At 45.3% G+C, this 72089-nt stretch overlaps 2 protein-coding genes and 1 long non-coding RNA gene across 4 annotated transcripts; all 3 read left to right on the forward strand.

Annotated features, from left to right (window-relative positions):
• The first annotated feature begins 5136 nt into the window (after window positions 1-5136).
• Window positions 5137-24953, forward strand: LOC135829796 (uncharacterized). Of its 2 annotated transcripts, none has more exons than XM_065342182.1 (3): window positions 5137-5288; window positions 17822-18513; window positions 23543-24953. In XM_065342182.1, the coding sequence occupies exons 2-3, from the start codon at window positions 18072-18074 to the stop codon at window positions 24307-24309; spliced, it is 1209 nt and encodes a 402-aa protein (XP_065198254.1). In that variant the 5' UTR covers window positions 5137-5288; window positions 17822-18071; the 3' UTR covers window positions 24310-24953. The 2 variants fall into 2 exon arrangements, with proteins under 2 accessions (XP_065198254.1, XP_065198253.1); XM_065342181.1 differs by lacking the exon at window positions 5137-5288 and adding an exon at window positions 16952-17154.
• An 8522-nt stretch (window positions 24954-33475) lies between these two features.
• On the forward strand, window positions 33476-37052 carry LOC135829518 (uncharacterized). The gene is made up of 3 exons (XR_010555847.1): window positions 33476-33789; window positions 35107-35368; window positions 36406-37052. It is a non-coding gene; the product is annotated as an uncharacterized LOC135829518 (long non-coding RNA).
• Window positions 37053-68895: 31843 nt separating this feature from the next.
• LOC135829843 (uncharacterized) lies at window positions 68896-71043 on the forward strand. Its single transcript, XM_065342227.1, has one exon. The coding sequence runs from the start codon at window positions 69063-69065 to the stop codon at window positions 70272-70274; it is 1212 nt and encodes a 403-aa protein (XP_065198299.1). The 5' UTR covers window positions 68896-69062; the 3' UTR covers window positions 70275-71043.
• The last annotated feature ends 1046 nt before the right edge of the window (window positions 71044-72089 follow it).

Consider the following 72089-nt stretch of genomic DNA (forward strand, 5'->3'; position numbering starts at 1 on the left):
TTAGACTTTCCGGTTTTACAGTAGCTCCCTAAAATTCCAGTTTATAGTAGTTGCTAACCCAAGACCGGTCGACCTGAGCTCATCGCGGTATGTTTGGTCAATCGGCATAATATCAGGGGGTGCAAAAATCCCACGGCTCTTCCCAGGGGGGAAGTCAACATTTGACCGTGATTGTACATAATGCTGCGTACCGACTTTATCCACTCAGGAACCACACATGCAAACATTACTTTATAATAATACACGCGCACACGCGTGCACAAATACACAGACACACACACACGCAAGCACGGATGCTTGGCACGCGCACACACAACCCACAAGTGAAAACAGCAACAACAAAAAACGAAAAGGTGCTGCTCGAGCAGAATTGCACAAGAAGACACTCGTGATCACGCACCACTTCTAGGTAATGATCCTAATAATAATGTTCTCAACACACCCTTGTAGATTTCTAGACTATGCAAGTCACATGTTTGGTGCTGCACGATCGACTAGCCTACAGGTAGAAAAGTGTACCGGCAACGTATCTTAAAAATAAGAATACAGTGCCCGATACTGTACTATGCGTCTCGACTCCATTTCGACAACTTTGTTATTTGGAACCATGGTGTACCGTGCGTTGTATCATGTTACCTGTGTTTTTACCAACCTCACTAAGATACCCCTGTGACCTGTTTGTTAGCCAACATCGCTAAGTCACTGTACCCCGGAGGCATCCTGGGCTCCTCATCTACCCGGGTAGAAGACGCAGCGGAACGCTTGGGTCGGCAACAGGAACACAACGCCCTTGCCTGTGATGAAAACTGAGTTTGTCGGTCGCATCGGCCGATTCAACGCCATTCTGCTTGTTAGGTGGCGGAAGTCACGACACTGACACAATCGGTATCTGATGGGAAATCGTGCGAAGCGTTGTGTTCCTCGCGTGTTGGTGAGCTCATTTCAGTGAGTGTGGCTGCGGTTCAGCAACCAATACTTTAATGTTGCCTGCTGCTGGTATGTACATACATGACTGTAGCCTTGCCTCGGGTGCAACGATGTAGCCATGATGGGTCTAACAGTATTATCCGTGACATGTTCACTTAGTGTATGGCGCTCACACTTAGTTGCATTACCCTCCGTACTGTTCCCATGTGAAGAAGAGGTGCGTGCGACTTCGGCGATAATCCCCATGTCGGCGTTATCAACAACAAGCTTAATTAAGGAAAAAAAGGTGTGAGCTGCTCTGGCGAACGATCCCCAAAATTGGGCTTGCGAATGTCAAAAATGCGACAAGAGTAAACATAGGTAGGTGGACCTGTCCCGGTTACAGCATGACGTTTTCGTCCATTGGTTGCTGGAACTTGACGTTGCTGCAGTAAATCTAAAATGTAAAGTGTTCGTATCCCATTAAAATATCTTGACACCTATCAAAGGCTGCCAGTTCTCTTTGGGACGGCACTGTGTCACCGACATACCGACCAACCGACAAAGCAATGGCACCCGTCTAACTGAAGCATCGAAAATTCATTTTCCACGGAAACAGAAGAAAACAGGATTAGTAGTAGTAGTACATGATTGGAATGGGTTTTAGGCATTGGCGGATAGTGCTCGAAAAGCAGTGAAATTGGCAGAACCATACAAACCTTATGGCGGGCAATTCCTCGAATTCTGCTCCACATCTTTATCCACTTACCAAACATGCATGAAACGTATCAGAAAAAAAAGTATCGAATTCTGGCCAATTTTTCTGCCGGCAGTATCCGCATAATTATGCCTAATGGGTTTTCTCCCCACACTATTTAGTGCTTTATTGTAGTATTTATTGTCGTTTAAAAAGTCCCCTCAGACTTTATATCTTGTTACGGGGTACCGTAGGTGATCACGTACGAAGCTAATAAATGTTTGAAAGGAAGCGTGACATTCATGATTATCAGTCCACACTGTGTCTGAGTCGCTGGGTCGCAACGTAGACAGTACAGCCGGTCAGGGCGCAAACAGTTGCACCTATCAGCTTCCAGCTCACCAGGTTTCCTGACTCAGTGCATCACGACCAAGTTTTCCCTTCTCCTTGCACCATGTTCTCACCCACTGGCTAATGGACAGTGCCGCGGAAGGAAGGGTGGCAGGCTGGCAGCGATCGTGTGGTTGTCGCATTTCCTTACACTGAGCTCGCTATATCGCTGTTGCACACACAGGATTGGAGATTCCTGAGGAGAAATGAGCTATGAAGTTTCCACTCTCCAGCACGCGGTGATGGAACAGTTTGAAGTGTATGCTTGCACGCGGTGATGGAACAGTTTGAAGTGTTTGCCTGCACTTTAAACTTCTACAGTGCTGCTCAATAAAATCCGACCCCTGAGTCCACTATGACCCTGCACCAGTTCACAGCCCAGGGTTTACAGGTATGGGGTTGCACAGCGCCCGGCGTGGCAATGGTTCTTAGAATCGGATTTCATTGAGCAACAACACCAGTACATGGGCGCTGTACTAAGGTCAGTATGGGAATGAAGATTGAATCGTGTACACTGGATTTGTTCGGTTATCTTTTTTTCAATCATGACCGAGCGAGTTAGTTTTCTCGCCAATAGACTATTTTCTACCGCAGAAGAAGCACAAGGAAAGAAATACACAAGCCTGGAAAAGGAGTATTAGGAACATTTCTTTGTACAGTGGTATCATATCTTTGTCATGTGACTAAAATTAATTTGCGTAGAAAGTGTTCATGGCATGTGGAAAGCAGAACCAATATTTGCGCTGTCATGTGACCTATACATGCAGCGGTTAGTGCAGTTAGAACCATTATGGCCTCCCCATGTTGTAATGGTGGCATAGTGGTGGCCTGCGGAAGCGAAGGCTATAGCTTGTGTGTTTCTGAACATTCAAGTGATGCTAACGCGGATCCCGCGAATATTATGGTGTATGCAATCATGTATACCGGGTATGTATGTGTATTGAGCACTGTTTGCAGCAATGACGTCAGACAGATAGTCTACATGTATGTGAGATACTTCCTATTCTAGATACATGTACATGTATTGTAGAATAAACAGTGGATTGTGTAATTTGTTGATGCCATCTTCCGTAAAAAAAAAAGAGTAAATTATCGCGTCCGCCCCCGAAGGGAACTCACGACGGCCGCTAACACCCGGTAAACCCCAGCGCCATCTTCAGTAGGTCCGTCAAATAGTAGTGGTAGATTTTCCTTGTGACCAGGCGAGACCAGACGACGCGTGCAGACACAGGCACGAACACGGCACCAGTCACACCCCACAAAAAGCTAGAAGTTGCTCCTGACAAGCCTTGTTTCGTTCAATTATGATGTTGGGAACTCAGCGGAGGAGAGGTAGATGTTGAATGAAATGGATAGTTGGTTGAGGCGATATCGCTTACAAAGCGGGGAGCAACGTTCATCAAGCAGATTTCCCCTCCTGTATGCTTCACAGAAGCCATCTTCATGGCAACAGTACCATGCTGATTAATGATGTAATCCAGCACCACCAATGATGCCACCAAGCGTAAGCATTACAAGCTGCATGGTACATGGTAGGAGGGAATGCAGAGTCTGACATGATGCACGTACATCATGTTTTCCCCACTGCATTGGAGTTCAATCCTTAGAGGATAGGTGATACCATGCAGGCGCCATTGCTTATGGTTATCGGAAGCAGAATAGCTGCTCTCCTGCGATGCAAACTCCTTCTAACAATGGCTGCCACTTCTCTCGTTCCCCAGCAATACTCTTTTACTCTACAACAAGACCGCCTCAGGAAGCCTATGCCAAGGATCTCTGTCGTACTGTCGATATGCACTGCACTGCATTCCAGTTTCCTTTCCCTGGCCTCGTCAGAGTATTCCTGGACAAATATGGCCAGGCCCGCAACATCCTGTGTAGCACGTGCGATTAGAATATTGCCGCTGCGGAAACACATCAAATTAAGGACAATGATGCATCGCAGGCTTCAGAGTGCCAGGAGTATTCCATATCATGGCAATACGACAGATGCGCAAGATGGCACGGAAGAACGCAGAAGAGAAGAAGGAACCTTCTTCATCAAATTAGCCAGCACAGTCATGACCTCGAGCGTCAGCTAACAATAGAAGGGCAGTGGTCTGCTGATTGGGGACCCGAGCAGGAAAGTCAGGGAGTTAGTGAAGAACAGCGACCATTCACGCGTGTGTTTTTTTGCGCAGGGCGCGTTCTAGGCCACTCCCGGGGTCACTCTGGATTGCCTTGTGGGCACACGTTGGGGCGAGGAACTCAAACCGCGTGTACGTTCCTATCACTGGCAGCTTGCGTGTTTGACTGAAAGTTGGTCGTGTAGACAAGCTACTCATGCACACATGTGCATCTAAACAAGAGTCTGTGGAAGCGACCATGGAACTGCTACACGAAAACCCTCGGTACTACCCTCGAGAAAGAAGAGGTGCCTGGAGTTGTAGTGGATTTGTTCGCAAGCGAAGGTGCCATTCATGACCACAAGTAGACACCATAGCGGAAGATCTTGTTCTTGTCTGATCGAGCTTGTTCTGCTGGCGACGCGTTCACTGAAAAATTGGCAGCCACTTGTTCAATTCGTCTCGACACCTCTGTGGCACCAGGGCAGTCCCATTTTGAATCGCTGGATAAGATTGTGAGAGATTTTCCACTGGCCATAACACCTTAGCCTTGGTCGTTGCGCAACACTTCCACGTGGTTTTCAAGCAGCACTTTGCAGCATGTCATGTAGCTCTATTCGCCAAAATGGCGGTTTAGATCCGCTACACGTGTCGACGTGTGACTGTTAGCCTTCAGAACACACAGAACCGGGGTACCCTACACGATATGCGTGTGTGAGTAGATGAACGTACTGGTCTCATCACTGTCATCTCACTCATCTCGACCATTGGCATTGGCAGAGTGTGGCGGTCGCCGGCGCGAAGGGAAGTGCAAGTAGTTAGGAGAGCGATGCCGTACCCGCCAAAACCAGCGCTTGCACGGCACACCAATGTACGCTATACTGCCTAGGTGCACAGCGAACCCAAGATAGCTGCATGTCCCTCGTACGTTTACCGCTTTGGCGTGCATTCCTTTCACCGCCTTGCGTGCACGGCAAATCGCCGAGATGTGGCAGTCGCGACGGTCGTATAAAGACTCATAACATAGCGTGGTAGGCGGTATATGAGAACACTTTGTGGCAAGTGCAAACGGTAGGGTGATTGTACCCAGAAGGACTTTGAGTGCAGAAATCAGAGGAAGGTTGAACAGGACAGGAGTTAATACATCTCAAGGGATACAGGATCAAGTTTCACCAGCACCTGAAGCAAAGGTACATATTACTCTTTGTGTGTTTCTGTCCACTAAATGCTTTGGAAAGTCATGTTTGTGAGACTGAACGTGGTAAGAAAGGGGCTATACAGCACGTGTGTCGTTAAAACATGTTTAAAATCGGTTAGCATTCCGTATACTGGTAAGCACTGATTCTTCTTCACACAAGGACAGAACTGTTAGCGGCGTGGGCGACGGATACATGAGCAGACTTATGGTATTAGATCAACATTACAACATGTATGAGCAGACTTGAAGTGACTCCAATCTCGATAGGTATATGCTATGCCCTTCTGAGTTCTAGGCTTCTGTAGATATTACCAGGACCTCTACGGCTAGTAAATTCTGTCACTAAAGGACGGGCGTATCAGGGAACTAAATGACTTTTGAATTGGGTTACTCCTACATGTGATACCGCCGTAGTCGCTACTTCTAAGGTCGTAAATCACATTGATGTTTGAAATAGGATGGAAAGGATTCGTCTTTACCATCATTCCTTTCGAAATATGCACTATGACGTTTGAAAAACAACGTGCGCATACGGTAATATTATTATGAAAGTGCCAAATTTCCCAAGTCCGTGGAACTGATGGATGTTCATGATTCGTATGCGATGGCAATGGTCTCCAGTTATCACTACAAAGGACAAAATAATTATAGTCATCCACTGTACTTAGTCCACTATAGCTCTTTAGTGCTTCGCACGAACGTACCGCTTCAAAAAATTATATCAATACATGATCTTCCAAAATTCCTCTTGTATGAGCAGGTTGATTGTCTTGTTACCCCGACGTTTTGCAATTAGTATTTCGTTTGAATCATTGCTGAACCGAATTGGGCTCTGCATATAAAGGGATGGAGATCATAATGCGGATATGGGCTACAGATTCGCCGAGTAACTCTGCGCTAGTGGTGCCGCTCAAGTACAGTGCTGGCAACTGAAATCCGACCCCTGAGCGGTGCGCTCACATCGCAAAGACCCAATACGGCATGGTCAAACTACGAAACAGAGACTGCTAGAATGTGAACGCACCGCTCAGGGGGTCGGATTTCAGTTTCCAGCACTATATGTCCAGGGATGCGATGTCTTCCCCTGAACAAGGGGCAACATAATACCAAGCGGGTATGGCTGCTGAGTATAATGGTGGTGTCCAGCGAGATCGTGTACAGTCATGTCGATCCACTGTTAGCAAAGCTGTCATCATGTATGCTTGATGAGCCGTACTGCACTACATACCCAGGAAGCAGCGAGGAGAAGGGCGTCGTGCCTGCGACCGGCAAATGGGGAGATTTGGTCCCAACTGCAGAGCGCCTCACTATATCGCATGCCTCAATACTTGCGTGTTGTGCCATGCTGAGGCGGCATACATTCTGTAGTATCCAGGGAATCACGGGCTAACTAAGGTTTTGCGAGAGTTAACGTTTCCGTGTCGTAACATGGACAGTCGGCATGTCACTGAAGACCCTGTCTTCATCAGGACTCCATAATGGTGTGGAACTTGCTCCGACCACCCTCGTTGCAAAGCCAGGAAAGGTGTCCTGTTTTACAAGCACGAGTCGCGAAGTTGCCAGGATCTCCGCCGTAGTAAGCCGCCAGGAAAACGCACGAGTTGGTCTGTGTGACAAGAGCTGACCACACGAGATGCTATGAACAGCCTATCAGGAGATGAAGATGTGTTCACTTCAAAGCACCTTGCTTCAGAATACTTCACTCTGCCCGATTGTAAACTTCAACATGGTATCATGTGCATGCAGGTGTCCCCAGGTAACCGCGCCTCATTGCTGTAAGCAACATCAGATAGCGTTGGCCTTTATGTCCCGATGATATCTCGCTAGAATTACTACTTTAGAGATCACATTTGTAGGGCATCAGGGGGCACGACACGGGTGCATTAATCACAATAATAGAGCACCGACAAACAATTTGGCTGTCATTGTTCGATCGAGCCTAGGGGATTAGCGCTCCACTCTCCGTCACACACCTCTGCAATATTAGTTTGACACTCGATCCACCTAGGCAGGGCCATTGGGCCTAAAGGTTCCTTTTCGGCTCGTCAAACCCTTGCAGGATCGGCGATACGTGACACGATTACAAGGTGGACACCGTAGAGACAAACGAAGTTGAGCTGTCAAGGAGTAGGAAGTTGAAACGCATCTTACACAATGCTAACTGTGCAATGCAGGGCTCAAACCCACTAGAGATTGGGTTACCGTGAAAGTAGAGAAGAAGGGTTCAAGAAGCAGCGATTGATGTTTTGAACGGTGGAAACTTCTGTTTAGACAAATACCCATGTAATCAGACCATCCCGCGCTATATGCTTATGAGTATTGGTCTTCTCAGTTCCGTATCTCGCCTAAAACAAACACGAGCAATTCCATTTCCTCAACACGATTCACACCTTCATACCGCTCAAGGAGATCGCTGCGCTAAGCATGACAGTACCAACCCGATATCCCCGTGCCCCTCTTACCCGGGAAATCGTGCTTTTTAATCGTTGGATCTCAAATCTAAGGTTGTTTACTATCATGCCTAACACAAGTAGCGCTAAATATAGGTCAAACTTGCCTACCCCGTTATTTGGCCAGAACTTAGTAAGGGCAGAGAGAGGTAGATTGCCCGATAGGCAGAGTGTGTGGCATTCGCTGACGTTTGCTGTATCGTCGGAAGTAGCGAAAGGGAAAGTATTGGTGGAGGTATCAATGAGCCGACACTGGCTCGGTCCCAGGTTCCATGGAAACCCGTCGTGTTATTATTTTACTGGAACATTCCCGGCACTCTACAAGTCTTTTGACAGGGTACACACTCCCCAGGGAGAGGCCGACGCATGCGCCTTGAGGGCAGGGAGGGAAAGTGAGACAGAGGATGCCTGAAGACTCATTTTGCTCCCCGTTGTTCATTTAGTGGGCCGCCATTGTGCCATTAGGAGGATGAAAATGAAGTACTAGTTCGTATGCTGAGTGTTATTGACCGAGCACAACCCAGACCGACCTACGCTTTCTCTAGTGCTTGGAGTGAAGCAGTTAACCCTACAGTAAACGCCGTCCTATCTTTCCAAAGTTGTTCCTAGTGCCAGACACTAAGATCCTGTGGAGTGGAAGAATCGGAGAATTGAACTTGCCAGTACTTAGACGTCCAACAATCCTATCTATGTTTTGCGCAGTCGTTTTCTTCGTTACGTTGCTGACCACGGAACAACATCGGTGTGTGATGCCTAACTTTTACCTCTGAAGGGTATCGTTCCGTAGATTTGTACAAGGTAAATGTCGTTTTTTCTATACTAGTTATCTATTATATTATACATTCTCACAGGGCATTTATTGAAGTTAGATCCGGTGAGATCATCAGTGCTAGGTGCTTGGTGTGATCGTGGAGGACTACTTTGGTTTACACGCGGGCATGGCTGTTTGTTTTGCATGGATAAAGAGCCACTCACCTCGAACCATTGTCCGTCATGAAAGGATTTATTTGAGTTTCTTTTTGTGCATTAAAATCCCGCTCGAGACAAAGAGCAAGGAAGAGACGTAAATTGCATGCAGAACGAAAATAACGTTAGGACAACAACACAGGCGTTGATGGTTGGGGACAACACACGTATTAAGTGGGGCCTGATTATCCACTGGCGCAGCTATGTACTAGTAGGTGGGGCCTTGTGAACTTCACCCACTGTTGTGCAATGTGAGTTAGCCTGGAATCCTATCTCAGCATTGATACAATGGTTTTCTAATCAGAACTTTTAATGCTCCGACGAAAACCTCCCTTGAAAATATTATATTGAGGTGCTTCCTGATGATTGCTATCAAATGCAGTTGTCCTGATTACAATTCAAAGTCGTAGCGTTTCCCTAAGGGTTTAGATGGTGTCCACGACGCGCCCAGTCAGTCGCCTAGTTAATGGTCGTGCGATTGCAGGCTTACAGGACTAACCTTCTTTTTATGACGGTCGTCAAAGGCATAGTGTAGTAATGTCGGTAGATATGGAGCACTGTGTGTGCCAAAGAATTCATCACTAGCTAGCTGTTACTCGATAGACGTCATTCGGGTTACAACAAGTGCACATGTGTGTCGTCAAGATGATACTGAGACCATTCAGTCTTTTGTTGGCATGGAAACATTCACTGATCCCTGGCCGTTTTCCAGTTTCCATGATCACGCCCCCGAACTGAAGTTATCAGTACGCAAATCAATGTGGTAGTGTTGTCCGTCGTCGGATAGTAGACGTGCGAGTAGTCCAAGTAAGGCAATGGCATTGATGATGTACAATATGGGCACTTTTCTTTTCAGTAGCCAGAGGGCAAACTCAGATGTACTAAAATAATATAATTGGTCTAGCATGGAATGTGGACACACGGACACGCGATTGTTGGCGACATTCTTGTCAGAGAGGGTACAACTAGGTGCACCGCTGACGTGTCTGGATGGTGATTATGCTCTCATTGTCTCGTCAGAGAATGAATTGTTTGGAGGTACTCTCAGTCTGGGTCTTTAGTGTCGGCTGCCCGAAGAAAGATCCGGATACTAAGAATGCATTTGCATGTCACTTGTCAAGCATCTCACGATTTTGGCCTTCATCGTACACTTGGCTGACTGATAACAATGTCACGTTGATGGAATCAGGATGCGTGTTAGACCCACAATTAGCATCAAGTAAGTTGACTGGAGTAGCATCCGACTTCCATTATGTGAACAATGCAAGATCGATGTACCAAAGTTTATTTTAGTTGTATCTTCAGTTATTTTACAAAAATATGCTGATCATTCCACACTCCACACTGACACGAGGAAGTGTCACACATAACACTAAGACTTGACATCCACCACGTAGCGCATTGTAAATTGCAATTGAGTCGTAACGTACCTGTCTGCTAACACGCACTGACAGCTCGGCGCATCTCATTTTTAACACATTGAAAAGTGTCGTGTGTTCTTGAATTCCAGTTTTGCCCACGGCAAACCGAATCAGAGTGAACGTTACAGTTCGGGGTATACACATATTCATGTACACCTGTCAAAGTTGTCAGTGTTAGTGTATGCCCTGTGTTCAGTCTATTAATTCAGGTCTACGGATACCAGGATATGAGGTACTGTACTTTCTGAATAACCCGGCTGTTCGTATCTTACATGACGTTGGTGTCGTGGAGGTGATATTACTACTATACATGGGATGGCTAACAGAAACCAACCTGGGGATCAACCCACCTATTCTAAGTGACAGTGTTAACAAACTACGTCAGTAAAATCCATGGATGTCTAAAATTTCCTTGTCAATTAAATGGCCGAGAATGGAAAGTTAGCTCCTTTTTACAGCAGCTCCTAAATCATTCAACAGGAATACGTGGGGATAAATACAGTCTCTATAAGCTGCTTCTAGTGCCAATTTCATGAATAGGTGTACGTAGAGTACTAGGTCTCAAACAGTAACACCTCGGTTTTATGTCTGCTTGATGGCAGAGCTCCATCAAAGGCGCTGGTTTTCTTGGCTTCTGCTATGAATGTCAGTTCTGCACATTTGAGCCGTGAAGATACCACCCGATCGAGAGCTATTTTCACTACCTCTTTCCCAACACGATAGATCAGCACTCACAAATTGGTGTGGAGATTTTGAAATCTCATTGCCATCTATGCATGTACTTGCAAAATGTCTTGCACGTGCGATACTGTCGCACCGTTTTCAGTAGCACTTTAGCCTGTAGAGAAAAGCCATCTTGGTGATATTGCATATCTCATTAGTGGCATCTCTCAACAGCTTGGCTGGGTGGATTTTTCGAACGAAAAGATCATGATCGGTCAGTTTAGAGCGTCACCCATAATCCCGTAGTCGCCCCGCTTCATTGAAGATATCCAAGAAGTACAATACAGGAAATTCCTGTCCGTCTAATACTCCACGTCAGGTGAAAAATATGGGCGCCGCCGAGCCAAAGTTCGGAGGTATATCTTGTGCAACAGTCTGCTTGAGGTGTTCTGCACAATACAGATGGCGTTGATGAGATGCATAGCAACAAGCGCATTGCATTAGTTTGACAAACTGGAGATATTATCTTGGCGGCAGTCACCACTCGTTCTATTTTATGTTCAACTGATACGAAAATCACGTCACATCCAGATGACAATGTTGACAGAGATAATAGCGGGGATTGATCTGCTAGAGCTGCTCAGTGTCAATTGCATCAAATGCGGTGGTATCACTGTCGTACATTGGCGTCCATTCGCCTTCACTGTATCAACAGCCTCTGCAGTAGGAGTAATAGAGTATCCGTAAGCAGTTGTCACGTTTGTATTTAAAGGGGAGGGGGCTAGCAAGTGAATTTTTCGCCAGTCTGCCCTCTAGGTGTTTTCGGGTCTTGTTGAACAAAAAGTAAATATATGCCTGAATGGCGCATGCGTGCATTCTGTACCAGGGCGGACGCAAAGACGGCCCACGTAGGAATATCCAAGCACCCCACGTACATGAATAAGGAAGTTTCGAAGGCTGGGCACATTGGCAGTAAATCGTGTACACGTACTAGTATCTTCGAAATTCACTGCTCCGGTTCGAATCGCCCCTCGCAGCGCATTGCTGATGTCACAAGGTCAAGTCGCCCACCCGTCGCAGGGGCTTAGGATCTCTATTATGTGTACATCGTCGACATGCATGCATGCATGTCGCTAACTAAAATAATACTCGAGACCTCCTAAGTAGTACTGTGCATGTAGTGTCATAAAAAATATTGCGAGGGATGGGCAGCGTGTCAAACCTGTAGACAAATAATTATACTGTCTTGTCGTCGCTAGGTGGCCGACGTGGCATCTTGCATAGCTGTTGAGTGACTTTTAGTGCTGATGCATCTTGCCTCGCACCGACCTTGGACTCAGTTCCTTTGATGACTGACCTGGGTGGCAGGACTGCTGGATCGACGCCCCACATGCCAACCTTTTTCACGTGAATGCTGCGAACTGCCTTGGCAGGGCAGTTGCCATGGACCATGTCATTGCCGTGTCAGAACTGACATAGTGTTAGGAGGCGAGGCTGCTGATAATCCGCTGGCCAATATAAACACGTTCCGTTTGGTGCTCAAATTTGGTCGGTGCACCCTGGTGATGATGGGAAGCATTATCAACAATCGGTCTCAGGCGTCGACTCCTATCACTCTCACTGTACATGTATTAGTAGTTCATTCAGAAGAATAATACTGAATTGGTGAGTATGGCAATGAACACCTATGTCCGACGATGAATTGGCTGACACGTTAATCATACCGTGTGGTTGGTAAGTGGAGACCGGGTCGGCATTAGCCACTGCAGGGGCGTGTGGTTTAGTTCCGTGTGGCTTTGTTCCCTGTGTCCTCGAAGCCTTTCGGTGAAAAAACGGCAACGCACTCGTGGATTGTGAATGAGTTGGTTTGCGGACAACTCGGGACTTGCGCCGACTTTGGTTTTGTAGCAAGCGACAAGTTTCTCGTACTGTGCTTGTGATTTCGAACTCTTCTGTCAGTCCGCCGTCCAAGATTCCCGAACGCCCCCAGGGACCATCCTTCGTTGCTCCATGAATAATTATTATAGGTTTTAGAGAGTGTAGAGTTTACGGGGACAACACGACTTTGCATAATCGATGGCGAGCAGATTGCATACACGCACGGCTTTCTCAGTTTCAATCCTATCTCTCACGTTTGTCCCCGGGCCCTTCGCTTGGAATCCGATTCCATGTATTTTACACGACATAACGTGCACGGTCATGGATCATGCGTGCTCCACCCATCTTATATCTACCAGATTGGTTGCTGAGTATGTCGAACCATGATTGCAGGCACTGCTATTCCAGGTGTGTCTGATATCGAAAAAGAACTGGAACATCAGCCCCATGTTTGCAGCTGTTGGCAATGAAATGTTGCGTTGGCCACGAAATGAACCTACTATGCTGGCTATTCAACCACATCACCATGATCACCTACAGTGTAATCCTACATGTATACTTAGGTTGTGATGATTCAGATCGACAGCAGATAATGGTATAGATTTACCGGTCCGTGTCCCGATCTGTTCCATTTGTCATACATCAGTGCTGTATTTGTCGACATACATCTCTGCTTGGTAGCGTGTTGCGCATAGCATCACAGACTGTCCCAGCCATAACATCCTGGCGCTTGTGTAGTCGAGCTCGGATAGGATTCAAATCATGGTGAGCAGGTAGACTCAGTGGATGCACGTGGCTCAGTACTGGTGAAAGCCGGCGGCAGTAACATGCTGGTATCATAGCATTCTCACTGCTAGAGCAGCATCCCTTGACACCAACTGGCTGCAGTCCCTGTCAAACCTCTAATCTTAGCCTGAGTAGACGCTCACAATGGTATCATAATGGTATCATAATGGTAGCTGACAGTGGACGTTAGACTGCATGTCTAACAAAAATCAACTTGCATTTGCCAATCGAACACAGCTTGCTGTTAGCTAGTCTTGTGCGAGTCCTGTTGCTTTCGATCAAGTACGCTAGCAGTTGTGGGAAGAAGGAGAAAACTCCCATTGAGTAAAATTCTAGCCAGACCCGTGGCGTTGTAGAACCATCAAAGCTCACGCTTTCCTCTTGGTGTTGTCGTGAGAGTTTCCCAAGACCTGGTTACTAACATCATGGCATAGCCATGCAACGTTAGCAGGCTCTCAGGTTCTGCGGGGCAAAGACACGGCTATTGACAGGTCGCACAAGCATGCATGGTAGTGAAAGAATGCGAGCGAAGATCTGCTGCCTGTCCGGTGCAACATGGCAAGTCATCTCACACTCCCAATGGCTGACACGTATTGGATGATCAGCTCAAGATCAGCATTCAATTCTGGGCCACAGGCCAGGCCTTGTCATACAGCTTCAACTTCATCCAAGCCCCGTGGCATGAAATGTGCAGATATATTCCTCCTGCCAGGTCTGGTACTGGGGTGGTGAAAGACGTAAACAGCGCCTTTCCGCCATATGTGCGCTCCAAGGAATGAAACTGTGTTGAAATCAGTTCCAGATTTTCCTGAAACCCGTACTGTTTGTTCACAATGTCCTGGCCTTGCCTAGCATGGGTCAGTGTGGCGCCAGTAGCATCGGTTGAATTACATCATGGTACAAAATGTAGCGAATGCAACCGACTCTCTAAAATTTTCAACAACACAATCTGCTTTTGATGTGAACTATGTTTGCCTCCATGTGGAATCAGCATCAGATCTCACATTGACTCTGTAGCCTAGACACGTAGTTAGGGTGGGGGTGAGGGATGGCTGGGGTGTACAAATATCACTGAAAAGACGCGTATCGGTAATAGCGTGCCAATTTTCTGCCGTGTCAGGGAAAGAATGGCAAAGGAATTATTGCCCAAGTTTATGACGTCATGCCATGAGTCATATCGGCGACGCCGTGACAATATCGGTTTGTGCGAAGCTAAATGACGGAGGTTGAGGTAAACAATCTCATCAGCTTGAGAATATCCACCACGGAATATTAGAAGCACTACCAACTACATGTATTTCACATTTACTCTACACCAGATTTTCATTGTGCCTATTCGTAGGACCTCCCGGGATCAGTATTAATTTCCACTTGAAATAATATTCACCAAAATGCTTCATCCTTAGCATTCTTTTATTCGCTTCCATGTAATTGGGCTTGTTGCCCGTTTGGTATTGCGAATTCAAATAAAAAGAACGACAACAACATCGGTGATCTTGTGTGCATACATCAGTATCAGAGTGTACAGCGGTGGTTTGGTGCGAGGGCGAAGAAATCCCAGTTCATTTGTGAAGCAGGTCCCTTTGCTGATTCGGCTCCTGCTCCGAAGCAGTAAAATCAAGGTCCGTGACTCGTTTTAAGAAGCATCCTCTAACTCCAACCAGCAAGATACCAAATATCTGAGTGCTCATTCCAAGAACGTACATGTACATGTAGGTGTTGTACGGTATGGTCCTTGTACTCGGATTGAACATCACTGATCACTGCAAGTACTCCTTGTACTCCCGGAGAACATCACTAATCATTGCAAGGAACATTACAATGTCTGTCGTATGGCGAGTCGTTCCCCTCCGCAAAGAGTTTATGTATCTCCGGTGGTATGCTTCCCAGTTCATCACTGCTGTGATGCAGATTAAGGCATTGACATTCTTTGCAAGGGCGACGGTTTGCCGTCAAGACCCAGGGACACTGATTTGCATGAACCACATGCAATTGCAGTGTAGCTGCGGCAAACAATTACTAATAATTATTATTATTTCCAGCCTCAAACCTCGTTTAATGGTACATTGTACAATCATCACTGTACGTAGAATCCCATGACGATGTAGTACAGTACTCAAGCTACATGTAGTACATGGTACATGCTTTGTATGCCCCCGAGGAGCCGCTCAACGTAACGAGGTGATCTCCAGCATTCTCAGCGCGGCAGGAACATGACAAATGTTGGATCTAATAATTATATTCGCCCACAAGTAAGCGAACCTGTTGGTGGTTTGTCAACCTATAGTGAGAGCTCCACTGACCTTTGACTGTGATTGAGTGCATACTTATGTGAATGTGCTGGAAGAGAATGAGCAGTCCTGTTCGTGGCCTATGTTTGAGGTGATTGATCTCCGTTACACCCGGAAAATGTGTTACATGGGCCTAGTCAGTCAGTGGACAGAAAAGAATGAAGCTATGTTTTCACTCTGATTTTCACTTAGTATATGGTTCGAATTTAGATTCCGTCAGAGCTGGTCGTGCATGTTGTCATCGTGACGACACAATCATCGAACACCAATAACCTGCGATAAAGGCCTACTATCACAACGCTTCACAAGTAGAACGATGGCAATCATTAACCTTCAGCACAGAAATTCAGAGAGGCATTCGGGAACGCATGCGAAATTAAAGGTGATGATAAAGTGATATGTGTGTGAACCTGAGAACGTTTTCCAGTGAGGATTCTAACAGTCACTGTAACATTCACGTTTCCTTCACAGAGAAGATGCTCTGGGAGCGTATGCCAAGGACAGAATGGTGATATAATCACATTGTACGCGTGAGCCTGAGAAAGTCTGCCAATTACTAATAATAACTTAATCCTGGTGCATAACGTCCTGTAGCAAACTTTCGAAGCAAGCAATCAGCAAGGTCGGTACAGAGTCGTCGGGACTAGTTTTGCAAGGAGCGCGGCTGTCACCCGTCGCTGGCTCAGTGGATATTTTACCAATGGCGACCACCTACGGCGAGGCATCGCGGCTGTTGCCACATGTTGCGTGTGGTTCGCGTCGCTGCGATGTCCGCGAGACGGATCATGCTAGGGTACCACACATTGCATGTCCCATCGAATTGCGCAGCAAATGCTCGCCAATCCTAGACTTGACAGCGCTGCGGATTACGCTCAGTCACCAACATAATTATCATGAAGACGCACGGGCTAGGAAAATCTTAGCTGTCGACTTCGTTCTGCACATCCACAAACGCCGAGCGTCCGATCATATTTTGGACAGGTAGAACGCAGCCAGAAAAATGCTGGACGTGTCCCGTCATCTCACGGTGCAGCTACGCACTTCAGATCCTCATGAATTACGGCTGACACAATCCACAGTGTGCGTAACATCGAGAAGCCCTCTGTGCTGCAAGTCCAAGTGCGCGGCACGGTATCCATCGATCGGCGAGGCCGAAGGTTGCGGACCCGCAATCCGCATAAATTCAGGGATCTTCTGCGAAATGGTCACAGAGTTTGAAATTCCAGTTCTTGGTGAACATTGAAGATCTTTAGTGCCTAGTAGTGTCTGAATGAGAGTAAGGATTGTGATTGTCTGAGCGTGAGTGTCACGCACGTTTATCCGGTTCAGTACTGAAATTGGCGTCTCTTGCTGGAGCCAAAACACAGCGCGCTCTTTGATCGCAGCGCATGCTAAATTTAGAGGTGAGAATTTTCTTGCTGTTGATTGCTGCATAAATCCGGTCGAGCATTTCAGTAGTTTTGTCTCCAGCGTGTCTTGGCGCGAGTGTTTGAACCCTGTCCGAGTGCATATGAGTGCATGTAAATTGTGCGAGACACCGCGTGACCTTTATGTGAGCACGAGGGGCGAGATCAGACTCTGGGATATACGCTAGCTTTTCCATGGCTACGGTTACGTTCATGCGGCGTGTGGGTGTTGTCCTGATTGTGTCTCGCCTTTCAAACGTTCATTGTCCGCGCCCTACTAGTCCGTGTACAGGGGCCTCGGCTGAGAAAGCTTTGAGAAGAAAATCGTCGTGCTGATTCCCAGATCCTGTGCTTCGCACCACAGATACCCTGATGTAGTTCGTACCTTTCAATTCGTGCATTAACTGCTCAAGTCTGGTTGATTGTTGCACATACCTCGCACAGCCAAAGCCTGGAGTCACTTGATGGGCACTTGGCAGAAGTGGCCTTGTTCTTGAGCTCTCTGAATTGCCCTGTTTGAATAGATGCGCACCCTGGCAAGCAGGTCAAACATAATAATTTGATGCAGGAGCTGATTTCGCATACTTGCGGGTCATAATAAATATCGAAGCTGAACAGAGTGTGTTGTCGTTGTGTAAATGTGCACTTTTTCTGTGTTATCCAGCCGGGAGCTACGTCTCGCGTTCAGTGGTCAGTGCAGAATAGCAGCTGTGAAGAGGCCATCGCCCCTTGCTGCAATCGAGTTGTGATTTGACAACTCCGGACGTCTCAGCCAGCCAGCACACGTCAATCGAGTGAAGACAGCTGGATACTGATATCTTGCGCGCTACTGCCAAGTGTTCGTCAGTGTGGTATCCTCGCTTGTACAGTGCAGTTGACTAGAATATTGACTCTCCGGGAAAGATCGAATCGCAATGGCGACTTCAGGATTTACGACGATGCTACTCGTTAGCTTGTTGATGGCGGTGGCGTCTGCTCTACCAACTAGCCAATCAACGATAACAGAGAGATTATTTGAGACGGATAGAACAGCAATTCCGTCAACGACTCAAGACTCACTAGCGTCTCAATCAACGGCTGTGGAGTCAGCAGCAACAACAGACGACGTTGTACAGGACACCAGCCACAGCACGTCAGCGCCAGACGTTCCAGCAACCACCGAGATGTCACTGGAGAGACGGTGCGAGGACGCGCTGCTGCCGTGGACACCCTGGACCACCAAGGCGGAAAACATCGTGTCGGATCACTGCGGAGTAAGACGGCGCAATCGCAGGTTCCGCAAGACTATCGATGCAAACTTGGAGAGGAGCTGTGTGGATACCCTGGAGATCGAGCTGACCGAATACAAAGAGGAATGTAAGTATCTATTGTCATTAGACATCACTCGTTGTATTCGTTTTAGATGTTTCATTCTCCTTCATAGATGCGTAACACTAGAAAGACGTAACGTAACAATAATATCAGTGGCTCAGATTTAGTGAGAGTAGAGGTCATTCATTTTAGTTTGCTTTCTTAGTTACTCGACATCAGTTGATGCCAACGGTTCATGCCAATTGCTAGCATGCTGCCCAAGAATATTCTGTGAAAAGGCGGCAGAAAAAAAGTTGTGGGCAGGAATAAAGGTATGTTATGGGAGGTCGCAGTAGCTCGAATCTCCTGAGATCAGTTATCCAACGTCTAAAGCGTGATTAATTCAGACTGAGCATGATCGCTCTCGAAATCCGATCTAATTTTATTCTAGGGGCACACGCGTTCACAAACTAGTCAGTCGATAGTCCTCCTGGATTGCAAGACAGTCGATTCATCAGCGCATTTATTGCGGCAATCAAGATGGTTGCCAATATGATACTGGGCCAACTCCCATTACCTTTCAAGCGCTACAAGTCTGGCCATACACTCTGCTGGCTCTGTCAATAATTGTACCTAAATGAGACAAGTTTATACCGTAAAACGCCTGTGTGTCGAATAGGTGGCTGGAAGAAAGCCTTCAGTGTCGTTGCTCCAGACGTGTGGTAGTTGCTCTCAGAATACTGCATGTGAGCTTGCAAATCATCGTGTCATTCAGAATGCATGTGCTCTAAGGGTGATAGCATCTCGACGATAATCTATTCCAGCACTTGCAACGCCCAATAATATTGGGCTCCAGGAGAGTGAAAACCTTTGTTGGAAACAGACTGTCACACCACTGGGAGTCATTGCAACACTTCAAGGCTATCAATAATGAGCATAGGCTGGCAGGATACTCAGTTTCCAAGCTGGGAAGTAGTTGATTGTGACCTGTCTTGCTCGGGTTTCACAGCATGAAAACCCTTGAAGCGTGTCAACCCAGTCGCGATTGGGTTCAGAATATTACCCCAACCAGTTGGCCTGTCGCAGTGGGGAGAATGCTCTCCGGCGTAGTGTGGCTCGCAAGCAGACCTGATAAGGTCAGTGTTGAGCGTGTTGCTCACCCACAGGCTCTACACACACCAAGCGCAGCAGCTGGTGATTTCCATACAAAGAAGAGCTGATCAATTGAGGGACCCAGCCTATCTCAACGACTGCATAAGGTTTAGATTTCAAACCACGAGGCGATAAAGTTTCGAAATAGGATACTTGAAAATAAGGCAGCAAGTACAGTTTGTCTTGATAACCGTTGCCCACAGAAACAGAAAACATCAGTGGTTTGGTGGATGCCACACAACCAAGTTGAACGTATGGAACATAGCTCAGAACTCCATGTGACGTTAGAACCAGGAATAGCTCCCTATGTTTGCATCCTGGGGCATTCTAAAGCAGCTGTTACATGTTGCCTGTGGCTTTCAGAGCTGCGAACAGGGGAGGTTTGATCAGTGGTATTAACTTAACAACGCCATGATCACCCACAATACCCCTCTGGGTCATGCCCGCAAATTGATTACTAATAGCCACTGAGAGTTAGGGAAGAGGCAAAACAGGCCCTATCCGTGTGTTGCATACTACGTGATCTAGCCAGCGCTAAACTGATGAGCATCTCGTCTATATGCGGATGGAATCACTTGTAGTATGCTTTTCAAGATGTGACGTGGAAGCAAGTACCATCTGGAACCGCATCAGGAACCTGCACCAAGATGAGCGCTAGTACTAGTAGTAGCAGATAACAGATTTTAAAAGTGGCCCTGAAGCAGGAAAAGGAGCTGATAGTGTATACAACCATACCGGTATTAATAGAACAGATTTAGTGCGTTTTGCTCCCTCACTACTTCAGTGCGTCCTGTGAGTTGAGCTATGCCCATGATCCTGCAGTGCACTAGGCAGCATTGCCTGTAGGGTAGAACTCAGGAGAGCACTCTTAGTACAATCACTTGTCACAAATGTTCCCGCACATGTACACACATATCCATGGGCACAGGTGGATCAGCGCTACTCGCAGGGGGACAGTTCGACAAGAGGGACGGCCTTGAGGCACGTGACAGCCTATTGCCAGTCAGAATTCCCATATATGGGCCTGCAACGACTGATGTTGTCAATGTGCAAGAAAGTTGTTAGTTTGGGGCGGGCTGGGCTGGAATTTATTGACATCTCTTTTGGCAAAAATCGAGAGCTCACAGCCTATTCTCGGGTAGTTCTGGATTGCCATGAACAGAGAATTGGGAGGAAATTGCAGAAGTTGTGAATGCTTTTGCGGCTAGGGACACTATCTTGGCCAGTTTAATGTGACCGACTCAGAGAACCTAACCTAATTTAGCCAGGTTTAATAGGTCCAAGAACGTGTGTGGTTGAAAGGAATGTCGTAGAGAGGAGGGCTGTGTGTGCCGGAATAGAGAAACGTGGTCAAGGTCAAAGTTGAGAACAGAGAAAGAGCTGGCACCCTCCAGCAGGTCTGCCTCTGAGGGGAGAGCTCCTGCTTGCATGGACTGTAATTATTGTAACACTGGTGTGCAGGACAAACTAAAATCGTTCGCAGTGTTTGCTTTCCTCTCAAGGCAAGCATGTCTGTGTCGAGTAGATGTAGGGAGTTCTCTAAATTCGCGCAGTGAAATGGCATATCTAAGTGGCTCTGTTGAGTCCATTGAAACAGTTTAACTGGTCACTTCACTAGAATGACACACACACACCAAACCTCTATGCATAGTGTTGCATTTGGTGATGCCAGTGAAGACAAAAATATGTGCAATGTGCACCTCGGAATCCTGATCTTGATGATGCTGCAGTGCCCTCTTGAGTTTATGTGTCGTGTGTCCCTGGCTCTAGTGGTCTAGTAGTACACATTCTTATCCGAGGGGGGAAGCAATTTGCTGCAGCAATTACCCGTACCATACAGGTGTTCAGCGTAATTGGCTTTGCATAATGAGTCTGTTGACAAGCAGCCATCCAAACAGAGCTGCACCCTGCGTAGTATGCTGCAAGCAGTGCTTATTGTCCATGCTAACTCTGTTCATTTCAGACAATGAGGATATCCTGTACGCCCTGCGCAAGTGTTGGGACATGTCAAGAATAGGCTACGTTCGAATTTCAACCAGAAAGCACTCAGAAAATGGCCATTTTATTAGCTTGACAGGGAACCTTACAATTCTGAAAAGGAGTAGTGAGCCCCACTAACTATAAATGTCAGTATACATGATCGAACATAGTTTTCGAATCACACCTGCGAGGTTATTAACAAGCATGCTCAACTTTCATTAATTGGTCCACACCAGGCCCAAGAAAGACCGATAAATGGCCCCTTGAAAACAAGGATCACTGCCCTCAGGTATCTAGCCGTGTTACAGATGATTCAGCCAAGGCGATCCTAAGGCCCTGAAGCCTTCATGAACACGTGCATAATTTTATTATGGTAGTATTCAGGCCACATGGTGGATTCACGCAGGGCACAAGTCACATCCTGTAATACCACTTATGCTTCCAGAAACAGTGTTACGCTTCTAGACTTCTATTCACCAACTGTTCCTCACATCCAGAACAAAAGAATGTATACATAGCTGAAGGTTTACCATGAATTTAACTTGGTGGTGCATTCGCCTGGAGACGTTAATATTCATCAGCAATAATCGTGTGGTTTCTGAGGAAAACAGCAGGAATTTTTGCGGCCAGTAATCTTGTTGGATCACTGATCATTGTTGTGGGTAGGATGCTTAAAGATCTGGTGTCACGTGGTCTATGCAGTACGGCAGATACTCATCCTGAAATCGTATATGCGGCAATGGCAAATGACGCGACACCTGAGTAGGGTGTAACACCATTGTGACCTGTGGTTTGGCCTGGTGAAGACAGAGGTGGTCAAAAGTGATGTTGCCTTACGTACCTAGTGGTGTCTATGTTTGTGGTGATGTTAGAAAGTTGATCCCTGACAAAGAGCAACTGGTCAGGACCACATTTACCTCTTCTGAAAAGACATGAAAAGTGGTAACAGGAGATCGTGACTGGTATAATGGAGTAACACTTGTTACTGGTTCCAAAGTCACCCAACACCTCACCACAGAAATGAGTGGGTAGAGAGACAGCTTGAAGCTTAGCTAGTTCCGTTTCCCTCCAGAAGCTCCACGTGTGATGGTATCCAAAGCAAATCTCACATCGTTGTACATGCCTGCTTGGAATATTACCTGTCAGGGTAGAATCCTTTGTACCTCACCTCCGCCCCCAAGAACAATTTCCAGCGAGGAGAACATAAAACTAAGTGTGCTGAGTCAACATCACGCTGAAATGCCTCTTCAGCTCATAAAATTACGACTTGATGGGACATTCCAGTCTGCTAGTAGCAATACCCCGAGGGCAATATTATTGAGCAGGCAGGAACGAGTGCTGATAGGGCCGTGGGGTATAAACAATCAATGAATAGGGTCCATCAGTTGTACCTGGTGCTCTGCCCTGTGTTCCCTTGGTGAACATGTCACGCTTTTGGTTGTGAATATCAAGGGCGAACTATGTCACGCACTGTCTAGGATTGTTCAATCCCGTTAGACTAAACAACACGGACACAAGGACAATGCTCTGTGAAAGTATGTCTTGTAGACGATACTATAGCTGACTGGTCCAGTCCAAATCCTAGGGTCTGATCTACATAATAATGAGCTATGTGTCAAACCACTAGCCAGTAATTATTACAACTAATCGCTTGAAGTAGGCTTGAAGTTGATTAAAGGGAAGCTACTGGGCCATGGTGCACACACCATCAGACTTGGGCGACATCACAAACCTTTGGAGGTGGCTATTGTCCAGACATTGATAGTGTTCCCATTGTCCACACCTAGTACGAAAATAGACTACGCACCCGAAATTTGCGCTTGGCTGTAGAGCAAGTGTCTAGTTTTCGATTTATACCTTCACTTGGTTCATTGATGTTTGATTATTCGTTGTGATTTTAATGCCCGGCGGCCACAATTCTTGACACTGTCCTTTTTTGTATTTTATTCTCTGTCCTATGCAGGCAAAGTGCTAAGTCGCAATGAAAATGTCGAGGTCATCCAGTACTACTTTGTCAACGAAGTATTCGGCAACAACCGCCTTGCGCTGGAGGAGGAACTGTCCGGCGGCCGAAAGAAGCGATTCCTCGACTTCGACCCACTGGAGCCAATCAACCCCGATATCTTCGGACCATGCTTCTGGGACATGACGCATCGTCCGGTAGATTTCCTCATCATGCTGGACAAGTCCGGCAGCATGATCTACAAGGACTTCCGCCTGCTCCTGAGAGCCATGAAGTTCCTGGTGGAGAAGGGCATCCCCGAGGTCTCACAGGACGCAACACGCGTAGCCATGATGACATTCGCCAACCACCCGACGACGGAGTTCGACTTCAACACCTGCAACAACAAGTCGTGCGTCGTGAAGCAGACATACCAGTCGACATTCGAAGGAGGCCTGACGCGCATGGCCGCTGCACTTAACCACGCCAACAGTATGTTCCAGGAGTCGCGGGGCATGCGGCCTTGCAGTCGTCGAGTGGTGCTGATGCTGACGGATGGCTCCTCGTCCGACTACGACAATGCCAGTCCAGTGGAGGCGGCTGACAACCTCAAGCAGAACAAGGACGTAGAGATCTTCGTCGTTGGCATTACGACGCTGATCAATGAAATGCAGCTGCAGAGTATAGTCACGTACCCAGTTCTCACCCATCTCTACTACATGCCCGACGTACGGCAGACACGGAGAGTCTTCAAGAAGATCAAGGAGGCCAAACCCACGGAAGTTTGAAGCCCCGCACCTCCATCCAATGCAACACTACCAGCGTACGCAGCACACTGAACACTTTCCCCAATCCCACTCCGCACACATCGGGCAGCGCCCAGCCATTATCCCCTAATCAAAAACATCACCACCACCGCAGATTGCCACCTGAGAATTTCAATTATATTCTGCACGTTCTTGCAAAATTCATCTTGGTCGTAAGGGAAGCTTGAGAGTAGTTCTGCATTCACCTTATACTTATGATATGCCAACAATCGTATCTGCTCAGTCTATATCGTAATTGCCCACATTGAAAACAGTAATGAAGTACTAGCTATCGTAAAAGCTGATTTCAGATCAATCCCAGTCATTTTAGCCGACCTTGAATAGTCTAATGATGATGTAATGTATTATGACGTCATAACGAATAGCTTGTAATGCCTTTGTTTGCATCCGACTCTGTTATGCCGTAATCCTTTAAAAACACTAATTGCCCTGCTCCAATGTTTTCTATTTTTGAGCAGGATAAAACACTGCCAGCGTTGCCCAGCACCACCCCGGTTGCACAACGCCGCCTTAGCCTGGCATGGCACAGTAAATTCTAATCTAATCCCGGATATATCTTACACACTATCACAACCGTTCTTGGTGGAAAGTAACGTTCAACCGTACTTCTGTCTGAAGTGGATGTAGCTGTGGACTCTGCTGGAGATTTTAATATCCAGAAAATTATCAACAATGGAATTCCCACCTATGACTGGCAATGAAATTTGAATACCTGATGAGAGGAAGCGAAGGGCAAAGAAAATTGCTTTAAATTATCACCAAGAGTACACAAACCCCGACCGCTGATACTCATACAGTGCTGGCAACTGAAGTCCGACCCCCTGGGCGGTGCGCCGCGCCGTCCAGGGGGTCGGAATTCAGTTGCCAGCACCGTATTTCAAGTAGTACTTCAAGTAGACGTTCTGCAGCAGGTTTTGGCGGATAATGATTGGGAATTTGGCATACAGAGGCAGTGCGTATGGGAAGTTCATCCTAAAAGGTAAACTTTACAACCTGTTGAGCAAAATGCAGGGATTTCCAGTGGTGAAAATCCCAAGTTGATCGGAGAAGCCGTTAGCAAGTTATACATGTACACGCTTGAAGTGGGCACTACATTTGGTAACACCATGATGACGTCATCAACTTGCCCAGACTAGACTAGGCCAGATTTATGACGTCAGGGAAATAGACTTTGTATGGGAGTAGATGGGGAAATTTCACCATTTTGGCTCTCCATTGTCCCAAAGAAGTCGAAAGGAGTAACAATGATTCCGAGACCTTTGGTCGGAGGAGTTACTTTTGCCCCGCCCCACTTCCATCCAATATGCCACCGCCCCCGCTGTGCAGCATCTGATGGTACTGTGGTATTCAGTAAAAAAAAAAAAAAAAAAAAAAAAATCTTTTTCAAACTTCAATATGGGACTTATGGCACCCTACCGGTATACCGACTCGAAATTCATTGTTGCAGAGAAACAAGAAAGAAATTGGTTTTTCCCCTTTTATCCGTCACGGGCTACTCAGTTTGCATCGAATTGGGCATAGCGCATTGATGTTATTAATTTTATAGACAGTAAAGAACGGCTATACTCGTCTGTAGCAAGTATTTGCCTTTCACCGAGTCACAAGCACACCAGCAGCTTCCAGACTAAGTTCCTCACCTCCATTTTCCTTTCTTTTTCGCCATGCGGCAGGTCGAGTGGTATCGGCTGTCGGATACACACTACAATGCAGAGAGGTTCCAGGCTGTGCAAGAGAGTGCTTAATACCGAGAGGCAGAGCACTACACGTAGACAGTGCTCTATGGAGACTGAAGTCGAGTCATAATAATAGATGTTCTTACCACCTTCAGAGGAGCTTCTCTGCTCTCCACCAAAAATTGAACCGTTCGTCTTTTGGCTTCACATATACATGTACATGTACATGTACTTGCGTGCACGAGTTGGAGGTGCAGAACGGCTGTCAGATTTGAATGTCAAAACTTCACAAACCAATACAATCTGTAATTATGTGTAATAATTGGCTGTCAACACTCAAAGCTGGAGTGCTAGGCTTTCCATTCATCTGTTCAGTTAAAAAGTTCGTTTTCCGGGAAGTGTGAAGCGCGACCTTGCTTTTGAAATACAGTGAAACCTGTAACTAAAGACCACCGTGACTAGCGACCACCGTGACTAGCGACCAGCCTGGTACTAAAGACCACCGTGACTAGCGACCAGCCTGATACCACAGACCACTTGGCCAGGCATGGACGGTCGCGCATTCATGTATGGCTGTGCGGTGCAAACCTCTAACTAAGAACCACCTGCCACTAAAGATCGCTTTCTCTGGCCCCAAGGGGTGATCGTTATTCACAGGTTTTTCTGTAATGTTCTTTTTCCATTACGGCAGTTTCAAAGTAAAAGGCAGCGATGTTTGATGAATTACTTTCGCCCATGGCTCCTGATTACAAATTATTGATGTGGACGAACTCCAGGTCATACTCTCCTCTCTTCCACATCCATCGGGTATGTCCTCTCTTCACCATGACTTTATCACACAAGTCGAGTTAGCCAAGGCCAGTGATCCAGTTTTTAAACCAACTAATGTTACATTGCATACCCTTATTCAGCGACAATAATATACATGTATATTGCTTGGTGCTGAACACTGGAACCATCCCTGAACAACTGCATACTTTAGCCCCTGTAAAGAGACCTTATGGTTGGATGGCAATGCCCTAGTTCAGTGAAATACCATGCATTGAAGCCACTTCAATGTCGGAAAAAACACTGTATACTTGTACCCTCCTAAAGAGACTTTATGATTGGATGTCAACACCCTAGTTCCATAAAAATTACAATTGAAAGCAATTTAACCCAATGTTCTCCATCTCTACCCCTTCCAGTGTTTATAGAGATTACGATAGCACACCTAGGAACGTCTCGTGTGCCTTTCCTCAAGAATAGATGATCGGTACTATCAACAATCATTAGCTGATGTTAATGCGATTAATAGTATAAGTGAAGCGGACATTACAAAATGATGAATGAGAATACATGTATCTAAAATGGTTGTTCCTAATCGATTTTCTTGAGACTATCATCAGGGAAAATCGTCTCACAATAGAGGCTATACGGAGAAACAAACTACTTATAGGTTATCGGATAGTGGGAAGTATACAAGGTGAGGTGTGAAAAAAACTAAAGTGGGAGAGAAGACGAGAGAAATTAGAAGAAAAGATGTGAGAGTGTTCTGACGGTGTGAGCTACTACAAAAGGTGAGTGAAATGAAGGCGTGGAAGCAGGTGAATGTGATAGAGTGAGGAACTGTGAGGTGTAGGTGTATGCGAATGAATACGTGTGTGAATGCTAGGTGAAGAGTCTCAGTTTTGTGACATTTTCTTTCTGAATGCATAGATTAGGATTGTGTTTACGGATGAAAACAGCTTCTAATACCTTAAGTTCACGAAACCTACGAGCACGACACAAAACAGTGAAGCATGAATCATCATACACTGAGCGGCATTGGCTACTAGACAAGAGGTGTTTCTTAATGGCTGACCCTTTCGTTGTGGTCTCACCTTCAGTCCGGTCATCTTCATCTTGGTTGTCCAACTCACTCTCTTCATCACCGCTCTCACCTTCCTCATCCTCCTCCGCTTCCATCCCGTCCTCTGCACCCAACGACAATCCCACGCTACTGCTCGCTGCCAGTCCATGTCCGGTTGTAGATGCTATTACCAGCGCACGAGTCATGCTCCTAGTTACTGGTCTCCGTTACTGGTCGCCAATGCCGCTCAGTGTATGATGATTCATGCTTCACTGTTTTGTGTCGTGCTCGTAGGTTTCGTGAACTTAAGGTATTAGAAGCTGTTTTCATCCGTAAACACAATCCTAATCTATGCATTCAGAAAGAAAATGTCACAAAACTGAGACTCTTCACCTAGCATTCACACACGTATTCATTCGCATACACCTACACCTCACAGTTCCTCACTCTATCACATTCACCTGCTTCCACGCCTTCATTTCACTTACCTTTTGTAGTAGCTCACACCGTCAGAACACTCTCACATCTTTTCTTCTAATTTCTCTCGTCTTCTCTCCCACTTTAGTTTTTTTCACACCTCACCTTGTATACTTCCCACTATCCGATAACCTATAAGTAGTTTGTTTCTCCGTATAGCCTCTATTGTGAGACGATTTTCCCTGATGATAGTCTCAAGAAAATCGATTAGGAACAACCATTTTAGATACATGTATTCTCATTCATCATTTTGTAATGTCCGCTTCACTTATACTATTAATCGCATTAATAAAGTTGTTGTCTCCTCGTCGCCTTTTCATTAGCTGATGTACTGACGAAACCCGTGCATACCAGGTATTTGGTCGCACAGATACCGGTAGTTGTTATGAATACAGAACAACTAGAACTTCACAGCTAGGGCTTATGCGACATTCTGGCTCCCATGCATCATCTAGTATAGAGATGATGACGGAATCTATTGTCTCGCAAAGACGAATCAATATTAAAGAAGCCCCTTTGAGAAACTGGTAGCTAAAGTAGCGAAAAGTAGATCGTTGGTGGCAACGCGCACCCCCTCACACACGTATAATTATATGACTGATTGTGTAAACGCTTTGAGGACTACCACGAATGGCCTGGATTCCAACAGGGTACGCATATAGACGCGCTACAGTCGCAGCATCCAATTTCACTCGCCAGCTTTGGAATTTCTTCCTCTTGGTCTCTTTGGAAAGCTACAGTCCTCCTCGTTCCAATTATTGCGACTTGATAGTCAAGAGGAGCAACACAATTACATTCATGTATTTAGAGAGCTGCCTTATTGCGCCTGAGCGGTATACTGTACCCACATTCACACACACACACGCGCGCGCGAACACACACACACACAAATTTCATCGGTTCTAAAATTTTACTCAACATAGAACAGTGATTCAAAGTTCTGCAGATATCTTTAACAGCTCAAGCGTCTCATTTGTTCCCCACTACACAGATACACATACACCGTGTACCATGTATACGCCCGTCGCAAGAGAAGCACGCAAATCTGAAAATGCCCTGGATATGCACCCACAGATTTTCTCTTATAGCCACGACAGCGGACAAGATCTGAATGAGGCGGATCAAGATTAGCGCCAGATAACTGTCCAGTCCACACAACCTGCGAAAACATGTGAATCGACCACCAATGCACACCTGGTCTACACCACACGGAGTACATTGGCATAAACCGGCCAAGACAGTTCTATGCATCTATGCACACCCTACACTTGCTGGGGTAACCCGTATAGACAGCACGCTGCTTTGATAGAAGCAGACACTAGATGCACTGGTACCTTGAAGTGAAATTTGAGTTACTTTACCAACCAGCTTCGGCTACTGCGTACTGGGAACCCAGAGCCAACAGACATACCAACAACCTCAGCCGTGAAAGCATTATAGCAATGACACACTGGATCGTGGAGCCGAAACTAGTCCAACTTCCAAATGCTTTGGCAAGAAGGTAGCCTTCCGACAAGTTGCATACACATACACACAGACACACACCGCCTTGGAGGTACATGTATGTCGATATAAACACGCCAGCTCAGGAAGGTAGATGCGCACAAAGCCTTGCTAGGTAATGTATACGAGGCTTTGGGAAATAGCACCGTCGACAGAATCGGCGACAGAAGACAGGCAATTTACCGCATTCCTTACCCCGTTGATTACACAACCCAAAACAATAATTTCCCATTGAGTGCCTGCATCACACCCTATAGGATTTCCATCATTGAGAATTTAAATTCCCTACCGAACACATCACCCTTACCGCAACAGTGGAAAAGTCAGTAGTGTTTTCAGCGAAACAATTAATTTCTTATCCCATTTCGATCATGAGCGTATTTATTGACAATCATCGATTGGCTTTTCCGTGTTTGATAATAGCACAAGATTGTCACATGACACTCCGTCAGCTGATGCATGACTACGATAGACGCTCAGTCTAGAAACTTTGAATGCCTCCTTTGCGCACGATCTAGTCGTGTACAATGCGTGCATACATGTAGGTACACCTGAGGCGATTGAAAATGACGTTATGCCTCTAACAACTAACGTTACTTCGATTGTACGCTAAGGCCGTTCACGGACATGTGGTGACAGGCATGTTGTGCGATGGTCGTTAGGGGACACGGGTCTGACTTTTGCGATATCGCGCGTGCCGATGCATATCAGATGAGTTAAGCAATAAGTGTAGAAACTTGGACTTTACACGTCACCCGGAAAATGGTGGCTTCACCAAATTATCACCTGTCTTGGACTGCAGTCCGGCAAGCGCGAGGTAACCGTATAAATGCGGTGCACTGGCCGTGCCAGTCCTCAGTTGCTAAATTCATTTTCAAACTAGCATGGAGTGATCACTGAGGAAGATACTCCTCCATGGAGGTGATTTGTCACGAGAAGGAGATTGATGGACTCGACGCTAGCGAATGTGATATGCCCAGTTCTCGAAAGGTACCTTCTAACACTTGGATGATTGCAGACAAGGATTGGTGAAGCCAGGTTGACGCATAGGGATCCCGGTGCAACTATTGTTGAAACAGTGGGATCGGTACCCGATCCACTGTTCTTTTCGATATGGCGAGTTGTATAACGACACGGGAAGGAATGTCCGGAGATGAACACATCTCCTGTTACTGGGAGACCCTGCACATGCAGGGAAAGCTCCTTATTGAGGAGTTCTCAGTCAAGATATTCGGGGATGACAACTGGAGGAAGGGCGTCTTTGGAACCACCGACATGTTTGCTAAAATCCGCTGCAAATTCCGCGTAGATCAATTGCCAGCTGGTGCACCTATCGAGGTTGGGTTTGCCATCTCGCCTTTCACCGAGAGTGCAGTCACGCAACGCCAACTAAGTGACGCGAACCTTCAACAGGACACCCAATACCTTCGCTCTTCGCTACTTGCTAAAACGTCACCCATCTCAGAAGTTTCGTCGGGTAAACGCTGCAAGAAAATGAAGATCACTGTACGCCTGTCCGAACTTGTGAAACGAGTTGAAGCCGAGAAATCCTCCAAGAATGGTGTCATCGGAGCCCCGGCTGGACGAGATACTACTGTGTTTGAAGGAGGTCGTCAAGACGGACATTTCGTAGACATTCCACTTAAGCTGTGGTTGTTCGTAATGGACAGGGAGAAAGGCTGCATTATATCAACTCCCTTGCTCGCTCAATGGAATAGTCAAGTGTACGTACTACGTGATGCGGCTGGTATGGGAGAAAAGGTCAGGTTTCAACATTGCCGTCATAACCGTCTTCGCATCCAATATCCGCATCGAATTCCTGAACAGGATATGCTTCTGCTACCACCGGTAAGTAGCAAAGTTTCCACATCATCTGCGGACAAGGATGAACCATCCTCGTTCAGTGGCGACAAGAAGCATACGTCCGCTCCCGGGCCGGTACCACGGGTCAGACAGTACTTGGAAAAGTTAGCACGGCCTTGTTTTCAATTGCGAGGCATTCTCGGCTGATGACGGGCAGAGCACTACTTTGTTTGAAGTAGCGAGTAATGTACAGCATGCCTCTACCCTTGTTGTTGACAGTGTGACAGTGTGTGCAACTACATAGCCACAATAGTTTATACTATCTGCTGCCTGCGTCTGAGCAAAATCCTGTTTAGGATTTGTATCAGACATAATTTTCTACCCCTTCTCTAATTCCTGTGGATATTTTGCACTTCGGAGACATGGGATACGACTGCCAGCCCCTTAGCTGATTTGATGCTAAGCTGGCTATTTCAGGCTTTTCAGGAACATCCTGAACATCATTATCATCATCACCAACATCATCATTATCATTTTCAAGAAATTGACATCCATCATTTCGCCAACACCATTATGCCCTCATCTGTGGCAACATTTCAGTCGTTTGACATGATTTCTACTATTGTTGTTTTTACGTCATGTTATTTTCTATCGCAGTTGCTGAAGTCATCGAATAGTAAAACTGGGTAGCACTGTCCGCTTGATATCAAAGTTAGACAAAAAATACACTACAACAATGTACTGATTTGTTGCAGCGAATAGTGCCATTAGACCTGTAGTATCATTTATTGGAACATTATTAACACATAAAGTTGACTCTAAGTTCGTATTATTTTACACGTTTTCATAGAATTGTAATATATTCTGTTGTAACTAACTATGATTTCCAGAGGATTTGGGCAAATAGGTGAAATCCATTTATGACAGTGATGCGGGTGCCAAAAATAAAACGCATATTTAGGGAGGTGCACTTGAAATTATGCATTAATGTTTTGAGCGCAATGGGAATTGAAAGGCCGAGATTCATGATGTTATGCATGGCAAGACAGAGGCGAACGATCATTGGTGTGATAATGGAATGGATGGGGACTTAGTCCCATCTGCCTGCGGCCAACTACCGTTCACTTTGTTTTTTTGTCGCTATTGCTGTCTATGTCTCTGTGTGTGCCAGTTTATGTGGAGCGAGAATACAATATCTATACTTGAAAGTTGTTACAGACAAAGCCACATGTAAATGTATGTGTGTGTGTTTTTTATGTGTATGTGCGTGTGTGTGTCCATGCGTGTGTTCATTGTACATGATTATGTGTGTGCGTAAGCGTTTGTGCACATGTGTGTATACATAATAATGTTATTTTAAGTGTGTTTATATATGCGTATGTGTTTGTGTATGAGGATTCACGTTCGCATGGAGAGTGTGTGCGTCTGTGTGTGCGTCTGTGTGTGTGTGTGCGTGCGTGTGTGCGTGTGTGCCTTCTTTTCACACATATAACTTCAATTTCGATTTGTAGGTCCACACTTCCGGCCTGAGCATTAAAGATAATGGGCAATCATTGACATCTTCCGTGAAGTAAGAAATATTATTATGAAGGAAGATCATTTTCCTTCTTGTGGCATTTTTGCACCAAATCTATCATCAGAGCTGCAGAAACTTTCTACACAAGAAGGTGGCTACCTGTGCGTAGACTCTGCGTCAGATCACCAGGTGACAGATTTCACGGAGGCTGTATGCGCTGCACCAAGTCGCTGTCACACACGCGTGCAGTATGTGCTGAAATGAATGAAGTCGGCAGTGGAGATTGTGCAGTCACGTAGAGTGATGGTCTTCACGCTTTTTTACTACTCCGACTACAATGATTATTGTAAGCTTCTCAACCTCATTTTTTCCACTTCATTCCTCACAGCGACTGCCGTAGTAAATCATTACAATAATTTGGTGTTTCATTGCTTTTGTTGGCCATTTTGGTCGCCAGCTTTGCAAATGCCTTGCTTGGCACGAAGTGAGAAGCCATGGCTGTTTCATGTTTGCATGCAGCATAGTAGTCGTCAAGACTACTAGTAGACGTTGCTTCGGAAAAGCAGGAGATCAGCTCACAGGTGAAAATGGCGCTCAATGCCACCTGGTATTTCGGTTGAATTCGCAAAAGGCGAAAGGTGAGTGCGACACATTTGGGATAAGTGGGGTAAGTATTGTAAACGGCGACAGCGTTCTGGACGTTTACGGTATGCTAAACGCTAGCGTTGGAGGCGTCAATAGGGAGAACGAAAAGGAGGGCAAAAATATTCGAAATGAAGACATGCTTGAAAATTGTTTGGGGGTTGGAGGAATGAATTTGTAACTCTTTCTTCAGAACATTTCAGTGCACTCGTATGCGAACAGTCAGAATGACTGGTCGCTCCCTTGTTTCCCTTTCATTCCTGAAATTATTTCAACACGCACACAAAGACTGTTTCAAAATGCTGGCTTTGAGCGCACATGCAGGTGTCGAGTGGTAGCCTTGTGATGTATTGTAGGTATTTCCTGAGCTTACTCTGGAAATCTGTAATATTTTTCCATTGTCATGACACTCAAACTGCACTAAAACCGCCTTTGCATGGACAATTTCAGGGCTCACCACGACCTTACAAAGTGTCAATAACAGTCATTTGGATTTGACCAATCAGCTCAGGGCGAAACGGGCTGTTTCTTGAAATTGTGGGGTGTTTTCTGAGCTTAACTTGGCGGAATTCGGTGGTTTTAGAAAGTAGGCCTTTGTGGATTCGTGTTCGGAAGGTGTGTCTTTGGAGGGTTACCGTCTCGAATTTTTCGATTTCTGTATGATCCCTAAGGTAGGGTGCGAACAAGTGAATGAAGAGAAAATTAGAAATCGGGGACTTTCTTTGTGCTTAGTCTCTCTCTAGGGGTTGTCGCAAAGGTTTTTGTGTCGTCCCTGAAACGGACATCGGTCATTTCGCACGCTGATCCCCTCCTCCTCTTCAGGAATGAACACAGTTTGCTGCGCTGGTTAATGCAAAGCACATGCATGTTTATGTAGTGTGTCCGTTGGTGTGAGATTTTTACTTCCTCCTCCCCCCCCCCTTCAATGCCAATTGATGATCATCGATGTTTGTCTCCTGGATGACCTCTTACTTTTCTGAATTCCTTCAGCACTGTTTCTTATTATATTCACCCATATCAAAGAATGTGAAGAAGAGGTTGGTGCGACTTCGACGATACTTGGGGAATTGTGTGTCGCTCCCTACATGGGAGCACGCGCTTTTCCTGCCGACTTGAATTCTCACTTGCCTGACTCATGACTGCCATCCAGAGCACACCAGCTTCAAGTCGGCAGGAAATGCGCGAGCTCCCATGTAGGGAGCAACGCACAATTCCCCACGTCAAAGAAACGTAGCATGTTGTAAGGAATGCAAGCATGGCAACATAATTATATCCGCTTGTCTCTTTCCCTTTGTTCCTTTTTGTTCCTGCAGGAGACTTAGGACTGGTTCAGTGTGCAGTTGTCGTGAGAACAGGCGACGTGTGGCTGGCCATCTATTGTCTACTGACTCAGCCACCCCACTCAGCCCTCCCACCTAGCTGTTCACGGAGATGGCTTTGCTGGGACGCCAAAGTAGCTTGCTACTTCGTTCTCTCCAAATGCGCTGAAGATGATCAAAATGTGTACTCTGGCGCGCTATGCCGCAAACTGAGCTGTTGTGAGTTCAGGCGAGAGACGGTGGCGTAATTCAAACCGTGAGTTGTGGATCCTGTTCTAATGTTTTGTCTATGGCTGTCAGCGGACAGCTCTCCAGCTGACTTTCGGGAGACGTGTCAAGTGCAGTTTTTTGCTTGCTTCTTTCTCAACTGTAAAGTAAATCTGTTGAATACCGATCTCGGGAATAACAACACAATCTCCAGATACATGTATAGCAAGCATCTGAGTGCATCATCACACCTATCTTATACGGACTTCGAAGTTATGGGCACCTCAGTCTACAGGGCACCGTGTGGGTTACTTTTCGTAGAAATATTAGTGCACGTTTACCATTTTGGTGGAAAACAGTGATGGTTTGAAATATCAATGGTTCTACCCCTCCCCCCCCCCCCACCCCATGAAACATATTCATGTGATTAAGAGTTATGGACGTTTTGGAGCAGAGTTATTGACTGTGCCTGGTACCGGACCGCACGCATAGGCGATATATACATGAAGGTGTACTTTCAACGTCGTTGATAAGGATTACTGGGGAACAACGACATCTTTCCGATGGAAACACGTGTATGTGTGTGCATTGTGCGTGTGTTGACTGTTTGAGCTGGTACATCTGGTGTTCATGATGAGTCCCTTATGTGGATACTGCACACTATGTAAATCTCGACTGATATCCTAGTAATGGGCCGCATGTCATCTTCTTTCTTGCGGGCGTGCATGTGTGTGTGTGTGTGCGTGTGTGTGTGCGTGTGTGTGTGTGTGTATGTGTGTGTGTGTGTATGTGTGTGTGTGTGTGTGTGTGTGTGTCCGTGTAAGGGCCGGCATGTCATCTTCTTTCTTGCGGGCGTGCATATGTGTGTGTGTGTGTATGTGTGTGTGTGTGTGTGCGTGTGTCCGTGTAAAGGGCGGAATGTCATCTACTTTCTTGCGGGCGTGCGTGTGTGTGTGTGTGTGTGCGTGTTTGTGCGTATGTGCACGCGCGTGCGTGTGTGCGTACGTTGATGTGTGCTTTATACGTCTACATGCCCGCGTGTGTACGAACATGTATGTTCCGGTTGCGTGGTGTTTTTTTGTCCAGGAGCAACATTGCCATTGAGGGAGAAGACTGAATGCATCGTCTACAGTAGGTGTCTGTAGACTGGGAGTCAGCTGATGTCAAGTTCATTGAATGGTGAACTTAGTCACGTGTTTAAAAAACAAGTAAACTGTAGTGTGTGATATGTTTCCGCTAATTTATCTCAAGCACGTCTCATTCTATTGTAGAAGACCATTCATCTTCTACATTGCGCAATGTCTTGGACAAATTCCCGCTGAGGTGCGGCGTTGTATGATGGGAATCAATGAAGATTACCCCTAGCTTTTTTTTAACGGTGCAAAACAAGGTATGTGCAGAGATTCGTACGCCGGTGGTGATAATTCAATGACTGCATTTTGACGTGGTGTTGCGACCGCAGCCTTTCACGTGCTAGGGGTACTTGACTGCAGATATGCAGTGTAAGTAGACAGAAACAACGAGTTTTATGTCTTAGATTGTTATCACAATTGCACAGCTTGTTTGAATTCCATTCTTGGGATAATTCTTGATCATGGTCCATGTAAGTGTGATTTTACCAACACACGTTTTAGCTTTTTCTTCATACTATATTTATACGCTCTTGTTCTGTTTTCGATTTACTGGTTCTGTTTTCGATTTTCTGGTCCACATGCCAGTTGGTGAGATACTGATCAAGAAGTGTGTGTGTGTGTGCGTATGTTTTATCGCTTTCTCTCGTCTTTTATTCCTGTTCATGTATTGGGCTGCATGTGCGTGAGGGGTGGGGTAGGACGATTGTAGTTGGTGGCGCGGATGGGGAGTACGTTAAAATGTGTTTGTGTGTGCGTACATGCGTGCGTGCATAAAAATGTTTGTGTTTGTCATGTTAGACGGCTTGTTTTACTTGAAACTTCTGAAAAGGAAATCTATTCAAAAAAATTAATGTTTTAGTGCGAACGTTAGTGCCGAAATTCGCACTCAATCTAGTGCTGAATCTGGACGATGGACAAAACCTTATTTTTTCCTATTTCAGTGTCTCGGCGTGACCTTTCGTGTAAAAGCATTGAATTTTGTTAATAGCGATTTTTTCAGTATTTCAGCCCTGAATTTCTCGCCGACAGTGAAAATTCTCTATCTGTTCTGTTTCAGCGCTTATTATAGCCCTAAAAGTCGTTTAAATTACAGCTCTCAATGTAGAGGGAGTGTAAATAGTTTTTTTCCTGTTTTAGCGCTAAAGTCAGCGCTAAAGTCAGCACTAAAGTCAGCGCTGAAATTCTCGCCGATTTTTGTCAATGGTGAAAATTAATTTTGTTCTTTTTCAGCGCTAAAAGTCGTGTAAAGTCGGCGCTTAAATTTTTTCCGCATTTTAGCGCTGAAGCCAGAGCTGAAATTCACGCCAATATTTGGCGATGGTGAACATTAATTTTGTTCTGGTTCAGCGGTAAGTTTAGCGCTAAAAGTCGTAAAGAGATCAGCACTAAGTCTTGTCGAAGGGATCTGATACATTTCCCCCTGTATAAAGCGCTAAAGTCAGCGCTATTTCAAGGTAAACACTGGAATCATGCTTAATCAAGCGCCAACTTTCCCACAATTGTTAGCGTTAAAACCAGCACTTGAAGTACAAATTTTTTTTTATCCTCACAGAATACTATTTTTGTCCAAATTTCAATTTTCTCAATAATATATATTGCTCGTCCCTGTCCTTGTACCGCACTCTTGGAGTACCAGAATTCGGATGGTAACTCTCGGCATAGCGAGAGAGAGAGAGAGAGAGAGAGAGAGAGAGAGAGAGAGGGATACAGATAGATAGAGCGATAAACATGCAGATTGGGAGACAAAAGGGAGGGGAAATGGAGAGAAAGAGATTAAGGAGCCTTTGCCATGCAAGCATACTATAACCACAATAGAGCCTAAGGAAAGGTTTGACAATTGCAAGAAACCTGATATGGATATTCGACACAATATAGATCAAAATGTAACTTCATCGGCCATCTGGAAAAGGTGTACAATTTGGGGTGAAAATTATTTGGCAGCATAGGCTGGAATGTCTTCCTCCAGATTTGTATGGAAATTAATAATATTGTTGCCAGGCAAAGGGAAAAGGAAGAGATAATTACTAACGTCCAGTGAATCATGCTGTTTTTAATAGCTGTTGGAAAGAGGTAAGCAGTTGGACTGCTGTACAAGCGTGCATGAGTCTGGAGAGAGTATCTATCGCTTCAAATTATGCCGGATATGACTCACCTCATTGCTGTAGTCTCTAAGTGCCTGCACTGCGCACTACACATACATTTACATGCCTGCCCTAAGGCAGCATATTGGAAACAAATGATGTGCTGCCTTTGAATCGTCCTCATGTGTCGAGCTCAGACTTGTGGAAAGCATGCTAACCTACAGCAAGCTCTGCTCCTGCTGGAAGTGAACACCACTGTGTGTATATTTCCCGGTATCATTCAGCTTAGATGAACAGCAACTGGCAGCTACACAACTTAGGCATCCGCTAGGCATTCGTTATGTCATTCTGCAGGACAACGGAATGCACACATAAAAACAAGTTTGACAGAAATATGATTGCACAGTTGAAACCTGATCACACACTGTGGCTAATGTTACATTGGAAGTAGATCAACTGATCAACAGTGATTGGTGTCACAACTTTTCTATTCACACTGGACTAAGGCTGCATTTACACGGAGACTAAACAAAACGAAAACAGAACGGAAAAGCGCTGGCCTCGAATAGTTTTCAAATCGTTTACACGAGAACGTCAAATCGTTTTGAACCGTTTACACGAACACGGAAACCGAGTTAGCACGTGCTGGCTTGGCACAAGGGTGACAAGTAACACGTTAGGTGGAGTTAACAAGCGTTGGCTGGCGCAAAGGTTGGATATTTCTCGCGAAATATAGTCCTGCACAACGGATTTCATGGCCGCGCTCCGTTTCCAATCGTTCTCACTGTTTTCATCGTTTACACGAGAACCAGAACATTTTGAAAATGGTTCAAAACACTTCGAAGTGTGTTTCCATTTCGTTCCGTTAAAGTATCGTTGTCGGGCGTTGTCATCTAAATGATAGTAGCAAACGCAACGATGTAGTTCCGTTTCGGTCGTACTTCGTTATCGTGTATACGCAAATCGTTGGCAATCGTTGTCATGTAAACAATAGTAGTAAATGCAACGATTTTGTTCTGTTTCGGTCGTACTTCGCTGTCGTGTACAAGCAAATCGTTGGCAGTCATTGTCGTGTAAACGATAGTAGTAAATGCGACGATTTCGTTCCCCTTGGGTCGTACCTTGTTGTTGTGTAAACGCAAATCACTGTCAATCGTTGTCGTGTAAGCGATAGTAGAAAACACAACGATTTCGTTCTTTTTCGGTCGTACTCCGTTATCATTTTTTTCCGTTTCGTTCGTATTTTTGGGTCGTGTGAACGCAAATTGTTGTCAATCGCTGTCATGTAAACGACAGTAGTAAACGCTGTCGCGAATGCGATCGGATTTATTCGTAGTCACGAGCACAATGCATGTATATAACCAAGAATTCACAGCTACGTATACATGTATCCTTGTTCAGTGCATGATTTGTACGTTCAATCACTCGCATCCCTTTGTGACACCCCTTTTTCACTTTGCATTTCGTTGCATTTCTAAGGTTCAATTCTGGGCACCCTTTTCTCACCTTGCAATTCGTTGCATTTCTAATGTTTCCGTTCCGGGCACCCTTTGATTCAGTTTGAACCCATGCACCTTGGCTTGCACACACACCGACATCCAACACGGACTGTGTGTACGACTATCGGCATCTTTGATGGCCTTCACTATCCATTTTCATGCTCACAGTTGGACTCGTTGCACCGTGCGTATCTTTATGTGTCACCTTTTCAGCTACATGCACGTGGAGCTGTTTTAGTTCCACAACTTGGTGCTTTTCTTGCTTCTCTTTGATTCTTCGCTACTCCTTGGGAGCTGATTTCGATGCGTTTGTATATTTATCGCTTGTATATTTCTGCTGACGCTGTACGCAAGACACTTTCACGGCACACTACTGCTACAGGCATACACTCCGACTCACCTATATTACGGAGCATCAGCAAATCGAATTTTCGATTTGATTATTCGAATGGCAAAAAGAAAATCAGAGAGAAAATTCGAATGAAAAAGAGGTTCAGCATGTAGCGCAGTCCAGTATTTTCGAATCGAGTTTTTTTTAGCTTGAGCAGTTGAGGACTGGGATTTTGGGATGTGCAATGAACGGAGTTGCTGTTGTTTCTCATTGCATTTGGGGATGACGCGAAGCGGCGGATGCTTCATCCGATTCAGGCTATTGGCGATAGGATCTCTCTTGGAGACCCCTTGAAAAGGCGGATCTCGGCCGAGCTCCTCCGCTATCCCTTGCATATCAGGAGATTTGCGGACGAATAGGTGAGGGTGGGCCCTACACTGCCTCAGCAGAATGAGATCCATGGTAAGGTCGACCCTCAAATATTTGGCACACTTTGAGTTGCCCTCTCCCTGCGGGGAACTCACGATAGACGCAGATGCCGAGACAACGCCAGCAGGGCTACTGCAGTACTGGGAGCAGGAGGCATACCGGGGCTGGTAGTTGGTGACAAAGCCATGATTCCAGGATACTTGAAATGAAACAAAATGCACACTTCATAAAACGTTTCACAGTTCGAGAGAGAGGAAAGCGTCAAGATTGACAAGAAGTCCGGACTACCGACTAGTACTTTAGTAAGAACTAGTAGCTACATGCGCAAGAATGAGTACTCGTAGTGCGCCGTGTACTAGAGCACGCGCGGAGCATTCGAAAAGTATTCGAAAAGTATTTTCTGTTTGCGGGCATTTTTCAGTCGAACAAAGCCCTAGTTTCGACTGATTGAGTGCTTTTCGTGACGATTCTCGAATTTCATTCGAATATTCGATTTGCTGATGCTCCGTATTATCGCTCTCCCCTTGTAAATATTCTTCAGTCTTGATTCACAAGAAAATTGGGCACTAAGGAAATATGGTCTGCTTCGAGTGGTTTATGTAAAAGGTATGTCCATGGTTCGCGACATTTTGGTGCCGAAACCCGGGAGAGTCGAGCGGCGACTCTCCTAGTATAGGAATTTGAACGACCGACGAACCATGGAAAACCAAGCGGCGGTGAGGGGCAAGCGCCAAAAGGCTGCTCGTCACCACAAGACGATCAAAGATATGGAAACGACAACGGGTAGTTTCCTCTCGGCAATCTCAACGGACATTGAATCGGATCCAGCAGCAGTCAGAGAGCTATGTCAACACAATTTCCAATTGGACTCGCATCTCGAGGCACTCGAAATATCGCTGGAAAAGTATACTGATTTAATTAACAGGTACGAAATAAAAGGGTCTGACGACCAGGAATTCAAGGAAAATCAAACGGAATGGATCGAACTAATGGATGAATTTATACGTGTAACTAACATTAATTTGGTGTCACTAAAATTCTTACAAATGGAATGTCAAAAAAAGGATCCGCAACCTGCAGCCACGGCAATGGCGGCAGGAACTACAGCAACTATAATGGATGACGACAAACTCGACAGACTGCTGTCGGAAATGGTATCAATGAATCAAAGCAATCAGAGCATCATGACAAATTTGACGAATTCTCAGAGTAATGCTAGCAATAAAACTGGTAACACGGTCAAATTGCCTAAACTGGAATTGTTCACTTTTGATGGTGATGTAATGAAATTTAAGGAATTTCAAGATATGTTTACTGCCACTGTTCACGCAAATAAATCTTTGTCTGATGTGGAGAAGCTATCTTACCTGAAAACACACGTGAAAGGAAAAGCGCTGGAATGTATCTCTGGATTGGCCCTGTCAAATTCAAATTACAAGGTTGCATGGGATTTGCTAATGGATCGGTTTGGGAAAGACCATGTTGTAATCAATGCTCGGTACTTGGCATTAGTCGATTTGGAGAAACCGTCTAGCCGACCTGAATCATTGCGGAAATTCTTGAATGACGTCGAGGCAAACATCAGAAGTCTAGGTGCGCTACATGAGGACATGTCACAGGCACTATTCATTCCACTGATTACCTCCAAATTACCGAAATCGGTTATGTCTCAATTAGAATTAAAGAAAGGCACTACCACAAAATGGACAGTGCGAAGTCTACGTGAGGCAATGAACCACTACGTAGATGCAATGGAAGCAGCGGAAGCTGCAACTACCGGCGGAAACGAACGACAAAGGGATCGAACATACAACCCAACGACACACGTAGCTCACTCAATGGCAGCAAACACGATAAAAATGGAACGTAAATGCATCTACTGCGGACAATCGCATTTCGCTGATGAGTGTACCAGGTACACAGATGCAGAAACCAGAAAAGATCAATTGAATGGACGGTGCTTCATTTGCCTGAAATCTGGACACAGTGCAAGGGCATGTGAGCGCACTAAACCATGCTACTACTGCAAACGCACAACACACCATTGTAGTATCTGTCCAGAGAAATTTGGCACAGGGAATGTGTCATCCCCAATTCAAACAACAATGGGAGTGGCAATCTCAGATCACAAGAAAACGGTTTTACAAACTGCAGCTACAGAAGTATCAAATGAAAGTGGGACCAAGGAATGCCATGCTCGGATTTTATTCGACACCGGAGCAACTAGATCCTTTATCACTGAATCCCTATGCCACAAACTGCAATGTAACAAGATTGGCGAGGACACAATCTCAGTGTCAAGCTTTGGTAACGAAAAACGGAAAATCGAAACCATGCCAAGAGTCAATCTACGAATTGAACAACCAGACAAATCTTGCACGGAGGTCTGCGCAAATGTCACATCAATCCTGTGTCACCCAATTCAACGATTCCCGCTTCCAAATGATATGAAGTTGCATGGCATGCCTCTTGCGGAACCACCTGTACAGGAACCAGAGAAGTATGACGTGGACATACTGATTGGTGTAGATCACTATCACAGATTCATAATGGACGGCAGTATTGCACTGCAGAATGGCATGTACATGGTAAAATCAACGTTCGGGTATTTACCATCAGGAAGTACGGAGTATCATGGAATTACGGATGATGCAGTACATGTACTCACTACGTTGCCAACGACAAGCCACGATCCTATGGAGGATACTCCTGTCACTGCTATTCTCGTGCAGGGGGAGGGTCCTGACAGATCACCAGCAGGCATGGACCCGGAACAATTCACGTCTTTCGGGAAACTAGTCAGAGTCACAGCGTACGTACAGAAATTTATTGATAAAATCCAAAAAAAATCGGTTGGCAATACCATCTCACGTGACGAATACCAACGAGCGGAATCGAAATGGATACAATTTACACAACCACAACACTGTTTGTCATGTAAACAGCACGATGGTGGCCCGTTTCAACTTCCGAAACCCCCTCCGGCTTTTGCCCAAGGAAAGAATAATGGAGTTGCTACTGTATGAGTTCACATGCATAGATTACGTTGGACCTATTGAGTTTTAAATCAAACGAAGGCTCGATGAAATGCAAACCATGATAATTACGAATTCAGTCTGATTACAAATAACTGCTTACACTCAAATTTCCCTGTCGACACTTCATTCACGCCGTTTGTATTTGTTCACTCACGCGTATGCTATTTCATAACTATGGTAGTCACTTTCAGCGGGCGGGAGTGTTGCGAATGCGATCGGATTTATTCGTAGTCACGAGCACAATGCATGTATATAACCAAGAATTCACAGCTACGTATACATGTATCCTTGTTCAGTGCATGATTTGTACGTTCAATCACTCGCATCCCTTTGTGACACCCCTTTTTCACTTTGCATTTCGTTGCATTTCTAAGGTTCAATTCTGGCCACCCTTTTCTCACCTTGCAATTCGTTGCATTTCTAATGTTTCCGTTCCGGGCACCCTTTGATTCAGTTTGAACCCATGCACCTTGGCTTGCACACACACCGACATCCAACACGGACTGTGTGTACGACTATCGGCATCTTTGATGGCCTTCACTATCCATTTTCATGCTCACAGTTGGACTCGTTGCACCGTGCGTATCTTTATGTGTCACCTTTTCAGCTACATGCACGTGGAGCTGTTTTAGTTCCACAACTTGGTGCTTTTCTTGCTTCTCTTTGATTCTTCGCTACTCCTTGGGAGCTGATTTCGATGCGTTTGTATATTTATCGCTTGTATATTTCTGCTGACGCTGTACGCAAGACACTTTCACGGCACACTACTGCTACAGGCATACACTCCGACTCACCTATATTATCGCTCTCCCCTTGTAAATATTCTTCAGTCTTGATTCACAAGAAAATTGGGCACTAAGGAAATATGGTCTGCTTCGAGTGGTTTATGTAAAAGTTTCGTTCGCATTTTTTTGTCGTGTGAACGCAAATCATTGTCAATCATTGTAGTGTACACGCAAATCGTTATCAAGCGTTGTCGTGTAAAAAATGATAGTAAACGGGGACGATTTCGTTACGTTTCGGACATAATTCATTGTCGTGTAAACACATATCGTCGTGTAAACGCAGATCGTTGCCAATGGGTGTCGTATAAGCACAGCCTTAGTGATCTGACAAGGGTCAATCTGGCACGGCCGAAACCTCAATACAGATGGAATCCTGATAATTCGAATCTCAAAATGCCAGGAAAAAACTTCTAATTATCCGGACATTCTAATTATCCAAACATGAACCGACAACACAATATGCATGTCAAAATGCTCTCAGGGTCACGCAGAGTTGTGCTATGGACCTTAGACACATATTTCACGGATACTGAACTGACCGGCACAGCCTGCTCATGCAAACTGACCTGACCAGCACAATGTACAGTGAACTTTGAATTACACTTTGCTAACTTCGAATTATCAGCACAAATACCACACATTTTCTATGTAAGTGGAATCTGTTGGACTTCTAATTAACCGGACATATCCAGTTCGAGGTTCGAATTATCAGAACGTTTTATGTGCATATTCGAATTATCAGGATTCCAGCTGTACTGTGAACGGTTGTGAATCCGGGTGGTCTGGGAAAGCATATTCTCAAGATTGCTTCAGAAACGTACACCACTGCAGAAATGTCAGACGCCGAAGAAAGTAACACTAGAGAGCGAGAAAGCTAGGATTTCAAAAAGCACAGCCTATGGGTGCAATAGACTAGCGCATAGACAGTCGTATAGACAGGCTTATAAACAAGCTTATCGCCTTCTTAGTATTTGACCCCACTAATTTCCCTGATACCTAAGCGGTCAAATATATCGCGTATTTGACTGCTTAGTCAAATACACAATATATTTGACTACTTATGTTTGACTCCTTAGAACTTCTTGGACTTAGAAATTTTCTCTCCAACTTAGAAAAAGAATTTTTTTGAAGAAAGCAGAAATACACAAAATGGGATTTGAACCCACAACCATGTGAATCTCAGTCACTCTTCCTTACCACCCAGCCACTGTGCTACCGTTGCTGAACTTAGTTTAAACAATGACCTTGATCCTACAATGCCATACAATGCGGTATAGGCTATAGTATAATACTAGAATTACAAGGACATGTCGTATATGAAGAGAACACGATAAATAGATAATATACCTCATAGTTGGTCTATACAGGATAAAATATTATATAGCCCTCGTGAAAGACCTCGGGGGACCTCGGTCTATATATCCTGTATAGACCTCCTAACCGGTCTATAATCTATACCTATCATATATTATGCCTATCTATATGCCCGTCTAAACGCCTGTATATATGTATAGATTATAGACCGGTTAGTAGGTCTATACAGGATATATAGACTAAAGTAAAAGACCGAGGTTCGCCGAGGTCTGCATAAGCGAAGCTGTGGACGCAGCATACTGCTGCTACACTTCAACGCGGGAATGCGTATAATAATAATAATAATAATAATAATAATAATAATTATATCCTGTATAACCGCAATCAATAAAACTAGCTGAACCGACATTTGTGTACTTTATTCATGCAATGTAAAAAACGGTGGAGACGATGTGCAATAAAACGATGAAAATATGAAGAAATGGTGTAGGAAAAAAATATGGATTCAAACAAGTTTTCGTACAACACTCATCAGGAATCGTCGTTGTACTAAAGGACACTGAAACAAAAATTGAACTATTATAGAAAATCTAAGTTAGAGAAATAACACTAAGAGCAACAACAGTGAAATTTACAAGTGTGAATTTTAACAATCAAAGCGAAAAATGAACAAAGGAGAAAGGAAGGAAAGACAACGTGATAACACATAACAGCAGAACATTACACCTAGAACATTAACGGCCAAGCTTGGCCGCACTAAACACCACACGTTACTTGAACAATTTCAACCCAATTATACTATCTTTCTGTACACACAAATTAGGCTTGTACAGACGCTGATAGATAGCTTCCAACACTTTTAACTGTAGTCCATAACCATGACGACCACGGCACAATACAGTGAACGAAGAGTCGGAATACGCACCGCAACAATCAGGACTAGCCAGCAGATGATTGTACACTGAAGACTTGCTACCACGAAACCTACGCACAACACTAACACTCTCACCGGCACTCTCACCATCACTCCCATCACTGCTCTCCGACTCATCTGCTGGCTAGTCCTGATTGTTGCGGTGCGTATTCCGACTCTTCGTTCACTGTATTGTGCCGTGGTCGTCATGGTTATGGACTGCAGTTAAAAGTGTTGGAAGCTATCTATCAGCGTCTGTACAAGCCTCATTTGTTTGTACAGAAAGATAGTATAATTGGGTTGAAATTGTTCAAGTAACGTGTGGTGTTTAGTGCGGCCAAGCTTGGCCGTTAATGTTCTAGGTGTAATGTACTGCTGTTATGTGTTATCACGTTGTCTTTCCTTCCTTTCTCCTTTGTTCATTTCTCGCTTTGATTGTTAAAATTCACACTTGTAAATTTCACTGTTGTTGCTCTTAGTGTTATTTCTCTGACTTAGATTTTCTATAATAGTTCAATTTTTGTTTCAGTGTCCTTTAGTACAACGACGATTCCTGATGAGTGTTGTACGAAAACTTGTTTGAATCCATATTTTTTTCCTACACCATTTCTTCATATTTTCATCGTTTTATTGCACATCGTCTCCACCGTTTTTTACATTGCATGAATAAAGTACACAAATGTCGGTTCAGCTAGTTTTATTGATTGCGGTTATCAAATTGTTGTCTCCTCGCCGTGTGTTTAAATATCCTGTATAGACCAACTATGAGGTCTATAATCTATTTATCGTGTTCTCCACGCAATAGTTTCTCTTCATATACGACATATCCTTGTAATTCTAGTATTATACTATAGCCTATACCGCATTGTATGGCATTGCAGGATCAAGGTCATTGTTTAACTAGGTTCAGCATCGGTAGACCACTCCCCATACCAAGGTGTCCAAGCATGTAAGAGGTCAACATGGAAAAGAGAAAACAATACTTCTTCTATTCATTACTTGATTTCTTTTGTACTTCAGTAAAAATATTATTTCATTGCCAAATATTACCTTTGAAAATTATCATGCTCAACTGTCTTCGTAATCATCATACTCGTCCAACCGATGTCACCCTGGGCCTTACCCTGCGAATAATCAGCTCATCTCTCCCGTAGCGCCACTTCTCCTTCCATCATGACCGAACATCAACCATACATCAATTTAGAGCAATATCCGTAGCCTGCAGTCATATCATGGCTGCTAAAATCCAGACTGGTCATGACTTCGTAACATGGCATAATGTACAAATGTAATGTACATGTACACGGAGTTATGCGGACTATCCGCCACTATCTCGTCCGCCCCGGGATACCTGATGAAGGCTGATTCACTCGCATCTTCTGCTACATGTACTGTGTCAGTGTGAGAAAGAACTTTGAAGAAGACGAGTTCGAGCATACAATACCGCGACTGTATTGCCATGATTTCTACCCTTCTTTTCATTGAAAACACTATCTGCATGACCTCAGACACCCTTTACCATGCAGACCACCAGCACTGATCAGGTGCATTGTACACAATTGTATAGCCTACATACTCGAACTGAGGTATAATCGTGTAGTTATGCTCCTACCTCCGAGAGGATGCCAAAGTATGCTCCAAATTTTCAACCACCAAATCTGCCAATAATTATGCCGGCATAATCCGCCGGTGCCTACTCGGCAGGCAGTGTATTAAAGAAAATTGCGGCACGATTAGAAAAAGAATTTACTCCATCAGTTGTCCGGTGCTTAGATATAGCAATGGAAGCATCAGAGTGGCTTCTAGTTCTAAGGCCTGTTGTGATCGGTGGAAATAATTCCGTTAGGGTAGGCAGTGAGATGATGACATGATTTCTATGAATAAACTGGCCCCCGTTACACTATGTTCTCCGACTCCCGTTTACGTCTACGTCTACAGTCACTTAGTGAAAACCCAAAACGGGTGGTCGTGTCATCAGTTAGGCACAGTTCTTGATATGTGCCCGCAGTCACGTTTTTGGAGAATGTTAACGCACTAACACCGAAGTACAGGGTTGCTCGGAAAAGGGCTGGGGGAGATACGCACGTTTGTACAAAAAGTCTACGTTTCCCGTTTCCTCTGCTCCCGTTTTCACCTCGTATACGGATCATAATGACAACCAACCAAAACTCCTTACGTGGACGTAGACGCTGCGCTGTGTACCGTGGTGTGATGACAGCCTTACAGCACAACGGTCCATTTCATTGGAAACTGGCACCCTAACGTTTTGGTGTCTCCAGCACATAGTTGTAGATATCATGAAAACAACAGTACGTCCCGCATGGTGTGACAAGTGCAATTACTCCTTGCCACTTTTGAGGCCAGAAAAGTCCAAGAACAGGGCAATAGAAATTCAGCCAGGTTTTACAAAATTGGGAAAAGTATGCCTTGGCAAAATGTATGGAGAAGCTGATCCCAAACCCAGATTTTTGATATTCAAAGTGGGTTTTGATCCTTGATTTCGGCCCAAATCGAAATTACAAAAGCCAGCAGGACTGTTTCTGATGAATGGAGTGTGATCCAGGTTTTGGAAGTCCCAAGAATTTTTCGGATTGGAAAGCATTTTGCTCCCGGCCAAAATTCTGAACGTCCTAATATTTCGAGTTGTGACCGTGACAGTAGGAAACTGTTCGAAATTTCGAAATGCCGAAGCTCTCCAATTGTACCCGCCATATCGTTGTGCACTAAGTGTTTTATGCGCATACGGGGGAGGACATAGAGGAGATCCTACACAGAGACAAACAGAACAATGTGTCCGCTTCATAAACGAACGCCCGGGATAACACAACAGACGTCTTGCACACACATACACACACACACACACACACACACACACACACACAAACACACACACACACACGCAAAGACACTTGCTCCTTACCTGCTCTCTCCGGGGTGGCCATTGAACCTCACTGCGAGCTTTCCGTTCCTACTTCCACTGTTCTCACCAAAATTGGACATGCACTCCACCATGCCCAGTCGCTCACTAAGTCTTCGTCAAGAGCCAGTGCTGAATTTCACTGCGAGTCTTCTGATAATTCCCACTTCCTTTGGTTCACGGAAGAGTCTCACCGAAATGGGACAGGTTTTCCACGGTACCCAGTAGCTCCCTCGGCTGGGAGCCAGTGCTTTGAGAATTTCATGAAAGCGACGGACCTGAAACAAGGCTAACAAATTTAAATAATTTTCGAAGACCCGCCAAGCACCACATTCACGAACCTACTCTGCCAGGCGCTGGGGAGAAATGACTAGTCAGGCTCAGTTGCTTGCCATGCTGCCATGGAATGGGCGGCCGAAGCGCGAAGCAGCGCCTTCGGGAATAGCTGTGAACGTTACGTGTTTGGTCCATGGCGCGATGCGTTTATGTTTGACGAAGTTTCGAAAGTTTGTACACTGGTCTATGCACTGCGATATATCGCGCGATAATTTTGCGAGTTAACTCGTACGTAGTGGATCAGGTCATGCATAAAGTGCGAGTTAACTCGTACTCAGCACGCAAAGGGTTAATCCCCGCTAAACAGCAAAACGGTCCCACATTGCTTCTGTCACTTCTCGCTGATTGCATGGCATCCGAACCCTGAATGAAAACAACGATTTGCTATTTCTATATCCTGAAAAATCTCAAAACTCCGTGCCCGTACAGTGTCCAAATCATTTGAGACAGCGTTCACACTCGTAGCGTCTCTACTTTTCTTTGTCGTATCCACGTTGTTACTCGCTCGTCCTTAGAAGTCGTCTCACCAATGCTGATAAAATTGTTGTCGATTTTGTAGCAGAATATTGTCGTACTACTGTGCATTTCAAAACTATAGACGCGTAGGGGTTTTGAAATATTTCAAATTTGGCTGGAACTTTTTGAGAATAGTTTTCGGAATATTGCTCAGGATCGCTCCACAATTACTCTCATATAGTTTCTAAAGGATTGGATAACAGACGCCCAATTTGGAAAAAATTATGCACAAAGTGATCACAGATTTTATGTGGTATAGATGCTGGCATAACGGTTTTTGCCTAGGTACGCGTCTATAGTTTTGAAATGGACTGTAAGTGTTATTGGAGAGTCCTAAAGGTGGTTTTTCCAACAAAACTTAACCGCGCGGGGGGTGGGGCAGCATTTCCACTGTGCATACTCACTTGTTTGCGTGCATACTCACTTGTGTGTGGACGGTGCTTGTGCTCACTACTATATCAGGGTCTACAGGCACCCGAAGCACTGATTGTATCTGTATTATTTTGTACTCAATGTATGCAACACTATTATCTCCACATCCCCATGTTTTTATTTTTGTTTATGTTTTTCACTCCAATGTCGTAAGTTCCCCTTGGGAACGGATACGAGAATAATACTAATAATAAATAAGGAGCTTACCTTCATGTGGTTGAAATCAAGGACACTGAAACCTTCAACTGAAGGCATGATTATGGCAGCACAAGACCATTCCCTCAAAACGAAAATTTACCAATACGCCATAGTGAAGTCAATTGCTCGAACTGATGCCAATTGCAGGCTTTGCAAGGGCAGCTTAGAAACAATTGACCACATTGTCAGTGCCTGCCCAGTTCTTGTTCGGACCAGTTACATTGAACGACATAACCGGATAGTAAAGTATGTGCACTTCGAAATGTGTAGAGCACGAGATCTACCTACTGGTGCTTCACGATTCGACCACCAGCTCAAGGCATTGGTCAAGAGTGATCGGTATCGCCAATATTGGGAGTATTCGGTCCCAACTGACCTGAAACTATCAGCAAACAGGCCCGATCTGCTCCTTGTTGATGACAAGGAGCGCATCGCCTACATTATAGACATCAGCGTTCCTGGTGAGAACAACATCAATAAGAAAATGGCTGAAAAGCGCTCGAAATATTATGATTTGAAGCGGGAGATTTCCAGGATTTGGTCCGTCGCCCAGGTTGACGTGGTCCCTGTGGTTGTCGGTGCCCTGGGAGGCTTGGTGGGGGAGACTCCTCAATGACTTCGGACTGTGCACGGAGGAGACCTGGCTATTGTGCAACAGGAGGCTATCCAAGGTTCGATTAAAATACTAAGAACTATTCTTAACATGTAGATGCACCTCTGCTGCGTTTCCATGTTCAATAGCTAAGAGACTTGAATAACGACTGATAAAGACTGATATTTCCTTTGTTACTCTCTTCATTGGTTGATGTACTTTGCCTGTCGCTTCAAATTCTTTATTATTGTTTTGATGTTGGAGTTCGGATTGAGTTTCTTTCCTTTCTTCCTCTTCCTTCAACTATTTCTTGTCCCTTTGGTTTTTATTTTTATATTTTTTATTTTTATTTATTTTTTCACTTTCTTTTTGCTGTCCCACCCATGGAAATATTTCCCGGTGGGTCTGGCTTATCGCTTTCGAAAGAAGTGAATAGGGGAGACATAATAATATTAATAATAATCCAGACACAAAACCAATAAAGACACCAATAATAATAATACTTCCTCCGCCCAAGCAAAATTTTCGCACATCTTTACACTTTTTACTGATACATTCCAGGTTCTCAGAACGGCTTATAACGACTCAGAATGAGTTGAGGAGTCGTTCAACATCAAGAGAAACTATCCAAGTCGAAAAATGTAGAAGTCATCCATTGTAATCAGCCGACTCAGCACTTGTTGTCGGGCAGTACTTCACACTTTCCAGAAGCGCAAATATTTCGTATCGACACTTTTCCAAGCGCTTCACCTCCTTCATGAGTGCGATCGGTCGTGTTTCTTACCAGCCGAATCTGATAAGCTCAGCGTCGCTTTAGAGGATCATTCACGTTGACATCAGGCGAATGAGCTGGGTGAGAGACAACCCTGTAATCGAAGCCTTTCTTTCCTCCGTGTTTTGCCCAGCGCCAGTGGTTCTGGTTCAGTTTTGCAGTATGTGGGCGAGCATCGCTGAATGGTGTTCTCAGCTTCAAGCTCACGTGTATTTTTACCATACACACATCTTGTGTCGGATGCAATCAAACATGCTGCACTGGCTTTTCGCAACATGACACCTCTGCTCTGTACTTCAGTGGCACTCTAGCAGCAACCACCTTGACAAGTGACTGACTTCGTGTGTTTTTTTACCAGTTCACTCGCCTTCAACGCGCTCTAGTCTAAGTGTTTCTTTACTCCTTCGTGACCTCGCAGACTTGTACACCTGAACGAGCAGATTTGTGTGATGTTGAAGTGCACAAGACGTACAAATATCTGTCAGACACCTGTCATTGGGCTGAAGGAGATAAGCGAAAATGTTGCCTTGGCGGATTAAGGGGGCACATCACCCAAAAATTTCATATGGCATTCAATTGACCGTAACTTTGGTGTTTCTCAGTGGATTTGAGTGAAATTTTGACCACACACTCCTGCCACTATGTTGGCCCTCAGGACATGATTTACAAGTTCTTGCGCCTCACTGACAGGCTTTCCAGGCCGGAAAAACTCAAATTTCCGCCATAGTGCTACGGTGTGCGAGCCACCCAGGAGCCAAACAAATGCATTTACAATTTTTTCACATTTTCGTGCCCATTCTGTCCGTGCGCGGGACCCAAACCTAAAACAAGTCCAGAAGCAGCCATGGGTGGTGGGGTAGGGCCCCTCAGCGTGGCCCTGGAATCTGTCACAACGGAACGAGTGGGCGTTCTTTCACGGACTCCCACAGACCCAAGTCAATTTTTGAATTTGTTTAGGTTTAGCACGTGCTACGAGGTCGTACCTTTGATACAACATCCAGTGCTGGGACCTCCACAGCAAGCCATTTCCACAGCGCTGCACACCAAATCCAGGATGCCCTCAGAAACCGGCAAAGACTGCCACTCACGTTTCACTACTGCCTAGTACTGAATCCTACCTGACTTCTTGACACGACTCAAACTTGCCAAAGTCACTAAATCAACGTCAACTACAATAATCAAGCCACATATCTGCAACGTCACGAGGGTGCTGGCAAAAGTCCTGCTGCACGGCGGCGGGCTTCGCCCGCCGCCGTGCAGCCCAATACGTGGTTTTTTAACGTGATTTTTTGGACTTTTTTGGACTTGGGGCAAAATTCTGCACACTTTCGCGTGTTTCCATAATACGACAAGTTGCGCACGGTCTGCTCACATTCAAATACAGTGCTGCCAACAAATGACAGCATGCAACAAAAAATCTTTCCTTGCAAGGGCACATTTTCGGCCATAACTCTTGAACGGCTGGTCAGATAGGGACACAGTTTTCAGAGAATTTGCAGCTATTCATGCTCTTTCAACTGACGTAGCACTCAATATGAATTTACAAATTCGATTTTTCAGCGAATTTTTGTGTGATGTGCCCCCTTAAGTACTCACTTGTTTGCGTGTTTTCCTTTTTTGTTACCCAAACCTGTTACCGGTATTAGCTTAAGGGGGCAGCCTACCCATAAATTTCATAATTATGGCATTCAATTGACCGTAACTTTGGTGTTTCTCAGTAGATTTGAGTGAAATTTTGACCACACACTCCTGCCACTATGCTGGCCCTCAGGACATGATTTACAAGTTCTTGCGCCTCACTGACAGGCTTTCCAGGCCGGAAAAACTCAAATTTCCGGCATAGTGCCACGGTGTACGAGCCACCCAGGAGCCAAACAAATGCATTTACAATTTTTTCACATTTTCGTGCCCATTCTGTCCGTGCGCGGGACCCAAACCTAAAACAAGTCCAGAAGCAGCCATGGGTGGTGGGGTAGGGCCCCTCAACGTGGCCCTGGAATCTGTCACAACGGAATGAGTGGGCGTTCTCTCACGGGCTCCCACAGACCCAAGTCAATTTTTGAATTTTTTTAGGTTTAGCACGTGCTACGAGGTCGTACCTTTGATACAACATCCAGTGCTGGGACCTCCACAGCAAGCCATTTCCACAGCGCTGCACGCCAAATCCAGGATGCCCTCAGAAACCGGCAAAGACTGCCACTCACGTTTCACTACTGCCTAGTACTGAACTTACCTGACTTCTTGACACGACTCAAACTTGCCAAAGTCACTAAATCAACGTCAACTACAATAAGCAAGCGACATATCTGCAACGTCACGAGGGTGCTGGCAAAAGTCCTGCAGCACGGCGGCGGGCTTCGTCCGCCGCCGTGCAGCCCAATACGTGGTTTTTTAAGGTGATTTTTTGGACTTTCCGTGCAAGGGCACATTTTCGGCCATAACTCTTGAACGGCGGGTCAGATAGGGACACAATTTTCAGAGAATTTGCAGCTATTCATGCTCTTTCAATTGACGTAGCACTCAATATGAATTTACAAATTCGATTTTTCAGCGAATTTTTGGGTAGTCTGCCACCTTTACCAAATGCGATTTTCCGTGATGATAGTCATGTAGTCTGAAAGCAATCGCTAAGGTCTTGCGCGTTTAATATAAAGACAACATACGCACAGTTCGCTCGGGCGAGTAATAAGCGATGGGTGTGACGCTTGAGTGCTAAATCCTCCACATTTGCGCTTGCACCAATCTTAAATCCAACAAACCAATAATATAGTGGCACATTGTTCCTGTCACAATTCGCTGATTAAGTACCATCCCCGGCCTGAATGAAAGCAACAATAATGCTAATTTTAAATCCTCAACACTATCAAACTTCCGCGCACGCACAGTTCCCAAATCACTTGGGGCAGTCTACACATTAGTAGAGTCTCTACCTTTCTTGGTTGTGTCCACGTTTTCAAATGCTTGTAGCATTTATATTCAGTTCTCAGAAACATTTCTTCTAGGTCAATGCAAAGATTGTGAACTTTAAGCATGGGAAATCTGTCCTGAAAGTAGAGAAGAACATGGACACGTTTCTGGATGGTGATATGGCCGACAAACGAACGGGAACGGGTGTCGCTTCTTTGATCGACTCAAGTACTGCGGAAGTGAACAGCGCGACAGGGTTACCCGTGACTGAGATAGTAGCTACAAGCACATTACAGTTCAGTCAGCCTACAAACACTTCAATGTCGACACAACTGGCATCCAGTTGTCCACCGATTTTCAACCTGGGAGGAGAGCAAACCTCTGGTCAGCCTGGCAGAGAGTCGTCTACCGTTCCGGATGCGTGTGTGCTGCAACGTGCCAGTACTAACCTTACACAGTCGGTTAATGCTGCTATCATCCCTACACTAGAACATACAGTGAAGGAGCAATTTCCAAACTTCCGTAAATCTCTTAGAAGTCTGGAGGAAGGGAAAAGCAAGCTTGATGCTCTCACTCCTATACTGCAACAACCAGCGAAGGGCATTCATCCTGAATCATATTCTGCTGCTGAGCCCGTGACGGGAGCGTGTTCATCCGGCTTGTCGCGAGTGAGAGATACTAGTTCTTCCACCAGTTGTTATCCTACACAGCCCACCAAATATTCTACCACTCCTACACTGGAACCGACTTTCGAGCGAATACCAGGAACTATGCACATCACATCACGTACAGACTTTTGGTCTGAACATGCTGTCATCGGAATCGCCTCCCAGTCTAAACCCAGTTCCGAGAACGTACATTACACTTACCTGAGTAACGCTGCTTCTCCGTTAGCCGTTAGTACGTCACAACGGAAACTCCAAGAGGACGTATACCTTGGGCAGAGAACCAGAGATTTCCGACCATTTCCATATTCCTCTCAACCCCATATCAGTAACGTCACTGCAAGTAGTTATACACCATCTGAACACAATAAGGTCGACAAAGTGTCTTTAGACGTTAGCCGCTCCGCAGTATCATCGACACCTCGTTTGGACAATACAGCATCGTTCTCTGGTAATGTCCAAGGTACATCGCATTCAAGTATTGGCTTGTTCCCTGGCAACAAAGATATTGTCCCAGTGAATACTCCCTCCCACTACAACGCCGAAGCTCCTTCTCCCAACAAAGGGTCTAGTTTATCGACTGATGATATGGAGAAGTTTTGCCAGTTGGTCGAGAAAACCAGGATTAGTAGACAGCTCACCCAAAAACAACTCGCATCCATACTTTGCGAATCATACCGTGCACCATTTCCAAAAACAAGAATATCTGTCCATAGATTTGAAAGAGGCAAGTTTAGTGCGGAGCAAATGTTAATATTGTACCCTATATTCAAAGAATGGATAGAAGGCGAACGCAGCAATGATCGTCCACGACGGAGTATATGTCCGGCAACATTTTCAAGACTTGGCAGAAGTGGCAAGCGGCTTTCACACGACCAGTGTGTTATTCTGAGGCAGGAGTTTGGTCGAGATCCAAGGCCTTCTGAACAAAAAGAAATTGATTTGGCTTCCAGGTTTGGCGTACAGCAAGGAGTCATACGTGAGTGGTACATTAACCATCGCCGGAACGATAGGAGTCGCATTCAGAGTAGACTTACATCTCGCACTGAAGAATCTTAAGATGGCCAAAACTAAACTGAAGAGGAGCCACGAAAAGACGAATGGAGAGATTTAAGATGATAAGTCCCAATGACAAAATTAATGCATGTCCTGTACCCGAAACATTGTAAGCTGTAATAGTATTAGTGACTTCTATTCCAAACACCCATCTAATGTTTAAACCACCATCTGTGTTTGCGTCCCTACATCACAGAAAATGTTCCCAGTACATTGCTGGACGTTTTGTTCATTGTCAAATTTCATTCGATAGGGTCATATATGGACCAGGAATATTTCCAGCTCATATTCTCAAAAGTTTTCGTTGGTACAAGTAGCTTTAATCATTGTGTGACGGTGTCATGTCTCGACACAGTTATAGAGTTAGAAATAGCCTAGTGTTCTAGTCTCATTACCCCTCTCGCAGTATGTTGTTGTTGTTGATTTTTCTTTTACTTCGCAAGGCCAAACGGGCAATGGTGCCCAATTCTATGGAAGCGAATTCCAAAAGGGAGAGAGCTACGGGGAGAGAGAGAGAGAGAGAGAGAGAGAGAGAGAGAGAGAGAAAGAGAGGGAGGGAGGGAGGGAGATGATTAACAATTTTGCAGTGTCAACATAGCGATTTTGCAGTGTCAATAGAGCGATTTTGAAGCGTCAACAGAGGGAACACAAAGAGTTCATAAGCGCACAAGCACGCAGAGAAGAGTAAATGACGTGGTGTGTGGACGGGAAAAGCCAGACAGAGCATTCATTGCAAGGTGTAGAGGATGGAGGCAAGCTGAAATTGCTGGGCAACCTTGTTCTCCCTTACAATCCTTGGAAGAGCGTTCCAGGACAAGGCTGCCTGAAAGGCCAGGCGAGATCTGCCGGCTTCTGACTGTGCCGAGGGGACAGTGAGACCCCTGGAAACCGGGTACGGGGTGGTGCTGCCAGCTGATAGTGAGAATAGGTCCTGGAGGACACTGCTGGCCTTCCCATGGACACAGCGTCACAACAGGACAAACCGCTTCTGGGCGTAGCACTCGCGAACTCTGTACAGGGACATCCGTTCGAGCAGAGGCTGGGCCGAGGTGTGAGGCGGCAAACTGTATACCGCTCTCGCCGCTCGGTTCTGCAGGACCTGAAGGCGATCAAGCTGCGAAACTTTGAGGGAGGAAGAGAAGGCGTTAGACCCATATAGGAGGTCAGGCATGATGACTGACCTCACATACTGGATGCGACTACTTAGGCTCAGTCATCTGCGGGACCGCCACAGTGCTCCAATCTTCTGCACAACTTTCTTCGCCATTGCGTCACCATAGGGGTCCCACTTCACAGCGGCGTCAAGGGTTACGCCAAGGTACCTTGCTGTTGGGCTCAAGGGAAGCTCTGTCTGGTTGCAGCGGACAGGGACATGCTGACGCGCATTGCGTTGTGGTACAATTGACAGGACCTGGCTCTTCTTGTCATTTAGAAGCAGATGTTGGTTGGTTGGTTGGTATATTTTATTTTACTTCGCCAGAATGAACAGGCATTGCTGCCTTCTTGCCTGGACAAGTGGATTGTCCAAGCTCTCACAAAAAGACGAAGAAAGGAAAGAAATATTACACGAGAGTGTGAAGCATGAAATCTTATCAAATAAAATAAATTTCCATGAGAGTGTGACGCATGCATGACGAGAGAGGAGAGATAGATTCGAGATAGAGAGAGAGAGAGAGAGAGAGAGAGAGAGAGAGAGAGAGATAGAGAGAGAGAGATAGATAGAGAGAGAGACTGCTTTATTGCCTGGACAAGTGAACTGTCCAAGCTCTTACGAAATGACCAACAAGAACACCAACGGCAATAACAACAGCGACAACAGCAACAGACCAACAACAACAGCAACGGCAATACCACAGCAGCAGCAACAACAACAAGAGAGAGAGAGAGAGAGAAAGAGAGAGAGGGAGAGAGAGGGGGAGAGAGAGAGGGGGTGAGAGAGAGGGAGAGGGAGAGAGAGAGAGGAGAGAGACGGCTTTACTACCAGGACAGGGAATTGTACAAGCTGTCACAAGATGACCAACCGCAACAGCAACAACAACGACAGCAGCAGCAACACCAACAACATCAACATCAACATCAACAACAACAACAACAACAACAACAACAACAACAACAACAACAACAACAACAACAACAACAACAACAACAACAACAACAACAACAACAACAACAACAACAACAACAACAACAACAACAACAACAACAACAACAACAACAACAACAACAACAACAACAACAACAACAACAACAACAACAACAACAACAACAACAACAAAAACAACAACAACAACAACAACAGCAACAACAACAACAACAACAACAACAACAACAACAACAACAATAATAACAACAACAGAGAGAGATAGAGGGAGAGAGAAAGAGAGAGAGAGAGAGAGAGAGAGAGAGAGAGAGAGAGAGAGAGAGAAAGAGTGTGTGTGTGTGTCAGAGACACAGAGAGAGAGGGGGGGGGAGGAGGAGGAGAGATGGTCCGGGACCTATTCGATCTCGCCCTGGACAATGCCTCCCTTCGCTGGTTCTGCAGCTACTTAAGCGATCGAACCCAGCAAGTGCGCATTGGCCCCACCTACAGTGTTGCTGCTAAGTGCTCATCTGGTGTACCTCAGGGCTCGGTCCTAGGACCGATCCTGTTTAGCATGTACACCCGTGATGTCCCTGCCATAGCCCATCCTGCTCCATCTCTGCAATTTGCCGATGACATTGCCGTGCACTGCCACAGAAAATCAGTGCTAGCCACATCAGCCTGCCTGTCAGGGGCCGTCACCAACGTCGCTGACTGGCTCAAGCATCGACATCTGCTTCTAAATGACAAGGAGAGCCAGGTCCTGTCAATTGTACCACAACGCAATGCGGGTCAGCATGTCGCTGTCCGCTGCAACCAGACAGAGCTTCCCTTGAGCCAAACAGCAAGGTACCTCGGCGTGACCCTTGACGCCGCTGTGAAGTGGGACCCCCATGTTGACGCGATGGCGAAGAAAGTTGTGCAGAAGATTGGAGCATTGTGGCGGTCCCGCAGATGTCTGAGCCTTAGTAGTCGCATCCAGTATGTGAGGTCAGTCATCATGCCTGACCTCCTATATGGGTCTAACGCCTTCTCTTCCTCCCTCAAGGTTTCGCAGCTTGATCGCCTTCAGGTCCTGCAGAACAGAGCGGCGAGAGCGGTATACGGTTTGCCGCCTCACACCTCGGCTCAGCCTCTGCTCGAATGGATGTCCCTGTACAGAGTTCGCGAGTGCTACGCCCAGAAGCGGCTCGTCTTGGTGTGGCGCTGTGTCAATGGGAAAGCCAGCAGTGTCCTCCAGGACCTATTCTCACCATCAGCTGGCAGCACCACCCGGCACCAGGTTTCCAGGGGCCTCACTGTCCCCTCGGCACAGTCAGAAGCCGGCAGATCTCGCCTGGCCTTTCAGGCAGCGTTGGCCTGGAACGCTCTCCCGAGGAGTGAAAGGGAGATCAAGGCTGCCCAGGAATTTAAGCTTGCCTCCATCCCCTACACTTTGCAATGAATGCTCTGTCTGACTTCTCCCGTCCACACACCACTTCATTTACTCTTCTCTGCGTGCTTGTGCGCTTATGAACTCTTTGTGTTCCCTCTGTTGACGCTCCAAAATCGCTCTATTAACACTGCAAAATCGCTCTGTTGACGCTGCAAAATTGCTTATCATCTCCCTTCCTCCCCCTCTCTATCTCTCTCTCTCTCTCTCTCTCTCTCTCTCTCCCCGTAGCTCTCTCCCTTTTGAAATTCGCTTCCATAGAATTGGGCACCATTGCCCGTTTGGCCTTGCGAAGCAAAATAAAAATCAACAACAACAACAACAAAAACAACAACAACAACAAGAGATATGCGGATTGTTAAAATGGATTTCGACATGTACCACACAAAGAGGTTCGTTATGTTTATAAAGAGACTTTCTCCCAATACTTATTGCCAAACTAACCCCGTAGTGGTGCACAGGGCCATATTCGTCTTTTTCACCCTTTTCGCCTTTTCACGGCTTCTGAAAACTCTCTATTGGTCAGAAAGAGCAAAGCGATTACTTCCAAGTAGTTACCAAGTTTGTACTCAGTGACAGCGTCAAACGTCCTAAGGTACGTCTTTAGACGCAAAGGAAGATACCATGAAACTTGTGTAGCCATGAGGAATTGAAGATCGATTGGAGGGGACGCTAAGGAAACAAGTTCAAGTATGGATGTTGCAGAACGTAACTCCTTGAATTGTGCTTCAACCGTATTGCCCAGTGCTCTTACCTGTATGGTCTTCAACATACATGTACATCCGCCAACGTCCCATTGACTGCTGAGCCCGAATATATTCGGGATTCAGAATGACATCAGGGCGCTGAGCACGAATATACTCGGGCTGACAGGCTATCCTACTGCACTAAGTTCCGTGTCTCAGTGTATGGCTGAAAGAGACCCTAGAGTCGAGTGGAACATTTCCTGCATTCAGTACGAGAGGTTGTCGGTATGAATCCCACTTGGATACATGTTTTCGTCTTCTTTTTTTTGTCCTGTGATTCAATCCAATCAATCTGAGTCATCACTGATCCACCTGCAAATGATGACGCTCATACCACTAGGTTCCCGAGGATTCCTACTCTGGGATGATATTGTCAGATTACAGCCAGTTAGCATCAATTTCTCAGCACAGTCGTCCAGTACATGAAATACAGGACTGTCGCTTTTATTACTGCTGAGCATGCTGTGAATTTCTTACCAAACTAGGCAGACAAGTGACCTTGAGTACACTGACACGATCCTTTTGGGGGTGGGGGGGGGGGGGGGGGGTAATTTTCCTGAAAATTAGTGTCACCAATGCTGATAACAGTGGTGTCGATTTTGTAGCAGAATAATGACGTACTAAGTGTTATTCGAGAGTCCTAAAGGTGGTTTTTCCAACAACACTTAACCGCGCGGAGAGGGGCAGCATTTCCACCGTGCATACTCACTTGTTTGCGTGTTTTCTTTGTTTCTTACCCAAACCTGTTACAGTCGTCCCTCTCTAATCCGGCACTTTATAATCCAGCACCCTCGATAAACCAGCACAATTTTCAGTAGCCAAAATGTCTTCTTCATGTACATTGCAGCAGTAAATCAGATTTGTTAATCCAGCACCCTCCCTAATCCAGCAGATTTTCGTGGCACAAATGGTGCCGGATTATAGAGGGACCACTGTATTAGCTCACCAAAATGTGAAACACTCACATTCCTCATCGCCTTATCTTTTCCACGTACATGCCCGTCTAAATTATGTTCCCTTAACCCTTTCATTGGACATTGGAGACGATTTTCATTGATGATACATATAGTGTGAATGCAATTGAAAAGGTCATTTTGTTCATGCATATAAAATATAAATTCAACATACGCACAGTTCGCTCCGGCGAGTGATATGCGTCGGGTGTGACGCTTGAGTGCTAAATCCTCCACACTTGCGCTTGCACCAATCTTGGATTCAACAAAACAATAATTGTAGTTGCACATTGTTTCTGTCACAATTCGCTGATTCAGTGCCATCCCAGGCCTGATTGAAAACAACAATAATGCTAATTTTATACCCTGAACAGTATGAAAATTCCCTGCACACACAGTTTCCACAGCACTTGAGGCAGTCCACACATTCGTAGCGTATCTACTTCTCTTGGTTGTGTCCACGTTTTTAAATGCTTATAGCATTTATATTCAGTTCGCAGATAAATTTCTTCTAGGTCAATGCAAAGACTGTGAACTATACGCATGGTAATTCTGTCCTGAAAGTAGAGAATAACATCGACACTTTTCTGGATGGTGATATTGCCGACAAACGAACGCGAACGAGTGTCGCATCTTGGATCGACTCAAGAACTGCAGGAGTGAAAAGTGCCGCATGGTTACCCGCGACTGAGAATGTAGCTCCCAGCGCAATGCAGTTCCGTCAGCCTTCAAATACTTCAATGGCGACACAACTGTCATCCATTTGTCCACCGATTTTCAACCTGGGAGGAGAGCAAAACTCTGGTCAGCCTGGCAGAGAGTCGTCTACCGTTCCGGATGCGTGTGTGCTGCAACGTGCCAGTACTAACCTTACACAGTCGGTTAATGCTGCTATCATCCTTACACCAGAACATACAGTGAAGGAGCAATTTCCAAACTTCCGTAAATCTCTTAGAAGTCTGGAGGAAGGGAAAAGCAAGCTTGATGCTCTCACTCCTATACTGCAACAACCAGCGAAGGGCATTCATCCTGAGTCATATTCTGCTGCTGAGCCCGTGCCGGGAGCGTGTTCATCCGGCTTGTCGCGAGTGAGAGATACTAGTTCTTCCACCAGTTGTTATCCTACACAGCCCACCAAATCTTCTACCACACCTACACTGGAACCAACTTTCGAGCGAATACCAGGAACTATGCACATCACATCACATACAGACTTTTGGTCTGAACATGCTGTCATCGGAATCGCCTCCCAGTCTAAACCCAGTTCTGAGAACGTACATTACACTTACCTGAGTAACGCTGCTTCTCCGTTAGCCGTTAGTACGTCACAACGGAAACTCCAAGAGGACGTATACCTTGGGCAGAGAACAAGAGATTTCCGACCATTTCCATATTCCTCTCAACCCCATATCAGTAACGTCACTGCAAGTAGTTATACACCATCTGAACACAATAAGGTCGACAAAGTGTCTCCAGACGTTAGCCGCTCCGCAGTATCATCGACACCTCGTTTGGACAATACAGCATCGTTCTCTGGTAATGTCCAAGGTACATCACATTCAAGTATTGGCTTGTTCGCTGGCAACAAAGATATCGTCCCAGTGGATACTCCCTCCCACTACAACGCCGAAGCTCCTTCTCCCAATAAAGAGTCTAGCTTATCGACTGATGATATGGAGAAGTTTTGCCAGTTGGTCGCAAAAACCAGGAACAGCAGAAAGCTCAACCAAGAACAACTCGCATCCATACTCTGCAAATCATATCGTGCACCATTTCCAAAATCAAAAGATTCTGTCTATAAATTTGAGAAAGGCATGTTTAGTGCGCAGCAAATGTTAATATTGTACCCTATATTCAAAGAATGGATAGAAGGCGAACGCAGCAATGATAGTCCACGACGTACTATAAGTCCGGTAACATTTTCAAGACTTGGCAGGTGTGGCAAGCGGCTTTCACAAGCCCAGTATGGTATTCTAAGGCATGAGTTTGGTAGAGATCCAAAGCCTTCTGAACAAAAAGAAATTGATTTGGCTTCCAGGTTTGGCGTACAGCAAGGAGTCATACGTCAGTGGTACATCAACTATCGCTCGTCCTATGCGGGTCGCATTCAGATGAGAAGTACATCTAGCACTGAAAAATCTAAGGATGGCCAAAACCAAACTGAAGAAGAGCCCCGAAAAGATGAAGGTAGAGATTTTAGAAGATAAGTGAATGACATATACATGCCCTGTACCCGAAACATTATAAGCAGTAATAGTATTAGTGACTTGAAGTGACTGACTTCTATTCCAAACACCCATTTTGTTGTTTAACCCACCTTTCGTTTTTGCGTCTCTACATCTGAGAAATTGTTCCCAGTACATTGCTGTACGTTTTGTACATTTTCAAATTTCATTCGATATGTTCATTTATGTACCAGGACTATTTTCAGCTCCTATCCATACAGGTTTTCGTTTGTAGCTTTCAATTGCTTCACTTAACTTTCTATTACTGATATCCTTGTGTGTAGGTGTAATGTTTCGACGCAGTTATAGAGTTAGAAATAGCCTAGTGTTCTAGTCTCATTACCTCCCTCGCAGTATAATGATTACGACGTCAGATCTGAGAATGTATTAGTGATTTCTAAAAACAATTCACTAGTGATAAGAATGTCCACTGATGATGATTATTATTATTATTATTCTCGTATCCGTCCCGAATGGGACTCACGACGGCAGAATTAACCGTGAGCATGTGTGTGTGAGAGTGGGAGAACGAAATGAAAAAGAAAAGAAGTCTTGTAATAAGGTCAAATTTAAGAAGAGCAGTACTAGACTAAATGGCTGAGCAGATGTTACTCCATTGTTTTCTGTCGCGGACATAGGTGCCGAGATCACGAAGGCAGCTGGGCTTAAAAATGCAGATAGGTGTGAGGCGGACGTCTCGCTGGAGACTTGTGGTGAGGCAAGAGCGGGGTGCACCTATTCGAAAGGGCTGACTGGTAGCATATGTACAGAAAGCAGTGAGAGCAACATTCGCAGGGATGTCACTTGGCTGGCGTAATATATGTCCTAATAGCTTCCACCTGTCCCGCTTGGCCATTTCAGATACAGAGCACTGGCCAGTAACAGCATATAAATCTGCATTCGAGATGACATCTGGGTAGGTAATTCCAAGGGTACACCGCAGCTGTTTCCTATGAAACACATCTAGGCGCTTTTCTTGTGCACGGGACAGGCCATGGCAAGCAAGGTTGTAGGTCAAGATTGGTAGAACGAAAGTGTTGTATAAACGAATTTTGATGGGTGTAGAAAGCAGGTTGTGTTTGAACCATAACTTCAGAGTGTCTCCAAATGCTCTTGCGGCCAAGCCAATACGGCGCGTTACGTCCTCCCCGGAGCCGTATAGCGAGCCGAGTGTCTTCACCTGTCGCCAAGCTTCTTTACCACGAGTTGTGCCGACCTTTCTAGATGTTGTACCACACAAAGAGGTTCGTTATGTTCATAAAGAGAATCTCTTCCAATGCTTATTGCCCTCGACGACCTGTTCAGAAAATCAAGACATTCACATTGTTGGACGTTAGGAAGTTGGGCCAGTTTTTCAGTCAGTCTAAGCCATCACTCACCCACCTGCAAATAATGACCCTCATACCACTAGGTTCCCGAGGATTCCTACTCTGGGATGATATTGTCAGATTACAGCCAGATAGCATCAATTTCTCAGCACAGTCGTCCAGTAAATGATATACAGGACTGTCGCTTTTATTACTGCTGAGCAGGCTGTGAATTTCTTACCATATTAGGCAGATCCGTTGCCCCGAAGTAGGCATTTCCCAAATCGGCCCGATTTTTTCGCCTAAATGGCTTTATTTTTTAATTTTTTTAATTTATTGCAACATCTCAAGACTCGGCGGAAACACCGGCCAATATTACGAGAGTGGGTGATTGCCAACCACGGCGATAAATAGAAAGAAGGGGAGGGAAAAAGAAAGAGTAGCAAAACGAACAGCAACAACAACTCCGTAAAGAAAGATAATGTCAAATAAAAACAGTGAAAAACACAGAGACGCAAAGGACATGTGGATAATGAGCTATGCATGTCGTAGTAAATAAGGGGCGGCACGGATCTTAAACAGGCGGAGTGAGGTCAGGTCCTTAACTTCTCTGGGTAGAGTGAGCCAAACAGAATAAGCAATAAAGAGAGGGGAGCGCAAAAGAGTGGATGAGTTACACTTAGGGAGTAAGAGTGAGTTTCTAGTTCTTAGAGAAGAGAACCAATTAAAACACATGAGATGAGGTGGGCACAACTCAAGCTTAATAGAATGAACAAGAGAAGCCAGGTGTGCACTGCGTCCATGTGATAACGGGGTTGTGTGAGCGATTTTATAAAGGGCGGATGATGAGAGCATGCGGGGTAGACGGAGGAGAATTTTAAGGATTTTCTTGTGATGTATTTCAAGCTTTGCAGCAGCGGAAGAGGATAACCCAACCCAAGACGTATCTGCATAATGAAATATTGGGCGAAGGTAGGCGAAATAAAAAAGAAGCTTGCAAGAAAGTGGGAGGTAGGAGCAGTGGGGGGAGAGAATTCCTAAGGATTTACTTGATTTTTTACAGATATATTCGATGTGAGGTACCCAAGAGAGTGCAGAGTCAATCACAATGCCAAGGTGTTTGTGAGAAGACACTATGTCAATTGGATTTGGAAAGTTGGCATGGATGAGGGTTGTGAACTCCGGCTGGGGCGGGAAGAGCATGATCTTTGTTTTTGATAGATTTGGGGACAACCTCCAGGACGACATCCAGGAAAGAACTTCCTGAATGCCAGCACGCAAGTTGTTTTTCAGGCCAGTGAGGGAAGGTGATGAGGTGAGAAGGGTCGTGTCGTCAGCAAACAGAGACGTTCCAGAGAAGACTGCAGGTAAGTCGTTTACGTAAATTATAAATAGTAGGGGACCAAGAATTGATCCTTGAGGAACGCCCGACAATACTGGCTCTGCAGCCGAGGATGTGCCAAGCACAGTTACGTACTGATAACGCCCAGAGAGATAAGATTTCAGCCAGGAGAGTGGCTGTTTGCGTACCCTGAATGCATGCTCGAGCTTTGCCAAAAGTCCTCGATGCCAGACGGTATCAAAAGCCTCGATCGGCTAAAAGAAAGTCCAGGCTCGGCCATATTATGAGGCCTAAAGTCAGTATTTGGCTCAAAGCAGTACTTGAAGTCACCGCTCGCAGAACACGTGTACATTTACATGCACACTTTAGATGCTAGAAAACATCGAATTGCGCCGAATTCAGTGCGAAAATTAATGTGTAGATTCGTGGCAAGTATCGACGATTTCTGACAGCCATTGCTTTTGCTGTCTTTTTCTGCCGTTCGATTTCAGAAATGCCTAAAGTCTCAGCAACTTGTCGCAGTATAATGGTTGCAGAAATTGTATTTGCCAGATGTTGAAGCACCAAAACATCGAATTTCGGCGAATTAAGTACGAAAATTGCACATTTCGCGGAAAGATAAGTGACTTCTTCAAAACCACTGTTTTAGGCCAGTTTTTCGGCCGGCCGATTTTGGAAATGCCTATCTCGAGTGCACTGACAACACAATCCTTTGCAGGGGGGGGGGGGGGTGGTATCAATTTCCTGAAAAGCAGTGTCACCAATTCTGATAACAGTGGTGTCGATTTTGTAGCAGAATATTGACGTACTAAGTGTTATTCGAGAGTCCTAAAGGTGGTTTTTCCAACAAAACTTAACCGCGCGGAGAGGGGCAGCATTTCCACCGTGCATACTCACTTGTTTGCGTGTTTTCCTTTTTGTTACCCAAACCTGTTATTAGCTCACCCAGATGTGAAAAGCTCATACTTCGTCGATTTATCTTTTACACGTACATTCACATGCATAATTATTATGTTCTCTTAGGCTTATCGTCACATTGGAGACGATTTTCATTGATGATACGTGTAGTTTGAATGTAATCGATAAGGCCATTTGCTCATGCATATGAAATATAAATTCAAGATATGCACAGTCAGCTCAGGTGAGTGATATGCGTCGGGTGTGACGCTTGAGTGCTAAATCCCCAACACTTGCGCTCGCTTCAATCTGAAATCCCCCCCCCCCCCAAAAAATAAGGATTGCGTTGCACATTGGTCCTGTGGATGCAGTGAATGGGATTTTCGGTCTTTGACCACTTGCTGGTGAGCTGATCTACTCACCTCCCACCGCTTTAGGAGCTGTATCTGCGCCTTGATCCTTGAAGGGTGGTGGCGTTCCTACGGATGCGGAAAGCCCGGCTTCCAGCCGAGTCTCACGCGAACCGTGAAAAAAAAAATTGGTCCTGTGGCAATTCAATTATTAAGTGCCACCCCACGCCTGCATGAAAACAACAATACTGCCAATTTTATATCCTGAACAATATCAAACCTTGGTGCACGCACAATTTCCAACTCACTTGGGGCAGTCTACATATTCGTAGCGTCTCTACTTCTCTTGGCTGTGTCGACGTTTTTAAATGCTTGTGGCTTATATATTCAGCTCGCATAAACATTTCTTCTAGGTCAATACAAGGACTGTGAACTTTAAGCATGGGACTTCTCTCCTTAAAGTAGTGTATAACATCGACACTTTTCTGGATGGTGATATGGCCGACAAACGAAGGGAAACGGTTATCGCATCTTGGATCGACTCAAGTACTGCAGCAGTGAACAGCACGACATGGTTACCCGTGACTGAGATTGCAGCACCCAGCACATTACAGTTAAGTCAGCCTTCAAACACTTCAATGGCGACACAACTGTCATCCAGTTGTCCACCGGTGTTCAACCTGGGAGGAGAGCAAAACTCTGGTCAGCCTGGCAGAGAGTCGTCTACCGTTCCGGATGCGTCTGTGCTGCAAAGTGCCAGTACTAACCTTACACAGTCGGTTAATGCTGCTATCATCCTTACACCAGAACATACAGTGAAGGAGCAATTTCCAAACTTCCGTAAATCCCTTAGAAGTCTGGAGGAAGGGAAAAGCAAGCTTGATACTCTCACTCCTATACTGCAACAACCAACGAAGAGTATTCGTCCTGAGTTATATTCTACTGCTGAGCCCGTGACGGGAGCGTGTTCACCCGGCTTGTTGCAAGTGAGAGAAGCTAGTTCTGCCACCAGTTGTTATCCTACACAGTCCACCAAATCTTCTACCACTCCTACACTGGAACCAACTTTCGAGCGAATACCAGGAACTATGCACATCACATCACTTACAGACTTTTGGTCTGAACATGCTGTCATCGGAATCGCCTCCCAGTCGAAACCCAGTACTGGGAACGTACATCACACTTACCTGTGTAACTCTGCTTCTCCTTTTGCCCTTAGGACGTCACAACGGCAACACCAAGAGGACGTTTACCTTGGACAGAGAACAAGAGATTACGGAACAATTACACTTCCCTCTCAACCCCATATCAGTAACATCCCTGCATGCAGTTACACAACTGCTGGACTCATTAAGGTCTACACAGAGTCTCCAGACGTTAGCAGCTCCGCAGAATCATCGACACCTCGTTTGGACAAGACCGCATCGTTCTCTGGTGATGTACAAGGTGCTTCGCATTCAAGTATTGGCTTGTTCGCTGGAAACGAATTTATCATCCCAGTGAATACTCCCTCCCACTACAACGCCGAAGCTCCTTCTCCCAGCAAAGAGTCTAGTTTATCGACTGATGATATGGAGATGTTTTGCCAGTTGGTTGAGGAGACTAGGATAAGTGGAAAGCTCAATCAAGAACAATCATATCGAATCATATCGTGCACCATTTCGAAAAAACCAATTGTCTGTCCATGGATTTGTAAGAGGCATGTTTAATGCAGAGAAAATGTTAATTTTGTACCCTATATTCAAAGAATGGATAGATGGCGAACGCAGGAATGATAGTCCACGACGGAGTATAAGTCCGAACACATTTTCGAGACTCGGCAGGCGGCTTTCACAAGACGAATGTGCTATTCTGAGGCATGAGTATGGTCGAGATCCCAAGCGCTCTGAACAAAAAGAAATTGACTTGGCTAAAAGGTTTGGCATACAGAAAGGAGTCGTACATTGGTGGTACAGGAAACATCGGTCCTATGTGCGTCGTGTTGAGAGGAACAGTAAAAATAGCACTCACAAATCTAAAAATGCCCAAGACAAAACGGAAGAGGAGCCGCGTTATAGAGATTTTAGAGATTAAGAATCAATGATAAAATGCAAATGCTGGCCCAACAAGTTCATAAGTGTTCGCCATTCGAAATGCCCATTTCTCCATTTTAATAACATTGTGTTGCGTCCCTGAATCTCAGAATTGGTTCATAGTAGGTGTCATTGTTTTCAGAACAAAATGTGTCGGGTGTATTCATTCATGTAGTTTAGTGATGTCTACCCGTATTCCATCCTCACCAGTGTTCGTTTGTGTCTGGAACTGATGTTGTACTAGTAGCTGTTTTCCGTTTTCCGTCTTTGTGTTGTATTCGGCAGTTTAATTGTCTGATTTGTTTCGTTGAAACCGTATGAGAAGCCGGCATTTTTCTTGGTATTTTCACTGTCTATTCCAAGTACATTACGAGGAACAAGAAAATTTGAAATATTCAAAATTTGATCGTGCTTATGTCTTTAAAGTTTGGTCCATTCCCTAGGGATCGCGTTTCAACAGATTATGACATGTTTATTATTGCTATTGAGCTTGTTCGCGTTGCCATCAACAAGAAAGCTTAGCTAGCCTTCGCAAAACCAAATGAACAAAAGAAATGAGGAACTAGCGAGACCAATGACGTAAACACACAAGTACAACTGCAGAATAGGGGAATATACATGAACATGAAAACACAGTCCTAAAAACACACGAAATGTCAACTATTTACTTCAACAAATAACACTGGAAACTGAAGCGACGGTACATAGTGGCAAAGCAACATAACACCAGTATACATGATAGTACAATTCTACTCATAAACTTCAGACGAGAACCACGTAGTCGAAAACTAAACAACATGCGTAAACCGTTTTTAAATGCACAGACAATTTTCTAAAAGGTTTGAGCGATCAGGTACACGCATTACTTGCATGACGAACAAGGCAAACTTAAAATTCTGCAGCCGCTGCGTTGCCGGTGTTGAGGTGGCAGTTCCGTTGTTGAGGCCGTGCACGTCGTCGAGCTCGGTTAGTCGCCGCCAACTAGTCAGCGCAACCCCGACTTGCTTCCATCTTGCAATTACTACAATGCAACTTGATACCGTTTGGTGTTGTTGTGCCGCTTTGTCGTCTGATTTTGCGACCTATTGGACAAGTTCGTGGTCGGTTTTCGGCCGTGTTAAAAACTTGCATCATGCAGCAGGATACCGAGCGCGTATGTTTATGCAATGGGCCTTTAATGTGTGTAGTATATTACACGCATTTGACACCCTGCTTGAATTCTTCGGCAATGGCATTGCAATTACGATGGAGGACAATCTCACACCGCCAATTCTAGAGTGTGCGAGAAAGCCATCTGGGAACTTGCGGTCTATATTAACAGTGAAGATATCCCAGGATTTGCAAGTATTTACCAGTAGATCGTCAAGTGCCTGGAACTTAGTCCCAATAAAAAACACTTAATATAATAACAAGTAGATCCAAACGACATAAGTGTCACCGCGTTATTAGTGG

This window comes from Sycon ciliatum, chromosome 13 (assembly GCF_964019385.1).
Source record: "Sycon ciliatum chromosome 13, ocSycCili1.1, whole genome shotgun sequence".
NCBI lineage: Eukaryota > Metazoa > Porifera > Calcarea > Leucosolenida > Sycettidae > Sycon > Sycon ciliatum.

Excerpts from the sequence above, each read along its gene's own strand:
- LOC135829843 (XM_065342227.1), top strand. The coding sequence starts at position 69,063 with ATGGCCGACAAACGAAGGGAAACGGTTATCGCATCTTGGATCGACTCA.
- LOC135829796 (XM_065342182.1), top strand. The coding sequence starts at position 18,072 with ATGGCGACTTCAGGATTTACGACGATGCTACTCGTTAGCTTGTTGATG. Across the intron at positions 18,514-23,542 it reads GACCGAATACAAAGAGGAAT|GCAAAGTGCTAAGTCGCAAT; the intron begins GTAAGTATCTAT and ends TGTCCTATGCAG.